Source organism: Eptesicus fuscus, chromosome 9, assembly GCF_027574615.1.
Source record: "Eptesicus fuscus isolate TK198812 chromosome 9, DD_ASM_mEF_20220401, whole genome shotgun sequence".
NCBI lineage: Eukaryota > Metazoa > Chordata > Mammalia > Chiroptera > Vespertilionidae > Eptesicus > Eptesicus fuscus.
Genome location: NC_072481.1, coordinates 56879720 through 56951808, shown reverse-complemented (window position 1 = coordinate 56951808; position 72089 = coordinate 56879720). Strand labels below are relative to the sequence as shown.

Below are 72089 nucleotides of genomic sequence, written 5' to 3'. Positions count from 1 at the left end.
GAGAACCTTATTAGTGAGTGTTATTATCCTTTTAAAAAGAATTAAAATTTAATGCCACCTCTTTCATAAATTCTTATCTGTTAGTAATGAGCAATGACTTTGGACCCACGCAGTGTAAGTAGGGTTCAAATGCACATAAATTACTTCTTAGCTTATCAGGAATTAAAATGAGATTATGGAAGGAAAGCCTTCTTTAATTATTTAGTTTGAGTTTCATGAATATGTTCTGAAAGGTTTGGGTTATGGGAAGTCTAACTATTGAACAAAGAGAAAGTTACTAATCTAGTTACTTGCACTATACTATACATGATATGCACACACTATTATCTACATAGACATACATATACATACAGACAAAAAGATATATAGATGAATGGTCGGATGGAGGAATGGATGAATGCATGGATCAACAGATAGATCCTGGCTCGGGATTTAAAATAAATGAAGACAAGTGTAAAATAAGTTAGGCAATGGCACTCAAGAATCATCAATTTTGCACATGGAAACGATTCAGCAAATACCAATTTCTCCCCTGCTTTTAAAATATTAATTGGTTTTTAAATGGCACAAAATTCCTGGAATTTCTAGATGTCCTACTTGTTCAAGAATTTTTTTCCAAAATAAATTAAAAACAGCTCAATTCCCTTTTATAAATCAGTGGGTAGTTCAGTAATAGCTTACTTAATATTTCCATCTAGAAAAAAAATACAAACTTATTCCATTTTTCCTTCTTGGATAAAAGATTTGCCTCTGATACAGTCCAGATCTTTGAAACCAAAATATCTATTTATAGACTTGGGGGGATGAAAGAACACATCCTGGGGAGATTTCATTTTCACGCACACATAAAAGTTGATTCACCCATCCCTTCTGCTGCTTCAGCTTTCTGAAGAGATCTTGAGCACTTCCAAGGGAGGCACAAGCATTTGATTCTTTTTCTCCCCCAGGGAGAAGTAACTTTTGTGCCTCAGAAGTGATTTATCCTCCCAAAGGCAACAAGATGGTTACCAGGCGTGTTACTGGTTGGAGCCAAAATGGAGTGCACTAGTGTAATGTTCTCTAACACCTCATTACATGCATATACCACATGCTTGGCATTCTTGCAGAAAATATAAAAAGTCAATATGCTCAAACTTCTTCCAGTGGCATATAATGGATTGTTCACTGAGGAAAACATTCTCAATTGTCTTCATGAAAGTTAGAAGCTTTGTTTTATCAGCAGTATGTCCCAAGTACCTAAAATAGTACCTACCACAGACTGGGTAAAATAAATATTTAATGAATAAATGAAAGTTGGCAGGTACTCTGCTATGATGGGTTATTTATATTCAAATTAGATTAGATTGGTTATTTGTATCCAAATTAGTTAGACAGAAATCCTCATTCAAGATTTTAACATGAATTTTAAAAAAATGTTTATGATTGACATATTTCTGGGCCAGGCCTATGCACTGAATTTGAATGGCTAAGTTTTGCTCATCAGTCTTGGCATGACAATTCTAAAATGCTTTTGTTTTGAATTTGCACTAAGGATAAAGAGTCATGCTGAGCAAGCTGCACTAAAGCAATTTTCAGGAAAAGAAAACTCAGTTTCTCCAGATGAATCTACAGGAAAGTTGCTGTGTGTTGAAACTCAAACTTTTTACCACAGTTCTTCATGCATAATGAATCATTGAAAAGCAATTTGAAGCAAGAATGGTTCACACAAAATGATTTATCACAGAGTTTGAGTTATTGTCACTTGCTTTCCCTGCATGTTTTAACAGCTACAGGAGTGCAGTTGTTGATGTGTCAATACCTCTACCATGTCCCCAACTGCTGAACAGTGCTTTTTAGTGATAAGAACCATTACAACATGGGGTTATAGGCATGACCTTTGCATACACACTACCTCCTTACCAGTAGTATAAGCTTGCACGAGACTCTCCTTGCCTCAGTTTTCTCATCTCTAAAACGTAAATGATAATAGTATACACTGCACTTACCTCTTGGAAATCTACACTGCAATGTCATTTTCTTATATAAGAACCCAATTTACAGAAACCTTTGTGTTTTTAATTTTTGGATTAAAACTATTCATAAAATCATCTAAAGTTTTTATATACTTGAAGTATTTTTTGTTAATGAATTGAAATTGCTTCATTCATTGGCAATTTATTCATAAAAAGCTTCAGTTAATCTGAATAATAATTATGGTAAATCACTGCTACAAAAACCTTCCCCCAAGTCTCAATGGTTAAACCAAAAGAGGTTTATTCTTTGCTGATGAAACAGTCCAATGCTGGAGGGGGGAGTCCCTCTGTCGCACAGTCAGTCAGGGACCCAGGCTGACAAAGGCTCAACCATCTTCAACACATGGCTCCTAAGGTTGCCCCTAGATGACATCCCCCCAATACTTGAGGGAAAAAGATACATAGGATCATGCAAGAGGTTTTATGAGCCAGTCCTGGATGGGTTTACATTGCTTCAGTCTACATTCCATTGGCCAGAACTTGTCCACTCCTAACTGCAAGTGCCTGAAAAATCTAGTCTCCTCCATGGCCAGAATGAAATGAATTTAATGAACATACAAGCCCTGTTTTTACCAGCGTCTCTTTCCAGGGCCTCCTGTCCTGCTATGATGTCTTGATCTATATCTTGATATAATAGTGAAGAAGCCTGGATGGGGAAAATTGCAACCATCACTTTCTGAGTGGCACTTCAAAATATGAAAATCTCATGTTATTCTTGCAACAGGAAGAAATAAATATTGTTTAAAATATGGTAGAGGTGAAAAATAATTATAGCAAAAATGTGGAAGTGAAAGCTAAAGTTTGCAAACTGCTAAAAGTCTCATCATCTAGGACTGCAGCATTTGCCTCATAGGATTTTCCAAAATGAGAAGTGCTTATGGCCTAAGTATGTATTTCAATGGACCCTAGGTGTATATACAACCTTTTGATTCCTTTGTTTCTCCTCCTGCTTTAACTGTAATATGTAGAAAAGCACTGAAAATAAAATTTTAAATTATGTGGGGAGTTTTTCTAGAACACCAATAAAAAACAGCTAAGCAATTTAAATTAGATTTTATATTCTTTGTCCAGTAAGCCTCCATGTTAAAAAATTATTAAGAATTTCAAAACTGTGACAACGGAGCATAAACCAAACAGAGGATGCTTTTGAGGACAGAGTCCTATTTTCACAGACCACCCACCCATGAAGCCAGCTCTGTCCGCATGTCTATCCTCTAACCCATACCACACTGTCTTAGTTGCTGTAGCTTTGCAGTAATTACATTACCAAATCTTGAAATTAAATCATATGAGTTCTTTACCTTTAATCTTGCTCTTCAGAATCCTTTTGGTTATTCTAATTTTTTTGCCTTTCCATGTACTTCTAGATTCTGTTTATAAATATCTATAAAATAGTTGGCTGAGATTTTGATTCGGCTTACATTGTATCTATAAATCAAACTGGGAAGAATTGACATCTTAACAATAGCAAGTCTTCCAATCCATCAACACAGTATATCTTTGCATTAATTTACATGTTTTTAAAATTTTCCCTTTTTAATGTTTGTAGTCTTTAGCATATACATCCTGCTCATATTTTTTAGCTTTCTACATAAAGTTTTTATTTTTGTTGGTACTATTATAAATGGTATATATATATATTTTCAAATTCCAGTTGTTCATTGCTGGTGTATAGAAATATGACTGACTTTTTGTGTATAAACCTTATACCCTGTGACTTTGCAAAACTCACTTATTGTTTCTAAGAATTTTTTAGTAGTCTTTGGGATTTTCTGTGTAGACATTCATGTCATCTGAAAGTAAGGATATCCTTATTTCTTCCTTTCCAATTTTTTATATATAGGTATATTCCCAACTATATTCCATAGGCCTCTAGCTCTGCAGGATTTTTCCAGCATTGTGGAAATAGAGATTGTGCCCAACGTACTATCATTCGGGAATTTAATGCATATACTTTTGTTCTTCTTAAGGAAATAAGGAATGATATAAAAGCAGATTAAATCCAGTAAACATATCTGCATCTTTGCCATCCAGTCCTTACCTCTAATTCAATATAGCACTATTCATCTTGATTTTGTTTATATTTGTACATGAAACAGCAATTTTCAATCTTTGCTCCTTCCCTCATACCCAAATTTTAATTTAATTTAATTTTTAAAATCATTGGACGGTTCACTGCCCAATTGGAGATTTAAGTTGACCACATAAATCTTTATTTTGTTTGATTAAACCAGATAGCTTCCTAATAATCCACCATAATTTGCTATAAGAACTCCCAGTTGTATCTTATAACTGAATGGCCTGGGACTCTTCTGCCTCTTTTTTTGTTAATGTAAGTTGACATAAATCTAATTATTCATATCTCCTGTTGAATTATAATTTTAATGGGTAAATGATGGGATATCATTAATTTCTTCCAGGTTGACTATAGGTAGTTGGTTATCAGTACCCCCTAGATCTGGCCTCCCTTAACTTAGCCAAGAATTAAAGCACGTCACTTATGCAATAGGAATTAATTAGATTATGCTATGGGAATAAATTATAGAGAATTTAAAAGGAAACTACCTAAATGATTTTCCTTCTTCCTCAGAAACTCACTTTAACTGGTCATATAATCCTATCTAATAATAGACAAATATGCAAATTGACCATAACTCCGACACACCCACAAGCCACACCCACCATCCAATCAGAGCGAGTATGCAAATTAACCCAAACCAAGATGGCTACAGCCACAGAGAGCAAGGTTTCCTAGGTAACAGAGGAAGCCAAGCTTTCTGCCAGCCATTGCAGGCCTAAGCCTCCACTCAAGCTAAAAAATTTCAATTATAGAAGGTAAACAAATTCAAACAAATGGCAGCAGAATGGAGCTTGAGAGAGCAGTCCAGGGTTGCCGCCGGCAACAGGGGAAGCAAAGCTTTCCACACACCCTGGCCAGGCCCACCCACTTAAGGCAACAAAGTTTCAATTATAACCCCAACACAAATGGCTGCGGGCCTGGAGGGAGCCCCAGGCTTGGCTTTGCTCCAGGCTACAAAGTTTCAATTGTAGAAGGAAAATAAATTCCAGATACCAGGGCCTCTGCTTGCATTGCCAGGGGGCGTGGCCCACCTGCAAACCACCACAGGCCCCTCACTCAGGCCATCCCACGCCCCAAGGGAACCCCACCCTGATCAGGGATACCCTTCAGGGCAAACCAGCTGGCCCCCACCCCTGTACCAGGCCTCTATCCTATCTAATAAAAGAGTAATATGCAGATTGATCATCACTGCAACACACAATATAGCTGCCCCCATGTGGTCAAAGATCCTGCCCCCATGTGGACACAAGATGGCCACCACAAGATGGCCAGCAGGAGAGGGCAGTTGGGAGGCACCCGGCCTGCAAGGGAGGGCAGTTGGAGGTGATCAACCCTGTAGGAGAGGGCAGTTAGGGGTAACCAGGCCGGCAGAGGAGGGAAGTTGGGGGCAAACAGGCTGGCAGCAGAGTTGTTAGGGGGTGATCAGGCTGGCAGGCAGAAGCGGTTAGGGGCAATCAGGAAAGCAGGCAGGCAAGCAGTTGGGAGCCAGCAGTCCTGGATTGTGAGAGGGACGTCCCTTCAGGGGTCCCAGATTGGAGAGGGTACAGGCTGGACTGAGGGACAACCCCCCTCCGTGCACGAATTTCATGCACCGGGCCTCTAGTTGGTGATAAAAGGAGACTTGACATGGAGTGATGAGCATACAATATAATATATATATGATGTATTATAGAATTTTATACCTGAAACCTATATAATTTTATTAACCAATGTCACCTCAATAAATTCAATAATTTTTTTAACCTGGGTTCATAATAAGCATTTATTAAAGGTTAAATTGTATTGTTAATTGTTATTAGTCTTGGGAACATTTGTATTTTCATAGGTAGCAAAACTTTTAGAAAAAAAAAGTTCTTATTAAGAATAACAGCAAGCAATTGATAAGGATTTGTATGTGTTGGGTGGCAGGGGAGGGGGAGTGCTCAATAAATGAAAAAGAAAAATTATTTCACATTAGTCTCCAAAAGATCTTCTCCTTCTACAATGATGTGAAATTATATTAAGGTTTAAGTAAATAGTTTAAAATGTATTTTTATTTCTTGCTTAATATTTTCTTTTAAGAGCTTGAAGTTTTAGACAAAATAAACACTTTAAAAAACTATTTTTACAATATGTTAAATTCTCTTTTAAGTATGATTTAATAAAATAGACATGCATTTGTTTCTACATGTTGTTTTTGGTTTCAAGCTCTAAAGGACTAGCAAATTATATTTTTTGTTTTGTTTTGTTTTGAGAATTTTCTTCATTCTCAAGTGGCCAACAAAGGGAATATACAAATGTCTCCAATAAATCAAGTGTAGGATTCTTTCTCTTCTTCATAATGTCCATGATATATGTTGTATATCTATTATTCTTGGCATAACAACACCATGTTAAGATTTTTTTAACATTTCACTAACAGAATAATTTGTTTTAATTAACGAATATAAAGGACAAGGCTGAGGATAGATGTAATATTAAAATCTGCCAACCCTTCCTCTTCCCCAGATATGGAATGCTCTATTAAAATTCTTCAAGAAAAAAAAAAAGTCATTAAAACCTGATGTACAGCAGGCCTTTCCTGGGTCTACAAGGCAGTATGTAATCTATTACTATTTAGAAGCTGCTGGATGTTATCTAAAATCAAAACAGAGGGAGTCAAGACAGTAATTGGTCATGTCATCAACCAATAAAGTGAATTAGACTTTTTGTTGGTTTATTCCCTCCTTAGGAGCTTCTCTAGATTTTAAAGTTAAAGGACATGAAATTTCTCTAACAGTGAAATAAACAACATGATGAAGAAAACTAATACTAATGTTGGCAAAATACTAAATGAAAGATCTTCCCAATACAGAGATGCTATCTCTCTGTTTTCAGAAAGGGCTTCATCAGTAGCATTCCTGATCAAAGGATACCAAGATTTTTTAAAGATCTTTACAAAATTAATTTCATTTCTGTTCTTAGGAAGATACTAGTATTTTCTTTTAAAATACCAGTCCAACAACATTGTTTCCTCCAGCTACTGAGTTATCTTTTGTGTTCTCTGTCTTCTGGTTCTAAAATTGCTGCTTTAGTTTAAACCTGGGGATGGGGGGCACAAAACAGAGTACAAGAATATGTAAGAGGTGACGTATAAAACTGAAATGTACTCCAAGTCCTGAAAAATCTAACAAATGGCAAATGTGTTTATTTAGACAAATTCAATTGATGATAAAGTACAGATATAGTAAGTACTCAAACAATATTTGTGAAATAAATAAATGTTAGAAAATCTTCACAAGATCACCATAATATTGATTTTCCTTCATGTGAAAAGTTATCTATCTAGCATCAAACTGGGATAGGAATCTCAAAGTGCAATCTGATTTACTTCACCTTATAGTCAAAAGAGTACACAAAGTCTGAAACAACTGACATTTTTCATACTTTAAACTTTTGGAAAAGATGTATTAAGACAACATAATCATATCGATTGGTATTGTTCTTCCCAATGAATTCTTCTTTCCATTTTTTAAATATATATTTTTATTGATTTCAGAGAGGAAGGGAGAGCAAGAGAGAAATAGAAACTTCAATGATGAGAGAGAATCATTGATCTTCTGCCTCCTGCATGCCCCACACTGGGGATTGAGCCCGCAACCTAGGCATGTGCCCTGAATGAGAATTGAACCATAACCTCCTGGTTCACAGGTCAAGGCTCGACCACTGAGTCATGCCAGTTGGATTTCTTTTCATTTTTAACTGTGTATTTATTCAAAATCACAGTGTGGTAGGCAACAAGGGTATTGATTATGAGGCAACTGGAGCACTGGATCAGAGAAACTGCTACATCCTTTTATTTACATTTTCAGCATAAAATCCACAAGGGTTAATAATGTATAAAAAACAGTATTTGAGTTCCAATTCTGGCCCTTAATAATAAGGTGGTGTCATTTGATCCCCTTGGGCCTCCATTGCAGAAGTGCAATAATAATACTTACCACAGAACTATTATGATAATAAAGTGTGACCACATATAAAAAAATTAGTGGTAGTCACTAACATTAATTAGGTGTGTAATATGTGCCAGGCATTATGCTGAAATCTTCTCAAGCATAATCTCACTTTAAATTCTTAAAGAACTTTAAAAGTAGAAGTTATCATTTTTCTCTGTCCTGTGTCAATACTACACTTCTTGCATTACAGTAGCTTTACAGTAACTTTCAAAGTAATTTTGAAATCAAGTGGTGTAAATCCTTCAACTTTGCTTTTCTTTGTCAAGATTATATTGACAATTCTAGATCTTTTATATTTTCATATAAATTTTAGAACATGCACATCATTTTCTCTAAAAAGAAATCTTGCTCCTTGTAGCTTCTTCTAACAAAACACATGACAGTATATTATCACTAGAGGCCCGGTTCACAAAATTCATGCATGGGCGGTGGGGGGGGGGGGGGGAAGTGTCCCTCAGCCAAGCCTGCACCCTCTCCAATCTGGGATCCCTTGGGGGATGTCCAACTGCCGGTTTAGGCCCGATCCCACATTCCTCTCACAATCCAGGACTGCTGGCTCCTAACCACTCGCCTGCCTGCCTGCCTGATTGCCCCTAACTGCTTCTGTCTGCCAGACTAATTGCCCCCTAACTGCTCCCCTGCCGGTCTAATTGCCCCCAACTGTCCTCCCCTGCCAACCTGGTCGCACCTAACTGCCCTCCTGGTCGCACCTAACTGCTTCTGTCTGCCAACCTGGTTGCCCCTAACTGCCCTCCCCTGCTGGCCTGGTCACACCCAACTGCCCTCCCCTGCCAGCCTGATCTCACCCACAACTGCCCTCCCCTGACGGCTATCTTGTGGTGACCATCTTGTGGCAGCCATCTTGTGATGGCCATCTTGTGATAGCCATCTTGTGACAATGTGAGGGTGGCCATCTTTGTGATGACATCACAGCAGCCATCTTGTGATGACATCACACGGCACCACCTAGGCTTTTATTATATAGGATTATTTATTTAAGTGCCTATTTCTCTTCTACTGTAAGATCCTGCACAGAAATTCATGTACTTTATTTATCCTATTCTTAGAATCCAGCCTCTTATTTTAGGAAGTACATATTTTATGCTATTAATTGTTTGCTGGCTGACGGAAACAATTAAGTCAGCCTTGGGTTTATTGTGGTTTCTTTGAAACAGAAGATATTTCTCATAAATTTTCCCCTGCAAAGCAGAGGGTCCAAAGGAAAGTGTACTTTGTATTTTAGCCATTTTAGACAATTGAACCTGTCCCTCAATCCTTCACTAACAATTAAAGAATTTGTTTCCCTAAACAGATCCATTTGCTTTCAATATCCAAATTGATAATTAACTTAAGGGTTAGATTATGTTTGTTTCCACCAAAAGACAAAGTACTTTCTTAGATTACCCAATTTGAGAAAAATAGCTGAGATACAAAACATTGCTGAGAGAAATTAGAGAAGAACTATATTATAGTTCTGATCATAGATAAGACTAAGATGTCCATTTTCCCAAAATGATCTTATAATCAATATAATCTTTACTAAATTTCAGCAGGATTTTTGGATAAATTGATGAACTGATTTAATATTTATATATAAATATAAAGCATTTAGAATTGCACATAATCTTGAAAAAAGAAAAACCAAGTTGAAGGATTTCTGCCTGCTTTCAAATTCACTTTGCAATTTGCCATAAAACTACTGTAATACAAAAATGTAGTGTTGACATAAGGATAACCAATGGAAAAAAATAGTAGAGTCTAGGGATAGACCCACACATACACATTCAATTGATTTTCAACTAAGGTGTCAAGACAATTTAATGGGATCAAGAAAGTGTTTTTAACAAATGATATTGGAACAACTGGATATTCATATAGAAATAAACAAACTTTGGCCCTTACATACCCCATATACAAAAAAATCATTTAATAAAATGTATAAACCTAACAAAAAACTCCTAGCCAAAAGCTCTTAGAATAAAATATAAAAATATATATTTTCTTTTAAGTAGGCAAAGATTTCCTGGATAGGACACAAGAAGAAAAAGAAATCTTGAGCTTCAACAAAATGTAAAAGTTTTATTCATCCAAAGATACCACTAAAAGAATAAATAGGCAAGTCACAGATTGGAAAAAAAAAATGCCATACATATAGCTGACAGAATATTTATACATAGATTACATGAAGAACTCTTACAAAAACAATAAAAGAGCTAAAAAAAAAACAATTAGAAAATGGGCAAAAGATTTTATTAGACACTTTACAAAAGAAGGTATATAAATGGTCAATAGCACATAAAAAGATACTTAACATTTGATGCAACTCCACTCCTATTTAGCTAAGAAAAATGAAAGCATGGATATAAAAAAAGACTTATCTTTATTCATAGCCAAAACATGGCTTATTATCTATATACTAGAGCCCTGGTGAACAAAATTCATGCACGGGGAGGAGGGGGTCCCTCAGCCCAGCCTGCACCCTCTCCAATCTGAGACCCCTCAAGGAATGTCCGACTGCTCAGTAGGATTGGGCCTAAATGGGCAGTCAGACATCCCTATCACAATCCAGGACTGCTGGCTCCTAACAGCTTGCCTGCCTGCCTTCCTGATTGCCCCTAACCGCATCTGCCTGCCAGCCTGATCACCCCCTAACCACTCCCCTGCCAGCCTGATTGATGCCTAACTGCTCCATTGTCAGCCTGTTTGCCCCTAACTGCCCTCCCCTGAAGGCCTGGTCACCCCTAACTGCCCTCCCCTGCAGGCCTAGTCCTCCCCAACTGCTCTCCCCTGCCAGCCTGGGTCCCCCACAACTGCCCTTCCCTGCAGGCCTGATCATCCCCAACTTCCCTCCTCTGCCAGCCTGGTCACCCCTAACTGCCCTCCCCTGCAGGCTTGATCGCCCCCAACTGCCCTCCCTTGCAGGCCTGGTCCCTCAAAACTGCCCTCCCTTGCAGGCTTGGTCCCTCCCAACTGCCCTCCCTGCTGACCATCTTGTGGCGGCCATTGTGTGCCCACATGGGGGCAATCATCTTTGACCACATGGGGACAGCTATCTTGTGTGTTGGAGTGATGGTCAATTTGCATATTACTCTTTTATTAGATAGGGTAGAGGCCTGGTGCATGGGTGGGGAACAGCTGGTTTGCCCTGAAGGGTGTCCAAGATCAGGGTGGGGGTTACCTTGGGGCGTGGGGCGGTCTGGGCAAGGGGCCTGTGGTGGTTTGCAGGCCAACCATGCCCCCTGGTGACCCAAGTGGAGGCCCTGGTATCTGGGATTTATTTATCTTCTATAATTGAAACTTTGTAGCCTTGAGCGGAGGCCAAGCAGGCCAGGGCTGCAGAAACTTGGCTTCCTCCATCGCCGGGGGCAACTCAAGCCTCCTGCTCTCTCCAACTCAGTGGCTGCCACCATTTTTGTTGGGATTTATTTATCTTCTATAATTGAAACTTTGTAGCCTTGAGTGGTGTCCAGGGCTGGCCAGGGTGTGTGGAAAGCTTGGCTTCCTCCATTGACAGGGGAAACCCAAGCCTCCTGCTCGCTCTGTGGCTGCAGTCATCTTGGTGGGTTAATTTGCATACTCACTCCTGATTGGCTGGTGGGCGTGGCTTGTGGGTATAGTGGAGGTACAGTCAATTTGCATATTACTCTTTATTAGATAGGTTATAAAAGCCTAATATGCAAATTGTCCCCTTGCAAGTTCGACCAGGAGACCGGGAGTTTGATCACTCGCTATGATGTGCGCTGACCACCAGGGGACGATGCAGAATGAAGAAAGGCCCTGGCCAGCAGCCAGAAGGCCCCAGTTGGCCCTGATCGCTAGATAGGACTAGGGACCCTACCTGTGCATGAATTTCATGCACAAGGCCTCTAGCTTTTATAATAAGCCCAAAACAGGTTAATGTCCATTAACCAGAAAACATAAATAAATGCTCAAAGGGAACAAATTGCTGATACATGAATTAATCTCAAAAACATTTGCTGAGTGAAAGAAACCATGAATTCCACCTATGTTACTTCCAAGAATGGGCAAAATTAACCTGTGGTGATATAAATCAGAAAGGGAATTGACTAGAAAAGGGCACAAGGGAAGCTTTCTTTGGGGGTGAGGAAATATGTTATATTGTGTTTTGGATTATAATTACACACATACTGTATATAAAATTTTAAAAAATTTTCATATAGCCCTTCAGACGCTGCATATATTTGATATTCAAATTATATTTTAATTTAATAACTATAAACACTTTTTCAGAGTAAAGAAAACTTAAGAAACATGGCAACTGAATGTAACACATGATCTGGGATTTCCTTTTCTTATAATTCACTATTTCAACAATCTGTGAATTTGAATAGGGTCTCTGGGTTAGATATTATCTTTGTAGTACTTTTAATACAATTTTTAGAGCACTGTTAGGTTTACACCAAAATTGAGAAGAAGGTACAGAGATTTACCATATGCTCCCTGCTCCTACATATGCATAGCCTCCTCCATTATCAACATCACTCACGGAAATTGCATGGGAGAGAGAACATATTTTTCAATGATACATCTGATGAGGAGTTAATTTCCAAAATATATAAGGAACTCATACAATTTAACAAAAGGAAGATAAACAATCCAATTTAAAAATGGTCAAAGGATCTAAAGAAACACTTCTCCAAAATGTACATATACATGACCAAGGGACATATGAAAAAATGCTCAAAGTCACTGGTTATCAGACAGATGCAAATTAAAATGACAATAAGTATTACCTCACACCTGTCAGAATGGCTATCATCAACAAATAAACGAATGACAAGTGCTGGTGAGGATGTGGAGGAAAAGGAACCCTCACACACTGCTGGTGGGAATGCAGACTGGTGCAGTCATTATTGAAAACAGTATGGAGTTTCCTCAAAAAATAAATATGGAACTGCCATTTGACTCAGTGATCCCACTTCTAGGAATATATTCTAAGAAACACGAAACACCAATAAGAAAGAATATATGCACCTCTATGTTCATAGCAGTGCAATTTACAATAGCTAAGATCTGAAAACACCCCAAGTGACCATCAGTAGATGAGTGAATAAAAAAGCTGTGGTACAGTAATATCTTGGAATACTATACAGCAGTTAAAAAGAGGATCTCTTACCCTTTGAGACAGCATGGAAGGACCTTGAGAATATTATGCCAAGCAAAGTAAGCCAGTCAGAGAAAGACAAGTATCACATGACCTCACTCATATGTGGAATCTAAAGAACAAAATAAACTGATGAACAAAATAGATCCAGAGACATAGAAGCATGAAACAGACTAACAAATCTTGAAGGGAGGTGGGAGAGGGTGGGAAGAAATTAACCAAAGAATTTATATGCATACATGCATAATCCATGGGTACAGACAATAGTGTGGTGAAAGCAGGTGTGGGCTAAAAGGGGTCAATGGGGGAAAAAGGAACATCTGTAACACTCTCATCGTAAAGATAATTTTTTTAAAAAAGAAGCCAATCATTTTATTTTTTTTAATTCTTTATTGTTTAAAGTATTACATATAGTATTACATATGTCTCCTTTTTCCCCCATTGACCTCTCCCTGGCCACCCACCCACCAGCACATGCCCTCACCCCGCTAGTGTCTGTGTCCATTGGTTATGCTTATACACATGCATACAAATCTTTTGGTTGATCTTTTACCACTCTCCTCCCCTGCCTTCCCGCTGAGGTTTGATGGTCTGTTCAATGCTTATCTGTCTCTGGATCTATTTTTGTTCATCAATTTATGTTTGTTATATTCCACAAATGAGTGAGACCATGTGATATTTTTTTCTTTCTCCAACTGGAAGCCAATCATTTTAAATTAGTTACTATCTTATTAACCACACATCTAAATTTGGAAATAAAACTTTTTGTGAAATTTTTTACACAAATGCACTGCCTTCCCAGCAATCAGAGCAGCCACCATGTTGCAAACTACAATACTTGATCACTCCATACTTGTTCTATGCTTTTTCACCAGCTCTTAGGTAAATGGCTCTCCTCTAAAGTGAAATGAGGTACTCACAAGATAACATTAGACTTGAATAATCATCTTCAATAAGTATTTTTGGAATTCACATTGCTTTTATGATGATATACTATAACCATAGAACAAATTAATCCAAATTCTTCAAGATTAAAGATCATAATTAATTTCTTCACACAACAAAGAAAATGGATATGCATATTTACAATTAAAAAAAAATCATTACTTGCCCTGACCGGTTTGGCTCAGTGAATAGAGCGTCGGCCTGCAAACTCAAGGGTCCCAGGTTCAATTCCGGGAAAAGGGCATGTACCTTGGTTGCGAGCACATCCCCAGTAGGGGGTGTGCAGTAGGCAGCTGATTTATGTTTCTCTCTCATCGATGTTTCTAACTCTCTCTCCCTCTCCCTTCCTCTCTGTAAAAAATCGATAAAATATATATATATTTTTTTAAATTAATTACCTAAACCAATTAATACCTTTTGCTAAATTTAAAATGCTGAACTTGACTCAGTAAGAAAGTTATTGAAAAGGAGAATATAAAAATATTTGGTGAGAAATATAAGTGTAGTTTAAAAAAATAAGAGTTATCTTCTACAATATCCCTAACCATATTATAGTAGGAAAGCAATAAAAATTTGGCATAGTTGATGATTTTCTGGAACTGATGTGACTCATGGAAGTGGGATAGTGGAGGAAGCATGCTGGACCAGTGGTCAGAAGACCTGACATCTCTTAATTACCAACTACATGACTCACAAGGGAGTGAACAAGCACTTACCTTGTCTGGGTCCCCAAAATGGTACTAGTAAAAACTACTCTTTGCCCTACTGGGTTTGGAATTACTGTGACTATTGTTTTTATTTTCATTCCTCTTGCAAAGACAAATGAAGCAAGAAGCTTTTTCTCCACAAGATTTTAAAATGTATATAAATAACCAGAGTGAAAAATACAATATATAAGCCATAAAATGATAAGACAAAGTACCATAAGCATTCAAAGAATGAAGAAATTATACCTTAATTTGGCATTGTGGAAACTTCAAGGCAATGGTTGTGCCAATTGAGACAAGTAAAATTTCTTTGTTTTTTTTAGTTGGAATTTTTTTTCTTTTTTTGTATTGTTTAAAGTTTTAGATATGTCTTCTTTTTCCCCAATTGACACCCCCCCTCCCCCAAGCCATTCCCACCTTGGGCAAGCCCCCACTGCCCCAGTGTCTGTGTCCATTGGTTATGCTAATATGCATGCATACAAGTCCTTTAGTTGCTGTCTAACCCCCCAGACAAGTAGAATTTCAATAGATGGAAATGTAAGAAGGGATTCTAGTTAAAAGGAAGTGCTTGAGCAAAATTGCAATGACAATTTTTTTAAAAGGGAAAGTTTAAAAAATAGTGAACTAAACACATTTACCCATATATGTAATGGAGAGAGAAAAAATGGTCTAAACTAGCTGGAAACCATACTATATGGATTAACCAGGACTGGAGTAAATTAGGCCCCATTAAATATTAGGTATTTATATTTTTAATATCTATCTATAGCCAATAATTAGGCTTCTGCAAAGAGTGGGTTTTAAGGAATATCATCCTCGATGGAACCAGTGGCTTTCTCATTATTCTTTTTTTTTTTAATTGAAGTATAATTGGCATACAACATTATTTTAGTTTCAGGTACACACCATAATGATTAGATATTTGTTTATATTATGAAATAACTACAATAAGTCTAGTAAACATTTGTCAACATGCATAGTTATACATTTTTTTCTTATGAGAACTTTTAATATATACTCTTAGCAACTTCAACTATGCAATGCAGTATTATCTATAATAATAAAAGCGTAATATGCTAATTAGAACGGACAGCTGAATGACCTTCTGGACGTCATTCTGGACATCCTTCCTGACAAAGCCGTGGTGGCAGGGGTCAAGGCAGAGGTTGTTAGGGTGATCAGGCAGACAGGCAGAGGGGTTAGGGATAATCAGGCAGGCAGGCAAGTGGTTAGGGATGATGAGACAGGCAGGCAGAGTGGTTAGGGGCGATCAGGCAGGCAGGCAGGCAGGTGAGCAGTTAGGAGCCAGTGGTTCTGGATTGTGAGAGGGTGCAGGCTGGGCTGAGGGGCTCCCCTTCCCCCCCATCTCCTACTCTGACAACTATGAATCTGTTCTCTTTACCTATGAACTCCATTTTCACTTGTTTTGTTTTGTTTTAGATTTTACATATATTGAGACCCTCATTATTCTTCTTTGAGGTCTCAGAACATCAATTTTTCCCTCCAACAAATTTTCAGTCAGCAATTCAGAATGTAAGAACTAAAGCAGTTTGAATCCAAGTATAACACTTTATTGATTAAGCTGAAATTATGCAAATCCAGGAGAAATATACAGTACTATATGTGTGTGCGTGTATAATGTACATGTACTTTCATGTTACATGAACAGGCACTTTAACTTAATGTGTGAGGTTCAGAGTCAGACTCAACTGTGCACCAATCCTGGTGACATGATTATAAACTTCTCTGTGTCAGATTTATAATCTGATCAGACTTATAAAACTGATCAAGAATCCCTATCTCACAGTGATATTGTATGGATTAAATGAAATAATATATACAAAAAAACATCAGCACAGTTCTGGTAAAGGTGAGGCCATCAGTTAAATAGAATCTTTACTAAAGTAATTATTACTTTTTTTTTCAGAGGAGTCATATTGTGTAGTTAACTTGAAATTGAACTGCATACTTGGCAAAAAAAAAAGAAAAAAGAAAAGGAAGTAGAAAAGGTATGTAAAAGTAATAAAGATTGTTTTACATAATAACCTTTAATATGTAGAACATATTTCTATGTTCATTAGATATACCTATTCCTCTATATTATTGTATACACAAAAGCTTAAATACTGTGCTTCACAGGTGCTATCTCAGGTTGTCAAGCACAGTTCTCACTCGTTGACTTAAGTGCTGGCTTCAGAAATTAGCGAGCCTTTGACAAGCCACTCTTGGTGTGACTGTTATCAAAATATCAGACGGTCATTGTTTCCCAGGACTCTTTTTAGTGTTCTGCTCTAATTTAGAATAATAAGCACCTCAATAAATGGGAACAATCCTAGACTTTCCTTATTTGGTTTATACTTTCCTTATTTTTACCTTTTACTGCAGTCTTCCACATCAAAAACTTGTAAAAACCCTTGGATTAACATAAGGAATCCAAGTGGAAGGAATGCTCTCCTTCCATGCTGTGCTTCCACTTCTCCTACACACCTTAATCTGTGCTGATGGGAGTGTCCTGATCACTCTTGCCCAGGGCCCAGACTGTCCTGGAGAACGGATACACTGAAGTGCTTAATCTGTTTCATTTGTAGAATCCTCCATGTACTTGGCTTGAAATAAAATCAAACTTCCATGTTGATTTTATTCACATCAGAAATAGTTTCAGTTCTACTTTTGGAGACACAGGATTCTAAACCATAATTTAAGATTAATAAACATTTATGGTCATCAAAGCAGCTTGAGTTTATCCCAAATGGAATCACATATCTGGCCTAATCTGTTAAATAATCATTATTATTTATTTTATCAAGGCACAAGACTCATGATTTGTAAATAAAAAGCACATTGCAAATGGATTTTCTCTTGATCTACTTCTCCCCGCCTTCATTTCCACTTTTAAAATTTTCCACACTGATTTCTAAAACACTCAGTAGAATCTTCTCCACCTAGTGGATTCCATAATACACTGTGATGATCAATGAATATTGAAGAGGTACACACCAAAAAGACTGGGTTCGTTTTATTAGTGATTAATGTACTTGACTATTCTGGAAAGGGTAGGCCTCATGGGACGCTAGTATTTTTAAAACTTATTTAAAACATCAAAAGCATAGTCAATATCTCTAAAATATCAACTACATTGATTCCAGAAATACATTACAGAAGTATTCAAGAGATATGTGATTAATGATTTAAAATCTTTAGCAAAAGATCTTCTATAATGGGTTTTATTTAGCCAATTCCAGGACATAGCGTTAAAAAAAAAATCCTGTTTGCTAAAAGCATTTAATAAAATCAATTGATTTACAAACTAATAATAAAAATTAAGAACAAAGCAGATCTTCTTGGAATATTATTTGCAGGAGGAATAAGCTGTAGAGTAGAAGAAATAACATAGTTAGGCATACAACTCACTTTTTTTTTTTTTTCTTCCAGCAATAGGCTTTACATGAAAACTGAACCAAGATCAAAGACAGGCATTTTAGGGAAAATGAAAAATGAGTCAAAGAAGGAAAGACACACCGAAAGAACAATGAAGCATTTATGTTTTTCTTCTATATTAGGAGGAAGTGAGGAAAGCTGAGCAGGCCAAGGTCATTGTGGCAGTCCCCTGACCTGACTATTCAGGTTGATAGGTCAGACCAACAGCTGTAGTTGGTTTCAGGGCAGACCAGCTTCAATTCTGGAATCTCCAAAACCTGGAATTTTTCTCCTTTTTTTGGTTTTCACTTCACTTGTTATTCCATCAGCACCCTTACCTCACTGGTTTTTGCAATGTTTTTGACAAGAATCTGATTTTTCCCCCCCTAAAACTATGAATATCTTTTAAATGATACATTTGATTCCTGTGAATTCATTTTTTTTTTTTTTTGTAAATAAGTTTGTCCATATTTTGTCTTTCTAGAAAAAGAAAAGGGCTACTAGTTTGTTGATATTATTTAATCTGCTTTTAAGTCTATGTAAATATCTTTTCTTGGATACCTGGTGCCCTGCTATCTCTACAGATATTAACTTTGTTTATACTTAATGGAATGCATGGTAAGAGTAAAATTGTAGGCATGATATGGTGCATAATCACATTTCCAGAAGTATCCTAAAATCTTAACTCAGAAACTTTTATTCCAAGGAGGACTATCTTGAATTTTAGCCAAGGCACTTTGCCCTGCAGGTTCTCCCTTGCAAATTTATAAAATCAGTAGCACCACTGCAAAACTACTGCTATAAAAACGACTGCACTCTACTAACTAGACATGAATCTAGTTTAAAACTTTGTTTAAAACATGGGTTAAGGTTGTGTTTTTAAATTTTCTGTGGTGAGACAATAGATTCCCTGTTTCCTCAACACTTATCTGTGACTTTTGTACTGAGCAACAACAGAGTGAGGTAAGCTGCGAAGTTGTTGGTAGAGGCACCACAGCTGCAGCAAGAAATGCCATTGGAGTTAAGTCACAAGGAAGCCTACTCTATTAGCTAACAGATTTCCTACGGGTAGGGTAAACTTTTCTCCATCTTCAGTAGTCACTGGAAAAGGGACCCACTTCTGATTAGAAACTCTCAGTCCTATAGGTTCACCCATCAATGTGATGATGGCATTGTATTCATTCCTTCTTTCTCTTTCTGCGTCAGCCTCCTGGAGAGGTGGGGAAAGGATAGAAAGAGCAGCATCCATTTCTGAAGACAGTGTAGAACTTCGTTCCTTCCAAAATCACAGGTTGTCTAAATGGGCTAAAATCAGCCATTCTCCTTCTCCAAGTAATTGACAATAAGAACAAGGCACCATAATTATGCTATTACAATCAAGATGGAGCTTTTACTAGTATTTCAGTGGTCCATGTGTCTGACATTCTAGAAAATTTAATCTGCAAAGTTTCCATGGATTTATATAGAAAAACATTTTTTAATCTAACAGGCATATAAGAGAAACCAACCAGTTAGCCCGAAACATACTATGCCCAAATTACTTTCTCCGTTTTCTTTGTTCTATTTTTTATTTTACTGGTAAAGGACACATTTTAAAAACTGTGTCTTTCCACTGGGTTATCCTGGGTTATGACTAATACTAGAAACCTGATTTCATAGACTAATTCTACATACTTTTACTATTAATCAATGCTTAAGTTTACTTATTTTGCTGTAGGACGAGAAATGGTGAGAATTAGAGATGAATAACAGATGATCACAGAGAGCGCAAATTTGGTCTAAGATAAAAGTTCTCTGCAAGCCAGAAGGAATTTCTTAAATGCATGTCAGAATGAGGCAGTGCTGCCAACACCCCAGTGGAGGAGCTGAGGTCATCATCAGATTTGAAATAAAGTGGATAGAAAACTGTTTCAGCAATGCAGACAAGTAAGTGGCATTGTGTGGGTGATGGTGTTGTTGGTAAAACATGTCTCCTGATATCCTACATAACAAACAAATTTCCATCTGAGTGTGTACCCACTGTTTTCTGACAACTATGCAGTCACAGTTATGGTTGGTGGAGAGCCATATACTCTTGGACTTTTTGATACTGCAGGGCAAGAGGAGTGTGACAAATTATGACCGCAGAGTTACCCACAAACAGTTGTTTTTCTAGTCTGTTTTTCAGTGGGCTCTCCATCCTCATGTGAAAATGTGAAAGAAAAATGGGTGCCTGGGATAACTCACCACTGTCTAAAGACCCCTTTCTTGCTTTTTGGGACCCATCTATGCTCTCATAGATGACCCCTCTACCATTGAGAAACTTGCAAGAACAAACAGAAGCCTATCACTCCAGAGTATGCTGAAAAGCCGGCCGGTGACCTGAAGGCTGTCAGGTATGTGGAGTGTTTTGCGCTCACACAGAGAGGCCTAGAGCATGTATTTCCCGAAGCAATACTGACTTCCCCGGAGCCTCCAGAACCAAAGGGGAGGTACGGGTGTGTGCTGCTATGAACATCTCTCCGGAGCCCTTCTGCAAGGCTGGTATCAGCAATGTACTAAAAGCAGTGTTTAAATCGAACTAAAGATTAAAAATTAAATTTTGTCTTTGCAATCATGAAAAAAAAAATCCATGTCAGAGAATGATGAAATTTTCCTTCTCAGCTAGTTTCCATTTAACATCTTCTCACCTAGTCTCAGATATTCAAGGATGAAACCACATCGAGCACTTCCTAGGAATGTGAGCACAAGAAATATATTTCACCTGAGGAACAAGCAAGTTAACACTGGAAAATAAAGCAACAATTTAAGCCTTACTGAATCTAGTCCCTAAGTGACTTACTCGATCCTTCCTAGTTATCCTGTTTTTTGATAAATGTGAATGCTCAGGAGGCAGTATGCCATCTTGATTTACTCTCTCAAAGTTCAAGGATACATAGTAGTATTGATGATTCTTGGGATGTTTATTTTATGGCTCTTGGCTCTAGTCTTTTTCTTATATAATTAGTATCTATGAGAATAGTACACAGAAAATGTCAAAAATCATAGATAAGAACATAAAAAAAAAACAACTATGCTCTGTTTAGCAAGAACTGTACTTCCCGAAATAATGTTAAGAAATTCTAGTAAGTATAGCTTGCAAAAAGGTTTTGCTCCAGCTCAACCATTTTTCAAATTATTAAACAAGCTAAACAGTTTGTTCAGCTCTTATAGATTTTGACCAAGGAAAACTTTGTTTAAACAATATAAATTAATAGTCTCTCATACTTTACAGTTTTGAAGTAGCATATGGATATGGAAATCCTGAAGGGACAAAATATCTAAGCCAGAGTATAGCTCTGACTTAGGAAACATGAATATGGCACCAGAGCCCTTCCTACAGTATAAGGCAGCGTTCATGTCCAGAGCTGAGTGATTTCCCTAGCTGCATCTTCTGCTGGCTGCCCCCAAGTGCTGAACTACTTCATTCTTGGTAATGTTTTCTTTCCATAACCTTCTTCACTATCCCACTGAAAGAAAGTGATACCAATCCTTTTAAAAACTGGGAATTTGCAAGCCTCTAGCATCACATTTGTATGCCTCACTTTGGGAATTCACAGAGTAAAGTCCCTTAACATTCCCATGATAAAAATTAAACTTAGATCTCACTGGAGAGGTTGACGATCTTAGATGTTTATCTTCTCATCCCAACCAACATGTTGTCAGTGCCATTCTCCTAACAGTTGTTAGGGGGCTCTGCGGAGTGAGGGGGAGCGAAAGGGGGATGCTAACATAACCCTCTACAACATTAACATTAATACTACAGTTACGATGTGATAAACGCCTTTTATCACAAAGCCTTTTTCTTTACTTTATTTTCATTGTAAAATAGTGATAATAATACATGTCACATTGGGGTTTCTTGAGGATTAAAAAAAATGTGTATCACCAGAAATGAAACCACATATTTATGGTTAATTAATCTATAAGGAAGGAGGCAAGACTATACAATAAGAAAAAGCCTCTTGAATAAAAGTTTTTGGGAAAACTGGACAGCCACATGCAAATTAATAAAACCAGGTCACTGTCTTACACTAAACACGAATATTAACTCAAAATGGGTTAAAGTCTTGAATATAAGATTTGAAACCATAAAATTCCAAGAAGAAAGCATAGGCTTAAGTAAGCTCCCTGGCATCAGTCTTTCCAATGATTTTTTGGATCTGATTCCAAAAGCAAAGGCAACAAAAGTAAAAATAAACAAATGGGATTAAATCAAACTTAAAAACTTTCTCCAAAGAAAAATAAACTATCAACAGAATGAAGAGGCAACCTACTGAGTAGGATAAAATATTTGGAAATCATATATCCAATATGGGTTTAATACCGAGTATATGTAAGGAACTCATACAACTCAATTACAAAAAAAACAACAACAATCCAATTAAAAGATGACCAGAGTACCTGAATAGACATTTTTCTAAAGACCTGCAGATGGCCACTAAGAACAAGAAAAGATGTTTAACATCAGTAATCATAAGGGAAATGTAAATTAAAACCACAATGAAATATCACTTCATACCTGTTATAATGGCTATCATCAAAAAGACAAGAAAAATAACAAGTGATGGTGAGGATGTGAAGAAAAAGGAACTGTTGTGCACTGTTGGGGGGGGGATTGTAAGTTGGTGCAGCCACTATGGAAAACAGTATAGCATTTCTTCAAGAAGGAACAAAAAAATAAATTACCAAATGATCCAGCAATTCCACTTCAGATGTTTATACAAAGAAATCGAAAACACTAATTCAAAGAGATATATGCACCCAGATACTCATTGCAGCATTATTTACAATTGCCAAGATATGGAAACAACCTAAGTGCCTGTCGATGACTGAATGGATAAAGAAGATGTGGAATATAACAGAATATTACTCAGTCATAAAAAATAGACTCTTGCCATTTGTGACAACATGGATGAAGCTTGAGTACATTATGTTAAGTGAAATAAGACAAAGACAAATACAATGATTTCACGTATTTGTAAAATAAAAAACAAATCTATACTAATAATAGAGGATGTGCAAATTGTCAGAGACGCCGTCACAGTTACAGTAACGACTGAACAGCAGGCTGTGTGGGGAGACCAGGCCAGCAGGAGGATTAGTGACCAGGAGGGTTAGTGAGGGACAATTAAATGACTGAACAGCAGGCTGCATGGGGTGACCAGGCCAGCAGGGGGGGAAGTTGGAGGTGACCAGGCTGGCAAGTGGGGGCAGTTGGGAGCAACCAGGCTGGCAGGGGGGCCAGTAAGGGGCGACCATGCTGGCAGGGGGGGCAGTTGGGAGTGACCAGGCTGGCAAGTGGGGGCAGTTGGAGGCAACCAGGTCGGCAAAGGGGGGCAGTAAAGGGTGACCAGGCTGGTTGTGGGGGGCATTCGGGGGCAACCAGGCCAGCAGAGGGGGCAGTTGGGGTAGACCAGGCCAGTGGGAGGGGCAGTTGGGGCAACCAGGATGGCAGGGGGGGGGGGCAGTAAGGAGCGACCAGGCCGGCGGGGAGGCAGTTAGGGGCAATCAGGCCAGTGAGGGGGGCAATTGAGGGCAACCAGGCTGGTGTGGGGGAGGGAGTTGGGAGTGATCAGGCAGGCAGGCAGGTGAGCAGTTAGGGGCCAGCAGTCCCAGATTGTGAGAGGGATGTCCCGGATTAGAGAAGGTGCAGCTGGGCTGAGTTAACCCTCCCCCATGCATGAATTTCATGCACCGGGCCTCTAGTAGAAACATAAAAACCAAATTCATAGATATAGAGGACAGATTAATGGTGGCTAGAGGTGGGGGCAGGGGTTTGAAATCTGTGAAGGGAATCAAAAGGTCTATACTTATAAGATAAATAAGTCATGGAGATATAATGTACAGCATGGTAGCTATAGTTAACAACATGGTACTGTTATTTGAAAAGTAACATTTTAAAGTTACTAAGAGAGTAAATCTTAAAAATTCTTATTACAAGAAAAAAAATTTTATAACTGTGTATGGTGACAAATTGTAGCTAGACACGCTGTAGTTATCATTTTGCAATGTATACAAGTATTAAATCCCTTCTTGTGCACCAGAAACTAATATAGTGTTATATGTCAATTGCCCCTCTAATTGATTAGTTTAATTATTAAGAATTATATTACATTAATTTAGAAATTTTATATAGTAAGGACAGATACAGAGAAAGGGTATAGCTCTATATTTGTTTTTCACCCTCCACATTTTCTCCAGTTAAGGTGTATTAAACTTGAGGCAATTAGATAAATAAAACTAAGAACACTTACCACTGCCATCCCCAAACCCCCCCCCCCCCGCAAAAAAAAGAAATGTGTATCAAGCACAATGACTGTAATGGAGTATACTCATAAATGTGTTTTTCACCCTTCTACCCTATACACAAACATATTCCCCTTTTCCCAGCTGGCCTCTTGTAACTGGCATAGAAATGCATAAAAATTAATAATGTCAAGTGATTTTATAAAATTTATTAAAGCCAATTATCAACTGAAAATAAATATTTGTTAAATGTATATCCCTCCTAAATATTTACTTATTAAACATATTTATAATGCAGATATTTCTGGGAGGAAATAATGTGTAGTTTTTGGCATAGATATACTAAATATAAAATTATTTAATCAATTTTAATTAACATTAGACAAATAAAATTTTTATAATGATCCCAAATGTCCAGCTGTGAAAATTAGGTAATTCATGTGACTCTTTAATTCTGCCACCATATTTAAATATTTTTCATGGCAGCAGTGGAGCCTGGAGCTTCAGAGAGTTGTGTTTTAATTCTTTCTCTATGCTTTTATCTAACAGCTTCACCAAACTATAGATCTTGTCTACTTGAATGACACACTAATATAATGGAATAATAATATCAAGTAAAGATAAAATTAGATAATTGGTAAGCTTATTAATTTTAAATTCCAAGCAAAGCATCTGATTTTCACAACTTGATAAAGAAGCCTACTCATGGCCAAATCCAGTTAGTCTCAACCTTGGTAGTGATAGAGGGAGTCTCAGCAATCTCAGAAAAGGGAGTATGATTTATAAATTTCTCATACTCATCAGAAATGATCCACTACAGATAAGACTATGAAGAGATTTGTTCATCATGCTAAGTAGTTTGGACCTTATTTTGAGAGCAATGAAGAATGAAAATAAATGGAAAGCAAGTACATAAAATAGGCATAATTATTTTTTAGGAGGAAAGCTTTACATTCAATGTGAATGGTCAAAGTGGTAACACTCTGACAAAGTATTGGGGATAAAACCAGCCAGGCAAATAGATCAGGTAAAATATGATGATACTTAACCTGCAGTGGCAAGTGCAAAGAATAGCAAAATTAAGAAGCTTACATGTTGGAACGCAACAGCCATCTACCATCTCTTAGTCATCATAAATAGACTAGAGGCCCAGCACACGAAATTGTGTGTGGGTAGGGTCCCTAGGCCTAGCCTTCAATCAGGGCCATCTTCCGCCCGCTCGCCAGTCCCCAGTCCCGCCCCGCCGCTGCTCACCCCGGTTCCCTATGGTTCCCTGTTTGCCATCCAGTGATCAGAGCCTGCGGGCAAGGGGGAGGGACCAAGAGGTCTGCCTTCCGCCTGCTTGCCAATTCCCAGTCCCGCCTCACAGCCACACACTCCATTTCCCCGTGCTTCCCCATTCACCATGATTGGAACCTGTTGGCTGGGGGAAGGGACCAAGAGGTCTGCCTTCTGCCTGCTTTCCAGTCCCCAGTCTTGCTCCACCACTAACCCAGTTCCCTCGTGGTTCCATTGGCCATCCAGATCGGAGCCTGCGGGCTGGGGGCGGGACTGAGAGGTGGTCAATGCACCCCATAGCGACTGATTGATCAGTAGTTCCAGTTGTTATACCATTATGGTCACTGGCCTTTTATTATATAGGATGTGTCAGGCAAGTGTAGGTTGAACCACAGACTTTTTCTCAGATGGTATTGATCATTACAAATTTAACAATGACTGTCTTACCTGCTTGCAAAATTTACTCGGAATTACAATTGAAATGTTGAATTTCGGGGCATGGTAACAATCTTGTAAACAATTACTTGTAATGCTTATGAGAGTTGAATTCCAAGAGCAATGTTTTAATATAATGGTAGCTCATCTTCCATTCTTGAAATATGCAGACATTTTTCCTCTGAAGCTAAAGACAGTAAAATCATTCTTTCTCCATCATGCTTACTCCCCACAAATCAGGATTATGGAAAGTTCCTAAGTACACATACAGGTGAGTGACAGCAATGTCGGCCTCTAGGCTAAGTGGTTGATGTTACTTAATTAGGCCAGAGTGAATTGCAGTCTCGATTCTGGGTTGAATCACAAGCCATAAGTTCTCCTGATACATAAAGGCAAGCTGGTCCAAAATATATTTCTATTTCAGATGAACATAAACTGTAGTGGGCTTAAATAAGTATAGCACCAACAATCTTAGGTTCACAGGCATGGAGGATGGGCTAACACAGTGGTCTGCAAACTGCGGCTCGAGAGCCACATGCGGCTCTTTGGCCCCTTGAGTGTGGCTCTTCCACAAAATACCATGGCCTGGATGAGTCTATTTTGAAGAAGGGGTGTTAGAAGAAGTTTAAGTTTAAAAAATTTGGCTCTCAAAAGAAATTTCAATCATTGTACTGTTGATATTTGGCTTGTTGACTAATGAGTTTGCCGACCACGGGGCTAACATGTTTAGGGAAACATCTTTAGAGGCTAACATCTTTAGAGACAACGGCCAGTTGTTACCACTTTCTTATTCCACAAAACCACAGCAGCCACATAAATCCAAGCTCCTTTTCACTCAAGGCCTCAGTACACGGGGTTCTTGATCATCACAAGTTTCTGATTATTGCAATCAATTAGGGCTGGGAGGTGCGTACCACAAATCAAAAGAAAATAAGCTCCTCAGGAGCCATAGATCGACCTGAAGAATTCAATCTCATGGGAAATGCCATTTTTTCTTGAGGCATCACTAAAAGCGTCACTAACGGACAATTTTAATATCTGCCTAACCACAACTTGGAAAGCAGATCCCTATGCAGTGCTTCTAATTTTAGATCCTTTCATTCTTAGTATATTTTTGAACTCTGTTTTGCATTTTCCTTTGAGACTTGCTCTGAGGAAACCTTTAATCTTATAAAACCAAAATCATAAAGTGATGACAAATTGTCATAATCTTCAGGAGACTATATCCTGTTGCTGTTTTCAACTCTTCTAATAATCCGGGTTTTATAATTTAGTGTATTTGGCACTGAGATTTCACAATGATGTATTTAAAGTGACTGCTTAAAACATTTCTTATCTGTGTTTATGCTTGCTTTTGTTAGTCTCCCAGTAACCAATGATATATGAATCTTAAAAGGGAGAGGAACTTTCCTGGGTAGAATTGTATTTTTAAAAAGAACAGCCTGGGCTTTTGCTTCTGTAGTTTTTTCCCCTTACCTTACAAAGGCCATTTATTGGGACTTGCATAAAAGACCTTTTATTTTTAATGTCCATAGAATGATATTTTGTGTTCAAGCATTTTATTTAGTTTTGGCCCACTTATTCTCTACTTTCGTTCTAATTGTTTTTAATAAAGTCCACACTAGTAATTCACTAGTTCCAAAAGTATTAGTATTATATTTTCTTTGGAAACTGAGAAAGTTTCAGTACTCCTCTGGAAAGCCAACAACTGACTAAAAATTTACTTTATTAGAGTACAAAATTATTTTAAGACCAACTGGACTCAAACAAAAATGGAAAATGAAGACATCAACGAAAATTATAAACATTGGAAGTGTAGGAAGGAAAATGTAAAGTTTATCCAAATAGCTTTATACTTTTTCTGTTTTTCAAGGAAAGGGGCCTTTTGGTTATAATTATAAAATGTAAGTAATATTTTCAGACTACTATGGGAATTTTGCCTGCTCACATAACAACAAAAATCCTTTTCACACTGGTAAGAGATTTGCAACCAGCTAAACTGTGGCCTCACTTATATCTGCTTTGTCTTTTTGTATATAATTTACACTGTCAATCTGTATCATCCCATGTTCATTCCCTTTCTGCATGGCTCTTACATTTTTTAGGACCAATTTATTTGGGATTTGGTGGGGGGGGGGGGGGGGTGTAGAGGGGAAAGAGGGAGCATTTAGAAAAAAAAAATGTTGCCAGTACTGAAATAGTGATACAATCCTGTATTGTCAAAAATCTTTATGGTTCTTTGTATGTTTCATATTATGCCATCTGTGGCTGGTCAGCCTAGTTAAGTAGGCCAGTGTTTCTCAAAGTGTGTTCCTCAGATCAGCATTGCCTGAGACCTTCCTCTGGAGCCTCAATAGAAATGTAAATTATCTGGGCCTACCCAGGACCTACTGAATCAGTCACTGGGTTGGGGCCCTATAATCGGATTTAGCAAGCCTTCCGTGTAAAAGTGCTGCATGCTAATGTTTATGACCAGCTGGATAACAAACCTGAATAGGCTCAATCCTTGTACAGGTCAGTTACTATAACTTTACCTTAATGGCACTGTCTGTACTTTTGTTGTGGGCTAAATTGTGCCTTTCCTAAATGCTTATGTTTAAGTCATAACCCTCAGTTTCTCAGAAAGTGACTGAATTTAGAGATAGGATTATTAAAGAGGTAACTGAGGTTAAATGAGGTCACTAGAGTGGCTTTAATCCAATATGACTAGTGTCCTTGTTTAAAGAGGAAATTGGATACAGACAAAAGACCATGTGAAGATAAAGGGGAAAGACAACCATCTATTAGACAAGGAGATAGGCCGCAAAAAAAATCAACCCTCCTGACACCTTGATCTCAGACTTCTAACCTCCAGAATTGTGAGGCAATAAACCGCTGTTGTTTGAGCCACTCAGTCTGTAATACTTGGTTATAGCAGCCCTGGCAAACTAATACACCTTCTAATTATTTCTCTTAACCATCTGGAAACTGTTGTTGGTCACAGAAGGCATATAGGAAAAAAGGGGGAAAAAGCATTACATAACAGTACGTTCTTTACTAGAAACACAATTCAAAGGCCAGGTCCTGATAATACCGATATGATAAACTTGTTATGAGTAACTGGAAAGGAGCAAAGGGAAGGCCAAATACGAGCGGCATGCCCAGTGAAGTCTGGGTGATGCAGGGAAGGAACTTGCCTGTCAGTCACACTTGGGAACAGGTCTTTGGCCAGAGTAGGTGTGGCCACTGAAAGCACAGAAACATTTGGGATACTTAAGCTCCTAAATAAAGGTGTCCCCTCTCTTGCCTCTTGGTTCATGCGGGACTCTTAGGACTCTTGTTTCAGGGGGTGTGCTCTCTTGACTCCCCTACATTTGTGCACATGGCCCCACAGCCATGCGGACCTGATACACGATGGACTAATGGACCATAACTAGCCTGAGGCTACACCAGACCCAGCTCCGCCATGGAATGGAAGCTCTGGACACTGGCTTTGCTTCTAGCTCTGCTGAGTCCCCTGCTGCACCTCTCCTGGGAGTGGATTAAGGGAAATGGGACTTTAGAACCCAGGGTGTAATTCCATGCATATACAGCTTTCTACCACCTCTCATCCTCCCATGGGGGCCTCCAGAAATGCTTCTTCCAGCGGCAAAAAGTGACTTTAAACAAGAAACAAAACAATGAATTCATAAAAGATTAATTCTGCGCCCAAGCAAAAAGCGAAAATACTTGTATGGTGAAAGACACCTTCAATGCAGAAGAAAATGGTAGCCTAGGAGAAAAGTATTTGTAACATATATAAAAAGTTAAGTGTGAATAACTGCTTTAGACTAAATTGTGCCCTCCCTTATACCCCCCCCTTCCCCATGCATATGTTTAAGGTATAGGGATGTGCATATACTCCACAATGTGATGGTACTGGGAAACGGGACATTTGGGAGGTGATTAGGTTTAGATAAGGTCATGAGGACAGGGTCTTCATGATGGTATCAGTGCCTTATAAGAAGAAACAACTCTCTCTCACTCCCTGCAACATAAAAATACAGCAAGAAGATAGCTAGGAAGAGGGACCTCACCAAGCGCCTAATCTTAGACTTAGCCTCCAGAAATATAAGAAATAAAGTTCTGTTATTTAAGCCACCTAGTCTGTGGTATTTTGCTATAGCAGCCCAAGCTAAATGTAATATTGTGATTCATCAGTCATATATATATTGGGTCATTCAGATGACCAAAATATACAGCATTTCTCATATATATTTGGTCTTTTTCCAAAATTCCTGACTCACAGGTTCCAAATTCCTTGGACTTTCATAAGTGTTGAGAGTTATAAAGGTATCTTTTGCTAATGGAGCTAACCGTGTTATTAGAGGGTTGGAACTTTCAGTCCCACCCCCACATCTCCAGGGTGGGGAGAGTAGCCAGAGATGGAGTTCAATCACTGGTGATGGATAATTTAATCAACCATGCCTAGGTAATGAAACCTCCATAAAAACCCAAAAGGATGGGGTTCAGAGAACTTCGGGGTTCATAGACATACAGGTGCATGACGAGTGGTGAGCCCAGAGAGAAGGGAAGAGAAGCGCCACACCCCTTCCTACGTACCTTGCCTTTTGCACCTCCTCCATCTGGCAGTTACTGAGTTATATCCTTTTACAATGAACCAGCAATCTTGTAATTTGTTTCTCTGAGTTCTGCAAGTTTTTCCAGCAAATTAATTGAATATAAGGAGGCAGTTGTGGGAACCTCAGATTTATAGCCAGACAGCCAGAAGTACAGATAACAACCTGGGCTTTCGATTGGCATTCTGAGTTGGGGGATCATTGGAACCTCCAATCTATAGCCAGTTAGTCAGAAGTACAAGTAAGAGCGTGGGTTTGCAGCTGGCATCTGAAAAGCGGGGAGACCAGGGAGAAGAAACAGTCCTGGAAGACTGAACACTTATCCTATGGAATCTGATGCAGGGTGTCCAAGAATTTATTGGTGTAGGGGAACCCCTGCTACACACACACACACACACACACACACACACACACACACACACATTAGAATTGGGTCCAGGAACCCGAAAGACTGAGATAATACCCTTAACATGTCCAGTCTTCCCGTAAGTCAGTAAAAAATTAACGTATTAAGAATGGATAAAGGTCAGGAACAGGAAATATGCAGAAGAAGGGCAAATGACTAACAAAAGTATGAAAAGAAGCTCAACTTCATTAGCAATGTGAAATACAAGTAACATAACAACAAATGACGTAAATATGATTTATTTTTTCCAATCAGATCAGTGACAATGAAAAGATTACTGAAATACACAGTGGGTGATGTCAGGAATAGGGCGTTTTCTCTTAGAAGAGAAGGGGAACGCACATTGCACAATTTAGCAGCACATATCAACAATGAAAATGAGCATACTTTAATCTCCCCCCACCCCTGCCCCGCCAATTCCACAAAACACATACATGAAAAGAAGGTGTAAGGACGTTCATCTTGAAATGGCATTCTTTGGGGAAAAAATACCATTATTTGAAAGCAGCAAGTAACTTGAAACAAAAGCAACTCTCCCTCAAAGAAAGTTGTTAATACTATTCAGCTGTTGAAAAGGATATTCTGTATGAATTGACAGGAACTAAAAACGTGCAGAACACAACAGCACATCTAGTATGATCTCATTGTTTTTAAACTAAAATTATATTGGTGTGTAGTAGTGTGTAGTATTGCCTCATTTAATGTGGGCAAGTTCACATGATGACAACAGAGTATTTTTTCAATTTTTATTAAATGTTTTGGGTGACATTAGGGGTAAATTTTGTTAATTTGGATTAAATATGAAACACGAAGACTGAATGTATATCCTTTTATAAGTAGAAATGTAAAATATACTGCAAATCCAAAATATATTTCCTTTAGATTTCAATAATTCTGCCGTCAGTTTTTTAAGAATAAGATGTATGTCAAATGGTATTTTCGTTATTCTTTCATAAACTATCTAGATTAACTAAATAATATACTTTAGCAAGTATGAGATTTTTCTTATAACATCAAGACCTTCAGACTACTTTCACATAATTGCATGTCATATCTTTATCATATTACTTTTAGTTGCTATTTTTGCAAGGCAGGAAGACAGCCCTGCAGAAATTCTTTGCAGTAACTCTCTGTGGAAACTTTAAACAGAACACTTGGTATATAAACTTACAGCTCCAGATTAGTAAGATCTAATTTTAGCCGAGATTCTGATTTACTTCCTATACTGTGATGATAGGGTTCGAAATGAAGGGACTGTTCTCACTTGGAGAGTAAGAGGGGGAAAGTAGTTTAATCTTGTTCCAGTGCTCTTATATTCCTCAGGTTTTCTGACAGTTTAATTCACTTCAATGGCATGGGGTATATCAAGGTACACATATTTCCATCACAAGGAAACTGAAAGTACAAAGACAACACTATATTTCAAACATCTTTATTTATTAGAAAAGCAGCAATTTCAGGCAATACTACAACGAGGCAATGCATGGGCATTACACAGAAATGTTTCACTTCTCTCAGTTTTAAGAACCAAGTTTTTCACTCTTTATTTTATAGTGGTTTTTTTTATCATCTAAAATGTCTATTAATTGCAAACAGCATAGGAGGCATGTATGTGGCATTCATTCTGCCTTTTCTTTATAGATTGCAAGATACTTAAGAGGAGTGAGTCCTAAAGGTTTTCATCCAATGATGTTCCTAAATAATAAAAAATTTTAAAAAGACAAACACATGTGCTTCCAGTTTGAATTATATTAGGAAGGCATGAATGAAAAAAAAATTTTGCCTAATGTAGAAATCATTAGTGCTGTCCACCAATTATTTTCAGCTCTTCTCCTGGGCATGTCATATTGCATTTATCTGCCCCCCTGGAAGTGGGCAGGGCTGTATCACTTGCTTTGGCTAGAGAATGTGAGCAAAAGTAATATGCATTCCCTCCAGGTGGAAGCTGTATGAGCCAGGGCATGATGCACTATGCTGACTTGTCCCCTGTGGCTTGGCAAACAGCAATATAGATGGTGGCAGCTGCTTTTTCTCCTGAGGTCTCTGAGGGATTACAATGAGCAGAGTTCCCCTTCTGAGTGGACAGGAGCCATAGGTGAGATACAAACATGTGTGGATTTATGGCACTGAGACTTTGGGGGTGTTATCACAAATATATCTTGGCTATCCTGATACACCTAGGTCACTGTGTTATGGAAATGACCAGATCCCCATGATAATTATGACCTACCTGGGTCAGGTGAGACAGGAAAAAGAAAGATGATATCACAGAGGGGTGGGCAGAAGATGCATAGCTAAAGATAATAACGGAAAACAAGTTTAACTTCTTCCATCTCATAGCACAGCTCAACTGGTGTGCCACCAGAATTCTGAAAACATGTAACACCTGACTATTTAGTCAGGGGCACTTACCTCTTTTTCCTTAGGAAAAAAAAAAAGTGACAAATGCCAATACAATAGCTGTCCAGTGTGAATGAATCAAAATTATACCTATTTTTTGTCACATCGGCAAAAAAAAAATAGTTTTCGGTGTGCCACAAAAGAACTAGTAATTAGTTTATGTGTGCTATGAGATGAAAATGGTTGAAAATCGCTGGCATAGCAAATAAAAATGGGAGTTTAGGTTCAAGAGTTACAACTTCTATATGACTTTCCTAAAAAATAACCACTCTTGATAAACACCAGTCCAAGTTCATTATAAAATCATTTGTTTGAAGTTTTAAACTAGTCAAAGCATGAAAATTACGAGTGGCACACTGATGCAAGCCACAAAACATACATATCCCTAGTTACTCTCTTACTCTATCCAACAAGTATGAAGAGCACAAAGTACATTTATTCACATAAGACATTCATCTACTGTTAGTAGACGTGTGAGTCACAAGTTCTGTCAGTAACAAGTTGAAGTCCAACATTATTTACTAGGTGGTAAAATATTCTGACACCCAGATGAAGAAGGAAGAAAAGGTATATTTACATTCTATGTATTTGACCTTAGACAGTTTATTAATTTGGAACAATGATGACGATACAGGTGAATGTAGCGAGCAAGTTTTACAGAAAGTTCACTCTATATATTAAGCAAATGCTCTTACATGGGTTCTAAGATTAGACACACAACTAAAGCAGGTTTTTCTTTTTAAGTCTGAAAATGGGCAAACAAGACCATTTGTTACATAAATGTGTGTGTGTTGTGTGTATGTGTATGTGAACTTCTAAGTATCTTCCACTTCTGCGATAAAGATAAGTAGAAGCAAGTTTCTGCCTTTAGAAAAAAAATTTTTTTAAGCATATTTCTATCACCTAGTTAAATCCACCAGTAAAAAGTCTGGTGTTGGGGACACATCCATGGCTAATTATGAGTCAGCATTATCTGGCTCTGAATTCATAATTATAAAAACCCATTTTCTATTGGATTTTTTTTTCTTTTTCTTTCTTTGGTCTCATTTTTTTAAGACTTCATTAACCTCAGGAAAAGCTTGGCATTTTCAAGTCATTTGCCCATAATAATGTAATTCCCCAGAAATAAGATGACAAATAGTATAAGTTGCTTAGATACTACTTTACTCAATGACAAGGGAAATTCAGTTACTCTGGTCTAATTATGAATTTTAAAACAGGGCTTGAAACGTCAAAATTGGTAAACTGGTTGAACATTATTTGTACTATTTATGTCTAGTAATATGAACAAATATGCTTCTACTTTGAACATTTATATGAAAGTTATTAGTGAATGCTCCACTCTATTATTCATGATACAATAAAATGTACTAACTACATGGAAATACACATATTAACAGGAATAAAATTCTGAAGTCAGATATGCATATGGTTGCATTCATTTCCTTGGGTGAAAGCCTAAAACAATGTAAACGCATATTCTTTTACCAAACTTATTTCCAACTTTTGGTGTCTATTTCTTGGATTTAGCATCATCATAAAACACTTTAGTTGTCCTGAACCTGTGCTCAAATAATCTAGATAATCATTCCAGGATATGCACAGAGTGAGATCCCCGTCACTTCCCAAACCTTGCATGCTCATGCATTTCCACATATGGTCATGTCCTAGTATCTTCTCCATAGAGATACACAGTGGCCTGGGTAGAATCACAGCAATAGAACAACGATTATGCCATTCGATTAGAAGAAGCCTCAAGGAAAAGAGGCCTGGAACTCTGGATGAGTTTCTCCCTCACACCTCTCCCAGGTCATGATACATGGAAGTGTTCGCTGCAGCCTCCTACCCAGCATAAGGAAGAAGGATGGAGCTTTGGTTCCCTGTGCCTCAGTTCACAGGACACCCACACTCTTAAGCAGCTGTAAGAAATAGATATCGTCTCTGAACCATCTCAAAGTTCTTCTGGGCTTTAAGTCCTCTTGAAACACAAGAGAACATTTATATAATATAACAGCAATCATAAATTGCAATGGCTTTTTAAAAGCATATACACTGGATATATATATACATACACAAATATATGCATATATATCTCACAATAAACATGTAATTATCAATTTAAATTAAAAATGTACAAAATCTTTGCAATTCCACGCTTATTTCATACCAAGAATTCTTGTGATTTAATTAGGCAAGTATTTATCGAGCATCTACTATGTGCTCTATAAATGAGAAAAAATTACATTTGTATGATTAATTATTTACTGGTCTTAAATTGAGAATATATGTGTCAGTGTGTATATATGAGTTTCCCTTTAAATTCACTGGAAAAAATGCTTGCCTTTAAGTCTTCAGTGAAACTATTTGCTTAATTTATTTTAACTTATTCATGAGAATTTTCCAAAATTCACAAAAGTAGACAATAACTTCCAATGTGCATTACCAATCAAAAGCAAAAACATGTGAATATAATTTAAGTCTAGTTGAACTGCACAAATTTCCTGGGGAATCTGAAATCAGTCTCACAGGAAAGATTAATTTTAAAACATACCCCAGTTAATGAAGACAATGAATTCTTTTACAGTTCTGTTATAAAGCAGAACTACCTGCCTATGCTCTGATGGACCCAGGACATTTTGAATGATTACTAAAACTCCATGGGTTGAATTATACAAACAAGCGAAGAAAAAGTCTAAAGTATTCATGAGAAATTTGGGGAAAGATTATTACCCCTTGATCTCTTGGTTAACCATTATAATAATCTCCAAATGTCTGGCTAGTTGCCAGTCATCCCTTTAACACTGGTAGCTCTGGCTTTAGAAGATTCTGTCTTACAGATTTAATGAAGCTGCTTTCAACAGAAATTTTTGATGTCCTTTGGTGTGTGTGTGTGTGTGTGTGTGTGTGTGTGTGTGTGTGTGTGTGTGAGTGTACACATGGAAAGCAAAAACACACTACCTGTAGATAGTCTTTGTATATTTACATATAGATTGTGTTTCTCTTGTTCTCTCACACAGAAATGACGACTCAAAGTAAAGTGCCTGTGCCAAGCTTCTCTGCACCGATCACTGGGTTGAAGTTCTGTTTGCATGATCCATGGCAGAGCTTCTCAGGAACTGTGTTAATGCAAATCGCCTCCATATGTGCTGAGATAGAGCCTTTGTTCCTCTAAAAATTATTTCTTTGCGCTAGAATTTTCAGAGGAAAGGGGGATTATTTGAAAACTAGGCAAATCTAAAATTTACCAAGAAAACCACTCACCTTCATAATAACCAATGCAAGCAGTCACATTTGTCAAATATGACAAAGATAGGGTCATTCTAGACAGGCTCACAAGACCAGGCAAACTGACAGCCACACCTGGTATCTATAGAGGTCATTATAATAAGCCACAGTGATTCCCATGTGACATGACTGATACCTATATTGGCTGAGGTTACAGGATGAGGCCAGATCAAAATTTGAGAGTGCTTCATTTCATAAAGCCTCGTCTATAAGGAACAGCTACGGAACAGGGACCCCAAATAGCCATTTCATGGTGGTGGTAGTTTTAAGATTCTCTTTGGCAAATAGGCCAAGTGAATGCTTTAGGACTCAACAGAGTCACTCATTCCAAAAGCAGAAAATAACACAGGTAAGCCCAAAATTGTTTTCAATTTGACTTCCATGGCATTATTTCATCATGGTTATCTGCAGTTGACAAAACAAGTGAAAATGTGCAATTAAACAGTTAATTTTACAAATTTCAAACGCTGAATCTGAACAAAGTGCCCCCCAAACTATTTGCTGAAGCCTGAATATTCCAGTTAGGCTTTAAATAGTTATCCAATTAATTAAAATATTGCCAAAACTTTTCTTAATTTTGTCCCATACCTACACTGACTTGCTGTCCTATTAAACTAGGTGATTGCTGATTTACTTTTTCTGCAACTGGTGACTCAGAAATCGCAGCAACCTTTAAGGAATTTTTAATGGAGCTAAGTTCCCACATATGTAAGCTGATGACATGCACTCCACAGCAGCGCCGGGCAAGCTTGTAGAGATTCTTAAGGACTGCCTTCCGTAGAAGAATATACACCCACGGATCTAAAATTTGATTCCATGTTGCCATTCGAAGAGCAAAGAGTGTAGTTTCACAGGTCTCCATCGAATGATTTCCATTTATTCCAATGTTGGCCATTGTCAGCTGCAAAACAAACAAGGGAAATCAGTTGATAGACATTTTCTCAGTCCTACAGTTTTCTTGTGTTTATTTTTTAACTTAACTAGCTATGTTACATGCTATTGATTTCACCTTCCACAATGGGATGTTATTTTACAAAATACTGACAAAAAGAAATGAACAATAGCAGAAACCTTGATGCATACATCTGAACCTTTTGAATTGAAATTGACATCAGAACTACAAAAATGATAGTTTATATGTAAGTCAAATGTACACAAATAGAAAGACCCTAGAGGGCAAACAATTATACTAGTAACTGGCAGTTCTGAGAATAGTAAGTTCAAAGCCAACACACATTTGTGTATTTCAAAGAAAAAAATTAAAATGTATTTGTGTAAATAAAGTGTAATTAAGCTAAAGTATGGATAAACTATACATAGGAGTTTTAAAAAATAAATTTAAAGTATCTAATATTAATTTGTACCTGGCCTATCATATTTTTCTGAAATGTTACTTTTAGAATTTTCTGTAACTACAATGATACCAATGTCTTCTATTTCATTTTCCCTTTTCTACATCTCTCATAACCTTAATTTGGCTAAAACATTCCAAAATACACTATGGAATTTTCTAAGGGCTTTGAGGAAATGAGTTCCCCTCTGTACTACCACTCAGATTTGATGTAGATTTTGGTCTCATGTGTCCATTTTCTGACTGCCCATGATGAAAAAGAGACCATTTTGTGGAATAAATTCCATAAACAGTCCCCACTATATGTTAGATCTGGTCTAATCACTGAGCTCAGCTTTGGCTTCTAACTAAACATCTGCAGAACAATTGTTGAAAATAATTTGGCTATAAAAACAAATAAATGAACAAAAGGTGAAACTGAATTAAGGGAGGCTTAGACTATTATGCCTCCAGGATAAAGAGAGGATGTAACAAAGTCTAAAACCCAAATGAGAAGAAAATCAAGTTTTCTTGGTCTTCTTAATGGACATCTATCAGAAGGAAATGTCTTAATTGGGCCTGATGATACTAATGGTTGAAGAATAAATGTCCCTTGTCAACACCTTCATTATTTACACAACAAAGTACAAGCTACTCTTTAACTGGCTCCCTGATTATGCATCTGAAGTGCACCTCTACAATTCAATCTCCCTGCAAATACACTAAGGTCAAAGAAATGTATGGAAAGAAAAGTTTATGTTCATTGCCAACTGCAAAGAATGAAATAGATAACACTTGCAATAAAATCGACATTCTTTTAGGCCATATAATACAGTATGTCAATGGTTAAGGTTGCAATATGAATGAATCTGTGACTCTGCCACGCTACTTTACTCACAGATAACAGAGCTCATGTGCACTAAAGATTCATTCTGGAAGTTATTCCATCATCCCTTCCCTTTACATCTGTCTATCTTTTAGTTAGTATCAGGACTCCAGTGCCTTCTCACAACGAAAAGCAATGGTAAATCAAGAATTATGCTTCTGTCCCTTTGCATAGTCATAAAAGTAAACCAATACAGCAGGGGGTCCTTTTTGAATATCTACTATGTCCAGATACCATGCTAGAGGCTAGTGATGCTGGGATTAATATTTAGAGAAATCCTATCTAACATATGATATATTTTGCTTATTTATCTAGTTCTCATTTCAATCTCTCACACTAAAATATACTCTTGAAAGCATGTTTTTGTCTCTTTCTCTGCAGCCCAGCAATGGGCAGACAGTAGAGAAGTTGATATTTGTTGAATGAACCAAGGCCCTATGAGGCAAAAGCAAAATTATGATGTTGTAAATAATAAAGGCATGTAAAATATATCACAGGCAGGGCTATTTACTGGCACATGATCCCTATGTGGTTATTAAAAGGTGTACTTTTTTTTGCAATTTTTCTAGTACATCAAAACTTCAGTTATTCAGACTTGACTAATTTTGAATTTCTGGCGATTCCACTGCAGGTTGTCTGAATTTCTCCTTAGCATTATTTTTATGGAAATGTAAGTGAATATATAATCAAAACCATATCTGGTGGAATATCCAACTTGTTTAGGTACAAAACCATTATTTAGGTTATCAACATCCATTTTCACACAAATAATTTCTATGACAATTAAACATGGTCTCACCTAGTCAGTGAAGCAGGTATTTTCACACGTAGCTATCTTATTCCAAGAGCCAGACCATTCCTTTCCTCCTTTCTGTCATCATATAAGACTAATTCTGGGACCATTATTTGGGGACTGAAAGAGCACACTGAAGTATAATTCACTGATTTACAAGTGATAGCCCCTTATAACATTATCATCCAGAGACTGCTCTTTAGGTTTGGCACTTGAATAATCACAGAAATGGGGACTAATTGTGATTATGTGATTATATTCCAGCCTTCCTGGATCATCAAAAAGGTCCATTTGGAAGCTTTGCCCAAAGACCATTCTATTACATCTCCATGTAAGAAGTTTAATCTATGTGTTAATTTGGATAACTACTGTCACAGCGCCTCTGAGTATTAGCAAATGAGAAATGTCATTTTATTTTAACTTCAATGGCAATTTTGGAAAAGGCACCTCATACAAATCACCAAATCCACCTGTGTTCAACACATGACTCTTAGACTTAAACATATTTGTGGTAATTTAACTTAATCGTGTCTATTTTTGCAAAAGATTATTTCATCTCTGCCATAGTGACTACAAGAATCTTCAGAGAAAAAAAAAAAAAAACATACTCTTGTGCAACTCCAGTATAATCGGCTTAGAAAAGAAAAGTTAACAAATTGAAATGCAGATGCTCTCATAGAATATATCTTTTCAATTATGAGCTTTATTCAGACCTAAATTATATACATGGGTACATTGTTGAATATAGAAGGTAATAATATTTCAGTCATTTCCCACTTATTGGATACTCATTAAAACTAAGTATTTTGCACATGATGAATGATTCAGAGTTAAGACAGAAATATTACAATAAGGAGAAATAAAAGCACAAAGGGGTATGGTAATTCTTATTTTACAACTTTTCAACAGCTGGGAAATGTTGCCCACCCCAAACTACACCTCAGTGTTCCAAAATATAAACAGTTGTGCAAATGAACTTTTTCCAGCTGGATTTGTTGGTAGAGGCTTAACCAATGACCAAAATGACAACACACTCCTGACTCTACCCAAAGACTTTGAAAGTTGCAAAGAAATGAGAAAAGAGGACATGCAGTGTATAAACTGCTCCCTTCAAAATGGGACATTCCCAAATCTAACACTTTATATGCCTTTTCACCCCTTCATGATAACTGAGAAAATAATGTGTAAAATAAAATAAAAAAATTTAAACTGAACAATACATAGGGGGAAAAGATGTATAATACCCGGGGGGGGGGGGGGGGGGGGAGTTCATCTTTCTAGAGAAGGTTCATGCATAGGATCCATGTATTTTCATTTGTTATTCCAGTCCCTTCTCCCAGACCTGCACTATTTTTGAGTCTGTTTATTGGGAAGCTTTATGCCAGAACTCCTTGGAATAGCTGTCCATGGTTCTCTGCTGCTAATCCTTACAAAATACTATTGCAATTCCTTTCTATGACACTTTTGAAGGGAATAAAATACAGTGTTTATCCCAGAATACTAAAATAATAAACATTAAAAATAAGTAAAATTTATATGTTATGTGGCATGTGGTGATTTAAGGGGAAAAATCCTATATAATAAAGAGGTAATATGCAAATTGACCCTCACACCCTCACACAAGATGGCCGCCCCCATATGGTCAAAGATGGCCAACAGGGGAGGGCAGGTGTGGGTGATCAGGCCAGCAGGGGAGGGCAGTTGTGGGTGACCAGGCCAGCAGGGGAGGGCAGTTGGGGGCAACTTGGCCTGCAGGGGAGGGAAGTTGGGGGTAACTGGGCCTGCAGGGGAGAGCAGTTAGGGGTGACCAGGCCAGCATGGGAGGGCAGTTAGGGTGACTAGGCCTGCAGGGGAGGGCAGTTAGGGGTGATCAGGCTGGCAGGGGAGGGCAGTTGGGGTGATCAGGCTGGCAGGCAGAAGCAGTTAGGGGCAATCTGGCAGGCAGGCAGGTGAGCAGTTAGGAGCCAGCAGTCCTGGATTGTGAGAGGGATCCCAGATTGGAGAGAGTGCAGGCCGGGTTGAGGGACACCCTCTCCCCCCACCTCCCCCCACCCCCGTGCATGAATTTCGTGCACCAGGCCTCTAGTTATTCAATATATATGCTACCATTCACTTGATAACAGCCTACTGGCCTAACTCTGATCAAATTTACCCTCTCCCATGTAATTTTCACCATTTCAGATACATGTCTTACCTTGATTTGCTTCCCTGAGCAGAGAACACAGTTGGAACCACCAGACTTCTGACCCACAGAACTGGGACATAATAAAGTGGTCACTGCCTCACACTGCTAAGTCTGTGGGCATTTGTTACATAGCCATCGAAAACTAATACAGTACTTATGAGGGACTTAAATTAGGAAACCGTAAAATTTATATACAAAAATCTACAACAATCATTACACTCAATGGAGAAAACATAGATGCATTTTAAGATCTGAAAAAGAAGGGTACCCATTACTGCTACCACTGCTTGACATAGTATCAAAATTCCTGGTTAATGCTACAAGGAAAAAATGAGGCATACAAAAATTTAAAGAAAAGAGATAAACTTTTGTTATCCGGAAGTGATTAGAATAAATATATAAATAAAACCAATAAGAGAGTTAAGCAGATGCTGAATACTAGTACATGACCAACTTAGAAAACCAAAAACGCTTCTCTACACTAACATTATTAACTATAAACTGTAATAAAAATACCAATAAAAGAGCATAGAAATTATAAAGTACTTAGAATTTAGTTAAGAAATAAACAACACCTTTAAAGACGCTTGCAATTTTAACTTCTGTTCTCTATTTTTCAAACTTTATATTATGAACATACATTATTTTGCTAATGAAAATATACCATATCAATTGTGATGTTCGACATATTTACAACATTGGCACCAATCAGAACAGCACAGGCATTAATAGGTAGTTCAGCTACACAGGCCTGTGCCCGATGAAAAAAAGCCTTGCACCTTATTAATTAATTGATTATTTGAGTAAGTTAAGTGATTATTATATATCTCTCCCAGAACTGGCTGGGAAGGACAAACTTTCGCCTTCCATTTTCTCTGAAGAATTTCTCTCAAGATTTTTCCTGTAGTCAGGACAAAGGGAATAGAACAAATACATTTAGATCAACAAGGCAAGGTGGCTTATTTAAAAGATTGCAGGGAGCCCTGGCCGGTTTGGCTCAGTGGATAGAGCGTTGGCCTGCGGACTCAAGGGTCCCGGGTTCGATTCCGGTCAAGGGCATGTACCTTGGTTGCGGGCACATCCCCAGTAGGGGGTGTGCAGGAGGCAGCTGATCGATGTTTCTCTCTCATCGATGTTTCTGGCTCTCTATCCCTCTCCCTTTCTCTCTGTAAAAAATCAATAAAATATATTTTTAAAAAAATAAAAAATAAAAATAAAAGATTGCAGGGAGCAAAATCTAGAGCTGGCATAGAGGGAGAAGAATGTGTCTGTGGAGCTGGAGAACAGGAAAATAAGCAAGGGGAATGAACTATCACGTGGCCTGCACCTGACCAGCAGGCTACCCATCCTATCCAGACTGAGGGGACAGAGTTAAAAAGTGTAGCTCAGACTGCATCTCCCTGCATGAGCTCAGTTGCTCCAAGAATGTGAATGCTGCAGACCTTGCCATTACCTGTTTTCAAATTATGAAATGATAAGGTTAAAAATTCCTCATAGAGCTTGATTCTCAGACCCGGGGAGTCATCAAAAGATAGTAATTAAAGCACATCAACATACTTAATAAGCACTTTTACAAAGTCCACCAGATTAGTACGTACATTGAACATAAAGAGCAGCTTACAAGGTCAACTTGCTTTCACTTTATAAACACATTTATAACTAGGCTACTGAGACACCTTCTGTATACTGTAATTATGATTGATCCTAAACTGAAGACAAGTCATCACCAAACCACACTAATGATTCACTCATATGACTAAGAAAGGTCTAAATAATCTAACAAGTAGGTCTGAAAATGACCACCAAAGGCATCTTTATGGTTCTCCTTCCCCTTAGAGAACTGTCAGCAAAATTTCATCCTTATACTACTGTAAAACTGGGGCTCCAATTCCAACTCCCTTCTTTCCATTATGTAAATTCTCTGTAATTTTTTCCATCAAGCTATCAAGTTTTGTGGTATTATTTGCAATACCAGAAAACCAAGCCCTTCTCCTGTGGTTATATAGAAGACATTGTATTCTCAAGAGGTTTTGCAAATAATACCACAAAAATGGCCTTAAGAAAACATGACTTTTCCCAGAATAAACAAGAGGAGATAAACATATGTAATTCACAAGAAATTAGGTTTTGCATTCAGGTAAAAGATTTGCTAAAGAAGGTGGGCTGAACTAGCCTTCAAATTTTCCCAGAGGGGTTAAATAGAAAAAGATACAAGAATCAAAACTACCCTAATCTCAAATTGCAGAGGTCCCAAATCCCAAAGGTTAAAGTGGTTCATGGTTGGCTTCTTAGAGAAGAATTGATCTTACTAAAAACATTTATATCAAGAAGCACATCATGAAAAGAAAAAAGGTGGTACTCACCTAAAATGACATTTGCTACAAGTTTATGGAAAAGAAATCGGTGTGAAGAAAAGATGAGGTAATTTCACCCAGTGAAGAAAAGAAAGTTTATAAATCAATGGATAAATCAAAAGATAAGAATTGCATTTCTAGAAGAGTACTCAGTACTTCACTGAGCCCAAAGACCACCAGAGACAACAATGAACCTGAACTCAAGGAAACTTTGGTCGAGAACTCTCTACCCTTAGTCGTTTGGCATAGACTAAACACAGACGAAGTTTCTCAGCAAAGCTGTTCCTTCGAAGGCCGTGGGCACTTGCCCACAGGGTTCTTTTGTAATAGAGTAGTTCTGCTCATGTCTCTCCAAATAAACTACAAATTCCTTTGAAGTTACTATCCCATTTTAGTATGTTTATATGCCCATGTAACACATGTGCAAATGTCCATGGTAGTCACTGAATGAATGTTTTTCAAATTACCACTGCGTTTAGTGAAACTCAGTACCAAATGGAATAATGGTTAGAACAGTAATAACAACCATCACACAGCACCTCTCACTGGACGCTTGCCAAGTAGGCATCATGTGAAAACTCAAGTTATGTGATTAAATCAGTGATATAGTCGTTATTATTATCAACAGCTTTAAAAACTTAAAATTGACGCTCACAAAGATCCTTAATAATTTTCCCAAGGATATGTGGCCAGCATGTCCAAACTCAGGTGCTGAAAAGTTTCTGCACCCTACAATAGGCTCTAGAAGCTCACCTAATTAGAAGTAGACATTTAAGCATAAGCTCAGGCGATTCAAGTACCGTCATATGATGTAGAGTCAACACTAATGAAGATATGAAGATGCCCATTGATACAGGCAACATAAATTGATATATCTTTGCATATAGCCAGTGCCTATTAAGTATTTGGTAAGTGAATGCAGAACTGAAGTGGGAAATTCAATTACTTTTCCAAGTCGGACCGATGAAGGTCCTAACAATGAAATGACCACTGGTCCTTTCTTTCCAATCACAGAAGCTGGAGAATAGTTAAGCACCTTGACTCAGAAGCACAGCCTCTTCTTGAGTCAGAATTTGCTGAGGCTCATTAGGTGGGGCCATTTCTCTTTCTGTGCCCAGGAAGATTCACTTCTGTGGGGAAATTTTAGAATATTTCAAGGTCCTAGAGAAAAGTTCTGCAAAATAAACTGATATTCTACGTTCATGTTTTACACAGTTTAAACAGTGAGAACTATGACATTAAAGCCAATGGTATTTTTTTTTTAATTCCAGAGTCAAAGCCTAAATAAACTCCAACCAAGAGAAATGGAAACTCCGTGCCATAGCCCATCTGACATGTAAGATACACTCTCCTATAAGAGTATGTGCATGTACATCCTCATACTATAATCACAAATGCAGCAAAGGCTGAAAATTTCTCTTTTGTAGTAAATAATTATTAGGGCATTTCTCTAGGGTCAAGAAACAAAATCATTTTATAACTAAAACATGGAATTATCTAATTTGTATGTGTTCACACGTGTGGGTGATTAAAAGAGAGCCAAATAACTTCATCTCAAAAGCAAAATGCAAATGGTAATTTCATATTCTTAACTAAATGAAAGATAATCAAAATGCCCTTTGCTAAACCAGCAGAAAGATATATTGAGATTATCAAGCAAGTAGAATAAAGTATAACTGAATATGTTCTCTTTAAAAATTTTGCCACAAAATAGAATTTTATTTCATGACTGAAGGAGAATCATTTTGAAAGTATTTTCCTTGTTACCCACAATCTAATCCTAACTTAACAATGATTTATTATTTGCTTGGCTTCCCAATATAAGTTCTAGCAAAGTAATTAATTCACTGCTCATGTGTCAAATGAAATTTCAAGCAAACAACTTTCTGCTATATTTCTGCTCCATTGTAACCCATTTTCTGTCCAGCAGCCAACGAGCTCTTCTTAAACCATGCATCAGATCATACATTTTCCTTGTTAAGAAACCCTCGAATGGTTTCCAACCAAATTTTAACCCAAACTCGCCAAGGCCTACAAAGTTCTGGACAATCTGACCCTCCCTCCCTTCCTCTCTATCCTCAAGTCCTACCACCTTCACCTAACATCCCTTTGTTCTAGTTAATAGCCTTTCTTTTGTCCCTCACTACAAGATTTTTAAAAAATTTATTAGAGAGAGAGAGAGAGATCAATTTGTTGTTCACTTATTTATGCATTCATTTTTGATTCTTGTATGTGCCCTGACTGGAGATCAAACCCAAAACACTGGCATATCGGGAAGATGCTCTAACCCACTGAGCTACCTGGCCAGGGCCCCAGCACTGGTTTTTGTGCCAGTTTTCCCCTCTGCCTGCCCACCCTGCCCACATATCTTCCCCTAGCTGGCTCCTTTTGTCATCGAGGGCTGTCCTCATGAGAAGGTCTTCCTTGGCCATCCAACCTAAAAGAGCCCTATCTCCACCCTCAGTAACAGAACTTTCCACTATTTGAAAACATCCTGTTATTTGTTTACTTATCTCTCTCTCCAAAGAGCTCCAACCCCTGGCGTTCCCCCCCCCCCCACCCCTGGAAGAATGTAACCTCTTTGGAAGAGGGCATGCTGCCTGTCTCATCCAGCACCATAGCTTTAGCACCTGGAACAGTATCTGATACACAGAGGGCACTGAGAAAGATATTTAATGAATAAAGGAATGAGCATTTCTAAACATATTATATTTATGGATTTAATTGCTTTTTTGTAGTGACTTCTCACTAAGGTCACATCTTCAGCTCTCTTTAAAAGTCAAGGGCAATGGCATCCTCCAGCTGCCAACATGCCTGGGTCTGACTGCAAACAGTAGTGTCTTGATGGCAAAACTGTCAGATTTTGCAAGACGTTTAAAATAAACAAACTGTTCAGTGAGACATGAACACATTTTCAAGATAAAACTTTGTTTTGTTGTAATCAAAATTCTGAAACTGGCTCCTCGTGGCACTCTCTGGTTTTAATCAAAGCCTCACTGGTCCCGCACAACATCCAGCAAGGACTTTTCTCCCCTAGATGGGGCTTTAACCTTTCGATGACAAAAGAGGAGAGAAAAAAACGTGTCTCAGAGGATAAAAAAATTCTGCACAAAATCTAGGTTATTTTTAATACTCAAAACCAACTAACAAAGCTGCCATGTTATTTTTAATTTGATTTTTTAAATTTGCCCAGATTAATTGAGACCCATTTAGGTAGGGGACAGAGAAAGGTAGGTGGCTAAGTGCATTGTCAATGCTCTGGAAGGAAAAAGCAAAGTAAATTTTTTTGTTGTTAATCCTCACCTGAGGATATTCTTTCCATTGATTTTTAGAGAGAGTGGAAGGGGGAGACGGTGGGGAATTTTAACTAATTAATTAATTCTTACACTCTAAAATCACATTTTAAGCAAGAACTTTACATTTAAAATGATCATCACAATTATAGTGTTTAGTAATATTTCAAATACTTTACTCTTTTCTTTCAAAAATAATATTTTACAAATAAAATCCTTATGTGATATCATATGCAATTATATACCAGAGCTATAAGAATGTTGTTTAAATTACTAATTTCACTTATGATCAAAGGATTCTAACAAATGAGCTGCATATTCCTAGAACCTTCCGGGCACTGCAGGAAATAGAGTAGGAGAATGTGACTTTTATTCTGTCATGATTATATAGAATTAGATGTATTTTATCCATAGCAAGAGAGATAAAAATGTGCACTAAAATAAGCAAAGCAGGTTTCCTAAGGAAAATCATTATAAATTAAATAAAAACAAATCAAGATTTTCTGAGCTAATAAAGTCAGATTTGGATCAGTGTAATGTGCTGAAATAACATATTCTTCTTAGAGACATGATTTTTAATCACCAGTCACATATACATTTGACTACACTGCATGCTAAACCATGCGATATTGGCATTATACTTATGAAACAACTAGAGGCCCAGTGCATGATTGAATCATGCACGTGTAGGGTCCCCTACACGCTTTCGCTTTTCGCGGTGGAGCTGGGTGCCTGTCCGCTGGTGCACCAGGCCTTTCAGAAGCCTCCGGTGCTGCGGAGGCTTCTGAAAGGCCTGGTGCCGGGAGTCCCGCCCCCTGCGCCTCTCAACAGCAGGGTAGCCCCCCTCAGTGGCGGCAGATCCGTGCCTCTCAATTTTTTAAATTTGAGAGGCACGGATCCGCCACCCAGTCTCCCGCCGCCCAATCGTGGGCGTAGTGGAGTGATGGTAATTTACATGTTACTCTATTATTAGATAGGATGGGCTTTCTTCTAGCAATTTTAGAAGAAAAAAATACCTGGTATCTTACTTAACAAGCATTCACTCATATAAGTGTTCTGTTTTACTAATTTTAATTATAAAAGCATTATTTAAGGAACTACTTTTACCTGTTCTTAGAGTCATGACAGCACATTCACCCTTCCCTCCCCACTTCTGGTGGGTAGGTCTGTCACTGAGTAGGGAGGCCTATGACTGAGTTTCTCCCTCTACCCACCACAGGGAAGGACCCTGACTGTTTCCCACCAATCCAGGTGGTCTTCCAAAATACTGACCATCCCTGGCCAGTATGGCTCAGTTGGTTGGAGCGTCGTTCCCAGACACAGAAGGATTGTGATTCGATCCCCAGTTAGGCATGTACAGGAGGCAACCGATCAATGTTTCTCACATCGACGTTTCTCTCCCGCTCCCTTCCTCTCTCTCTCTCTAAAAATCAATAAAAACATATCCTCAGGTGAGGATTAAAAACATATCCTATCTAATAATAGACAAATATGCAAATTGACCGCACCTTCGCTATGCCCAAGCCACGCCCACCAGCCAAGCCACGCCCACCAACCAATCAGGATGAATATGCAAATTACCCCAACAAAGATGGTGGCTAATTTGCATATCAAGACAGCATAGAAAAAAGCCAAGAGCTGCAGAAGGGAGCAAAGCTGCAGAGAAGCAAGCAAGCCAGGGAGAGGAGAAGGGAGGAGCGGAGGTGGGGCCGGGGGAGAAGGAAGTTGAGCAGGTGGGGCCGGGGGAGAAGGGAGGAGTGGAGGCGGGGCCAGGGGAGAAGGGAGGAGCGGAGGCGGGGCCGGGAGAGAAGGGAGGAGTGGAGGTGGGGCCAGGGGAGAAGGGAAAAGCAGGCGGGCTGGCGGAGAAGGCGGGCCGGGGGAGAAGGGAGGAGAGTGGGCTGGCGGAGAAGGGAGAACGCAGGGTGGGGGACAAGGGAGGAGAGCAGGCAGGGCGGGGTAGAGTGCAGCAGGAAATCCTATTGCAGGATTTTTCCTGCAACAGGAACGCTAGTATACAGTATATTGACCTTTATCCTTAAAGCTGAAATAGTTTTTTAGTGTCTTGGCCTTACTGTGGGGTTCGTGTGGAGACGGTGGCAGGGAGAGATGGTAACAGACAAATATCTCAGGACTCATAGGTTTCTATGCTTTTTTGGTACCCGATTACACAGTGCATCATTCAGAAATCACTCTGAAGCATGATTCTTAATTCATAGCTTCCTTGTCTCTTTTTACTGCTTACTAGATAAATAATCTCTGAGTGAGCCGAATGGATTTCAACGTGAGTTAGGCAACCATGTAATACAAACCAAGAAGTCCAAGAGAAAGGTGGCATCAGTGCTGTGGTCACATATTACTGTCAATTCATACTTAAGGGAGGTATTAAAGACAAGGGCAGCAATATAGGCAAAATAGGTTATCCATTCATCTTCATGACCAAATATAAAATGGCTTGCTAAATAGACAATGTAGAAATCCACATCAATCTAAAACTGTCTAAGTAAGCAGGCTGGCTTTTATATCACTACTATTTGCCTCAGACACACAAACCTAAAGTGGGCAATTGGGAGAAGGTAAACAGCACACAGTGGACATTAATCCTAGACAAACTGCTGTCTTTCCCACCATCCAGGAAAGCTTTCCGCAAGCTGGCTTCAGCATCTGTATCCATAGATCAGCCTGCTATGAGCTTAGAGAGATGAAGGGAAAAGGCAAAGATCTCCTCTAAATGCCATGCATTTAGAACTGCTTGCTATATTTTATTGACTGAAAACAGCAATTCTTTATATTCCCTTGAAATAAGGTACAGTCTGCCTTAACTGTGTTTAGACTTTCAGTGGAGAAAAGTATCACCACACACTCTATAAAAGCTTTAAAACCACCTGATACTATCAAAGTTTATAAAGACTCTAGAATTTTTTTTTAAATTCTTTGGTATATCAGGTAGTTTTCTGGTTCAGAAATAGTACATGAGAGAAATATTGACATTGTCAGTCACAAAATGTCGTTAAAGAAGCATGGAAAGGTTAAACTGTATCAGAAACTGATCCTCTGTCCACTGCGATGAGCACAGGAATACTAATAGAGATACCTGTTGCTACTTCTGTGCTGCAATTTGGAAATGAGGAGTAGGAAGGCATCCGCGCAGGTGTTGCTTCCTATATGCAGTTCTAGTCCAAGTTTTCCCCAAAAGCACATTCTAATTGAAGCAGGTCCAAAGGAAATGCTAGGTGGGAGAAATATTCTCAGAAGTTCCTTCCTAGTCTTGGGCAATTCCAAACTAAAACCCTGCCTGAGCAGAACTGGGAAAGGGACAGTCCAATTACAGGTGGGGAGGTCTGCTGGTGTCTGCAGTGGAATTTTCCTGGGTTGAGGCAGAACTGACCTGCTTTCTAAACTGAAAATATAGCCATGGTCTTGAATTCTTTGACTCCCTACTGGTTTAACTTCATATTTCCCAAGTTAGTAAACTAACGCAGCTACTAGAATACAGGCAACAGAATAGAGGAAATTTACTTCTGATGATATTTTTTTTTTTTTTTACTATCAGAAATCTGAGACCAAGACAAGAGGTATTGGGGGCATGACAGTGGCAAAGAAAAGCTCTACTTATTCAGTTTGAATATTATCAAGATTCTTTATTGCATTAATAAGAATGGCATTAGAGCCCTAGCCAGTTTGGCTCAGTGGATAGAGCGTTGGCCTGCAGACCACATGGTCAAGGTGCAATTCTTGTCAAGAGCACATACCTTGGTTGCAGGCTCCTCCCCGGCCTGAGCCCTGGTCAGGGCTTGTACAGAAGACAACCAATCGATGTGTTTCTCTCACATCAATGTTTCTCTCTGTCTTTCCCTCTCCCACTCTCCCTAAAAATCAATGGAAAAATATCCTCAGGTAAGGATTAACAACAACAACAAAAAATGGCATTAGAAGTTTCTTAGATGATACCAATAACAGTAAATGCACAAGAAAATGCAACATACTCAAAAAGTCTATGCTATAATTTCAATAGTAATATTTACCTCCAATATAAGATAAAGAAGAATTCAAGGCAAAATGTTTTAAAGTGGAGAGGGAAGGTTATCTGATATTTATAAAAAGAGTAAATTCACAACAAAGATAGAACAGACATGAATGTTTGACCTCTGGTGACATTACATTGAAATCCAAAACCATTGAAACCTATTAGAAATAAATATATAAACTGAGAAAACACAAATGTTATGAAATTCTAAGTTCTCATTATTTGACATGATAGTTAAAAATAAGGAAATGGAACCCTATAAAATATTCTTGATTTAGTAGCTATGAATTGAACTTGGTAACTTTAAAAAAAGAGAGAAAATGTGATTCTTTTCATAAGCCTATGTACATGTATGGGATTTCCTTCTGGAGAGATAAAAATATTCTGGACAAGATAGTGGTGATGGTTGCATAACAATGTGAATGTGCTAATTGAAACTGAATCATACCCTTTAAAGTGGTTAAAATAGTACAATTTTTATGTGAATTTTGTCAAAATAAAAATAAATAAAAATAAAGGTGTCAAGTCAGTGCTTTCTTATATACTGTTATGAAGAAACTGCTGAATTAGTATTCAAAACATGATAATAGGGCAGGTAGATAATGATAACAAATGGGAGCACTCTACATTGTAATTGATACACTGAACACAAGTCTCAATAAAATCTGAAGATGGCAGTTGTACATAAAGTTAAAGATAGCTCAATAAGATGTAATACAGGGTCCAGAAAGATCCAGACACATTTAAGAATTTCAGATATAATAAAGGTATACATTTAAAACAGTTGCAGACAAATCATTCAATAAGTAATTTTGAGACAACTAGTTAACCATTCAAAAGAAAATTCATATTATTAACTTGCAAACTAAACCAAAATAAACTATAAATGTTTTGAAACCAGGAGCACAAAAAATGAAAGGGCAAAAGTGCTATAAGATAAAAAAGATGAATACTGATATCACCTTAGCCTGAGAAATGTATCTCTTAACATGAAACAGAAAGCAGTAACCACAAAAGAAATTATTGATTAATTCACTACTTTTATAAATTAAAATACTCAATGAAAAGGCTAACCATGAGCCTGGGGAAACAATTGCTTTTATATTTGAACTAGAGGCCCAATGCATGAAATTCGTGCACTCGGAGGGGATCCCTCAGCCCAGCCTGCGCTCTCTCAGAGTCTGGGACTCCTCAGGGGATGTCCACCTGCCAGCTTAGGCCTGAACGGTGGAACAACCAACGTAAGAGCTAACCCTTGGTGGTCAGTGCACTCCCACAGGGGGACCACCACTCAGCCAGAAGCCGGGCTCTCGCAGTCCGGGACCCCTCGCTCCTTACTGCCTGCCTGCAGAGGCGAGAGAGGCTCCTGCCACTGCTGTTGTACTCTCCAGCCATCAGCCCGGCTTCTGGCTAAATGGCACTCCCCCCATGGGAGCACACTGACCACCAAGGGGCAGCTCCTGCATTGAGCATCTGCCCCCTGGTGGTCAGTGCACATCATAGCGACCAGTCATTCCACTGTTCGGTCAATTTGCATATTAGGGTTTTATTATATAGGATATTATCTGCTTTTTGTTATCCAGACAGTACTTGAAAATCATTTACAAATTCCCACACATTCACAGAAGAAGATAAGACCCAGTAATATAAGAATAGAAAGTTTAACTACTCTATTAATCAAAGAAATTAAACTAATAATTTTTCCTTCTTGGATGAGGAAAAGGATGCACCCAGAATGCTAATAGTGGTTACCTGTTGCTAGTGTGCTTTGAAAGATTTTTTAAATTTTAATTTATAGTTTGCCATATTTTATTTTTACTATAAGATGTTATAAAGAAAACATTGCATTGTTAAAAGTAGTTTGAGGAAATATAATACACAAAATTTAATATTCCTCAATACAGAGAATAGGTCTATGGGGGAAAAGGGAGGGATAATCTTTCCAATGGGTTTCCTAAAACAGGCAAGTGCCTCTCTCCCCCTTCCTCCTGCGTGCGGCCAGCTTTCTGCTCCTGCACAGCCTGCTCCTTGCTCCTCTCCCCTCTCCTGCATTGTCTCTCATCATTCATGTGCTTTTTATTTTCCTTGCTCTCTGGTCTTCTACTGCCATGAAAATAAATGCAAGAAGCAAAATAAGGGAATATCTAATCAAGGTAATGACAATAATAACTACTGCTGCTGCTGCTGCTACAGAAGCACTATTATTTAAGATTTATCGATGTACCTTGGGGCCCAAAGATTCCTCCACTATTACTAAAGCAATTAACCCTCTGACTTGCTCCCAGGCAAGGCCAGAAAAATACAATAGTTTCTTTTATTCTATATTAAAAGTGGAAAGAAAGAAAAAGAAGGATATGTGTAAGAGTTGGTGGTTGGAGAAAAGAGTTCAAAGATCGTGGGTAAAATAAAGGAGCTAGAAAGTACTGTTTTTAGAATTTGCCTCTGAATTATTTTCCCACGTCAGGTTTCTGTCTCTCTGATTAAGTCTCACCTGGAGAGACACCCAGCTTTTTGTCAGCAAAGGCCTGCTGAAAGAATAAATCAAATTAACAAGTAAATTAAAGCATACATGAATTTTTAAATTTTATTCATTGATACAGTATTATTAATATTCACAGCAATTTTCTTCCTTATATTCAGCCCTCTCTAACACTTTCTTAACCTAAATTCTTAGAAAGAGTTGGTGATTTTTGTAATGTTCTATTTCACCACTTATTTCTCTTCTAATCTGGAGTCACTTCTGTTATCAAAGGGCTATATAAAATACTAATTTGAATTATTAATTTTTCATGATCTGATTTAATAAAGCTCATGTTTCATTTCATTAGAAAATTGTTCTAGTCTTTAATATTAACTTATTACACCCTACTGTATTATAATCTTGTTCAAGCCTGTCTCAAATACTAAAGAGTTTCTTATTCATTGATTTTTATATCTCTAGGAAAGATATACACTATCTCTTTTTTTTTTTGGTTTTTATAATTTACATTATTTAACTTAGGATCACATTTATTTCCAGTAATTTTTCCTTCTAAATGATGTACTATAGAATGTTTTCCCTTTTATAAGTAATCAAAAATAACCTCATCCATATACATTCACAACAGAATACCTGCTATTCTAACAGAAAATATAATTGAACATCTTCATATTACAATTTCCTACACATGTCCTCTCTTTCATTTTCTAGGAGTACTGCTGTTTGAAGCCCTAGATATTGTAAACAGTTAAAACACAGAGATTGTATCACATCACAGTATTTAGTATCTAGAACACTGCCTGGCACATGGTAGGTCCTCAATAAATATTTGTCAAATAAATAAACATATAATTACTTGTGGAGCACAAAATTGAAAGTGAAAGCTCCCTATCAGAGCATCCATTATTCATTTAATACCTAATTTAAAAGTGCTTTTGATTATCTTGTTAATAAAATTATTGGCTGGCAGCATCAACATTTAATAGTCATAGCAACAATAATGATATATATATAAAAGCCTAAACGACTGTCCAACCGTTCGACCATCCGACTGGTAGCTATGACGCACAATGACCACCAGGGGGCAGACGCCCAACCCAGGAGCTGCTGAGCTGGGGTGACTTGGCAGCTGCGGTTCTCAGGTGACGCACCCAGAACCAGAGAGGAGGGAGCCCGATTTCAGGGTGTGTCACCTGAGAACCACCCTCTCACAATCCGAGACCCCTCGGGGGATGTTGGAGAGCCGGTTTCAGCCCGATCCCTGCAGGCCAAGCTGAGGGACCCCACCTGTGCACGAATCTGTGCACTGGGCCTCTAGTAATAGTATAATAACTGAAGTATATGGTACTTTCTAGGTCAGGCACTATTCAAATTACATATATTAACTTATTTAGTCCTCACAACAACCCAGTGAGGCAGGTACTATTACTATACCTATTTTACAAAGGAGGAGATTGAGGCACAGAGTGGTTACAGTCACGTAGCCAGGAAGTGGAAGAAACAGGACTTGAACCCAAACTCTTTTTTAAAAAAAATATGTTTTTACTGATTCAGAGAGAGGAAGCGAAAGTGAGAGACAGAAACATTGATTGGTTGCCTCCTGCATGCTGCCTACTGGGGATTGAGCCTACAACCCAGACATGTGCTCTGACTGGGAATCGGACCTCCTGGGGCATGGGATGATGCTCAATCAACTGAGCCACACTGGCTGGACGAACGCAGACTCTTAACTACTACATTATATTGCCTCTCCATGAGCTAATATCTTAACTCTTAGAATGGGTATGTTTTTTACTCCAACTAAATTATAAGTTCTTTGAGGAAAGAACTTTATATTTAAATCCCTGCAAATATGACTCCAATAGTGCCTTATAAATAATGATCTCAATATTTTTTGCTCATTTTAACTGGATTCCAATAATGTATAAATTAGTACCTTATAAGTTATTATAATCATAAATTATTAGTTTATTTAAGTTTATTCACATGTTGAATAACATGTGAAAGATGAGTGGATGACATTTTCACTTCTGGTGAGATAGTGAAGTAACTTTGAGTGGAAATGTCCAAGAAAGTTTTCTGAAGCTACAGGCTCCCTCTGTTCCTTTCCACTGCAACCAAACCTTCCTAATAGAGGAGCAAATAGAAAACACCTAAATTAACACAGATAACTATTTCTAATTGAGATGGAAGGTGGCAACAATAGCAATAGGCTTTTTGAGGATTTTGTTGAGAATTTACTATGTGCCAATGGCTGTGTTATGAGATTGTAGGAAGGTCACATTTTTTTTTTTGTTAGTACTTTAAAGTACTATCCTTATAATAAGTTCACAGACATACAAAACTGGCTTAAAGTGACTCCAGGTCACAGCGAAGAGGTAGTGGGGCTGGAACCCTGTCCTTTGCCTGCACTTGGGTACCTGTAGTATTCTAAAGGGAAAGCTTAATTGGGGACCATGCACAAAAAGCTAAAATAAATCCTCTTACATAACCTGACTGTCTTTGCCTCCTTCACCATCATACCACAGCCACACTACAGTCTGAATTGTATTTGGCATTCCACAGTCTGAATTGTATTGGGGGATTCAATAGCAGGAGAAGTGAGAAGAGCCACCTCCCTCTCCGCATAAAGCCACAATTGTATCCACTCTTCTGTGGCAGCATCCTTATTCCCAGGACAGAGGACAGACCGAATGACAAATTTGCACAAGTTTTGAAAGGTAATATTTGCACACAGAAAAGACACATTTCTCCTATTAGATAAAAGTCCCCTCTAAATATAGATAAATGGCACTGATATACCAGGTAAAATTGGGTGTGATTATAAATGCCTTGCAAAGCAGACATAAATGGAATGCATTTTATATACCTCCTATAAGGATAAGACTAAGCAAAGAAAGTTAAAACTGGTAATGCAAAGAAATTTTAGGCATATCAATATCTTGAATTGTTCTTCAAATGTTTGGAAGCCTAATAAAAACCCAAAACATATTTAGCGACAAGATTTTTATACCAAGGAGGGTATAAATTTAATACACATGTTTCTGTTTTATTTACACTTGAATCATTCAAGTAATGGTTTGTAAGTGCTGTCTCAATGTCTACAATCTCTTTGGGCATTTTTATAAGTCATTCTCCATCAAAACAGGAAGTCATGTTTTGCCAAGAATAAATGAATTTAAATACCAAAATATTCTAGACCACCATGCATATCAGGAGCAACAGATTTTGGGGTAAATACTCAACCTAGGACTGTCTTGTTTTAATCGATTGGCCTTTGCTGAGCCACTCTTACACCATACACATCCATGAAGGGGGATAATATACTCAAATGAGTTTAATTCCAAAGGCCCATCCATACCTCAATATATTTATCAAATCACACTGTAAACCTATGTGCAATTAAGTCTATACTTCATATTTAGGTACTGTATGAACAATGGACTTCTGGAAGATTGTCTTGAGCAAAACTCTGCAGGAAATAGACTCTGAAACAGAGATCTCATGTAGAAGGTTTTCTGGGGAGTGTGAGGCAGTGAGGGGGGCAGGATTTGGCAGAGAGAGAAGCAAAATTGCAATGCAGGTGCAAGAAAGGCCCCAGCAGGCTCTGAAGCATGGAGGGCCCTTCTGAAATGTCCCAAAGGAGGTGAGGGGGTACATTCTCTGTATCCCCATATCCACCTGTCACTGCACACAGAGTGACCAAAGAGAAGGGAGCACAACCATGGGGAAGGCAGCTCCCCTTGGCGGAGGGTAATTTCTCCAAGAGCAAGACTCACTCAAAAGGGTATCTGGGTGGGGCACCGCAGTGTCCCCTAAATAGGTCTGTTGGGGTTTTCTGAGAATTACTCCTCTGTGAATATAAAACCTACCATTAGCAATACAAAATGAGCCATAGGTTCACTGAGCCAGCTGGTAGAGACTTGAGGTAAGCAAACCTGTTTTATAGAAAACATTCAATACTTTCTATAGAGATTGTATTTATGACAATGAAAGAGCAATATTTGTAGATCTTTACTCAAAGAAATTTTCTCCTTTTGTCTTCTGACAGGATCCCCTCAAAGATAAAACACCAATAAAAAATAAATACATTTGGGAGGAGAAATGTGTGCATGTACAGAGAGAAGCAGTGCTAAAGATGATGGGACAATAATAACTTAGAATAAGTCCTATAACCTAGTCCAGTGGTCAGCAAACTCATTAGTCAACAGAGCCAAATATCAACAGTACAACGATTGGAATTTCTTTTGAGAGCCAAAATTTTTTAACTTAAACTTCTTCTAACGCCACTTCTTCAAAATAGACTCGCCCAGGCCGTGGTATTTTGTGGAAGAGCCACACTCAAGGGGCCAAAGAGCCACATGTGACTTGCGAGCTGCAGTTTGCCGACCATGGACCTAGTCTAATATTTCTCATTCGATACTTGATTCCTAGTTTATTCATTCAACAAATATTGGTTTATGGCCTAAAACACAAACCAGTAATGCAGAACCTAGCCACCAAGGACTGAGACTAACAGAGGGAATTCACATGTAAACAAATACTTGTAATCTATATATATATAAAAGCCTAATGTGCTAAGTGTCCAACCATTCGACCATTCGACTGGTCGCTATGACGTGCACTGACCATCAGGGCGCAGATGCTCCTACTGGTAGGTTAGCTTGCTGCTGGAATCCAGCCAATTGGGACTGGGTGAGACAGGCTGGACACACCCTGGAGCCCTCCTGTGGTCCCTCCCAGGCTGGCTAACCTCCCACAGTCCCTCCCCAGTCTCTAAAATAGTTCTTCTAATTGATTTCCTTTCAGTGTGCACAAATCCATGCACTGGGCCTCTAGTATTATCATAATAGAATAATATGATCATAGTTAATCCATGAAATTCCTCAGGGTGCTAACAAAATTCCTAGATTCTAGCACCAAATTCAAACAGTTGAATGTTCAGGATTCTCCAGAACTCCACTTCCAGCTAATTCTCCTGGGGACCTCGGAAGACATTTGCCCGTCTCTGACCTTTCCAGTGCAAATTCCAACTGGAAGTAGGAGAAGTGTCCCTGAGGCTGACCAACTGAGTCCTGACCTCATCAGCGAGTGGCTCCCAAGTGGAGATGAGTACTGTCACGGACTGAGTGAGCCCTCCTTTACACGAAATTCATTTAACCAAGTCTCACTGACCCCAATGATGTGCCGAGCATTGATCCAGGAACTGAGGATAGCAATACACAAGGTCCCTCCCCTCAAGGAGCTTCCAACCCCACAGGCAGAAGCCAAGAAAGGTAACCTATGTTATCAGAAACTGATAATAAGTGATATGAGAGATATAAAGCAGAGGAAGGGAAGAGAGGAGAGAGAGGGTGCACTTTAAGATAGCCTAGATAGAGGAGATGGCGTTGAAGAGAGGAGTAAGGAAGAGGACACCAAAGCTCAGGGACGGGAATGTGCTCCCAAATAGCCTAGAGCTAGTCCTCTGCCAGTGACTGTCATCGACCTCGTGCCACTTACTCCATGCCCCACCCAAACACAGAAGCAGCCTGAATTCCCATCATGTAAACTATGTTAGTATAGTTCTAAAATATACTTGTTCTTCTTGATATGAATTTTGAGTTCTAAGGGTCTGGGTTGTTTTAAGAATTTTCTAGAATAGATCCCAAATGTCACCATCAGTCCTTTATCCAGACAACATCATGGCTGCTTCCAAATTCCAAACATGGGAGCACATGCCACTTCCAAAGGAAACCCACCGAAACAAGGTATGACCGTACTGCCTCTAAAATCAGCAGCAGTCCAGGAATAAATCAAAAAGACTTACCTTCCAAGTTCTGACACAAAACTACAAAAGAATCCCATTTTGTTTTTAACTTTAGAATGAAATCCTTTAGCAGCCCTTTCTTTTGGGAGATTTAGATCTAATGGTGGATTGATTGGTCAATTAATTTTCTTAACTGCGTAAATCATTTGCACATGTACATGTTATGTATGTGCATGTGTATACATTTTCACATTTCCTTTACACTTACATGTGTACATCCACTAACCATCTCTTTTGGTGTAGTGGCAAATGCACAGACACTACACAGGTTTCCATGACACAGCTCTTAAATACGAAAATGAGGGCCAGCCTTTCAAAGAAAACAATCTTCGCTCTGAGTCAGGATGTGCTATGACGTTGCTTGGCTCCATCATTTGCCATTATCCCTCTCAGACCTGGTCATTATGCTGCCAATACCTTTGGTAATTCAAAGTTCAATTAACCACCCAAGTCTTTGATGTATATTGACAAACATCTTAGTGACCAAATGTTTAACTACATTGACTAGAAATACTAACACAAACTCTTAGAAAAATCATATTCAAGCTCTACAGCTGTAGGAGAACATATTTCTTAGGTAAAACTCACCTACATAAGAAACCATTTGGTTCTTCATATACTTTATACTTCCTTTCCCAATTCAAAATGACCCTCTATCCCAGAAGAGAAGGTAAAAGAAGTTTAATAGTGTCAGAAGTCTATAGTTGCTAACTTAGGGAACAGATGAAAAACTACCATTTGGTTTCAGTATTTGTTTTATTAACTGCTACCTACAAAACTCAGAATCCACATTCTGGTCAATCATTTGCAATCTCTTGACATTCATACTACTTAGGTTACAGTCAGCCAGTCAACAAGTATTTATTGCTCTACCAAACTGGTGAAATAAGCATAGCAATAATAATAAATTCCTTTTAGAGTTATATATCCTAGAAATAAAACTTTTAAAAGAATCATTACCTTTATAAAAAGAGAAACACATAATATTAAGGAAATATTACTTGATAGCACTAGTAAATGTCTTTTTCCCTCACTTAAGAAACATTGAAAAACTGTCTTCAAGAGTTATTTATTAGGGAAAATGATTCACCTCATATGCACACAACACAATGTTATCGTTACCATTTGACTCTGAAAGATTTTTGTATTAACTTATTACTAAATGGAATTATCAGCCAATAAATGCCTATTGTGCTTTCCTGTATTTTTCAGTTTGGATTATAATTAAGATAATTGATATGTGTTAACCATGTTTAAAATTATAAAACCCAGATATTATAAAAACTAAAAAGTCATTAACAATATATATTTTAAACTAATATTATGATTGTACTACTGATTTCAATCCTGACAACACACACACATATATTTTTCCCTTAGGAAAAGTGACACATTAAATTAAAAAGAAAAACACCACAGGGGATTTTTAGGGCACATAACGGTAGAAATATGTCAATATATATTTTTCAACAGCCACACAATGTAAAATACTAACAGAAAACCCTAATGTAAACTAGAGACTTTAATCAATAACAATGTATTCAGTACTGACTCAACAATTGTAACAAATGTATGTCACCAATGCAAGATGTTAATAAGGATGACTGGGGGTTAGAGGGAGATATGAGGGGGTAAATGTGAACTCTGTGCTTTCCACTTATTTTACAGAAAACCTAAAACTAATCAAGAAAAATGAAGCCTATTAAAAACAGAGAGAAAGAGAAGGGGGGGGGAGAGAGAAGTCAAATAAACATCATGACCATCTTGCCTTTGTATTGGTTAAACTCAGTCATCAAAATTAATATAATAAAGTATCCCCTTTGTCATCAGCTACAAATTTAAATCATCTTTAAAATGACGCCACTGTTGATAAGTTTTGATGCAATAAGTCCTATTAAACACAGATTCTATCATCTAAATTTGCTCCTCTCGGTGTGTGTACCTGTACCTTCCGTCCAGTTTCCAGCTTGAAAGTGACAGTGAACACAGGTGGAAGAGTGTGTAATTCATTCAAATTACAAATCCAACAATTCCTACTTATCCGTTAAGACAGAAGGCAGTGGTGTAAATTAGAGCATTGGCCTAGAAGCTATCATTATGGTACATGTATGGGAATCTGGTTTCAGAGGTATTTGTAAAACTTAAGAAGCTTTTAAAATACAGGGAGAATGATGGCTCAGTCATTAACAACTATGCAACTCCTCCTGGGCATTTATGGGGAAAAAAGGAGGAATGTTTCAACTGAGAGATATTCATGTTGGGTGTTTTTTTGGCATTCCCAAGCCTGAGTTTTTATTAGGGTTCTTAGAGCTGTCTGAATGGCCTTAACCTAATGCCCAAGGCACTTATGTCCAGACCACTAAATGCATAAGCCCTTTAGCCTGAACTTGCCAGGAAGACCTAAGGCTGCACAAGAGAAACCAGGAATGCAAAGAATGCTTGAAATAAAATATCAATCCACCAAGGAGTACCTGTAGAATACCTACTAGGCATCTAACACAGAAATAATTTTCATAATACAAAGCATTTTAGAAGTATTGATACCTTGGTGTCATAGGTGTGTCAATAATTCATAGTTAAATACAGTGTTGACCTCAGAAAATGTTTCATGAAAATAAGATTGTTTCCACTAGGAAATATATTCAAAATATGAGTAAATGGTAACATCCATTTTAATAGTGAAGGAAACCAAGAATTCAGGAAAAGACATTAGAGAAAAACTTAAAACCAAACTATCCATGGCAAAAATGAAATTTGCTACTTCCATAGACTTACAATAGTTAACCTATCACTCTGCTTTATCAAAATCAGAGCCAGAACTAAGCAGAATTTTAAAGGTGACTCAGAACAAATAAAAACTAAAATATCAATGATTACCTCAGGTGTCCCTATTATCTGTCTCTCTCTGAGTTCACTATTTCACTTTTTAAGGTTTTTCTCCAGAACTAGTTTTCTTTTTACTTTAAAAAAAAAAAAAAAGGTCTTTAAGTATTTTCAACTACTTCTTTTCTCACCTTCTTGGTATTCCCTTTCCAACCCCCAAATCAATTTCAGTTCTACTCAAACTCACTTTTTATTTTGAAAACCTACTGCATTTCAAAGTTAACTTAAGAAGGAAAAAAAAAGAAGAAGAAGCATTATTCTAAGGAAATTTCCTGGGTCAAGTGGCATAAACTAAGCTCTTCAGGAATGAACACTGGAGTGATTCCAAGGGTTGTCAGAACTGTTCTCGGCTGCTAAGGTTCCAATAACTATACCATGACCACGAGCACAGATCAGATCCCGGCTTGGGTTCACTTAAGGCCTCCGAAATTGACAACAAGCAGGCCTCAAAATTTTGACTTACCACTGACAGACCCAGTTTAGCCTCACCTTGGCTGGGTTCCTAGGACAGATTCAGGAACATCATTAAAAAAAAAAAATACTATTCAACAGGCTAAGTTCAAATTACGAGAAAAATAATATGAGTAGAAATAAAAAACATTCAAAAAGTTGAAATCCTTCTGTAAAATAAAATTAGGTGTCACGGGATCTGTCTGTGTCAGCAGCTCTCGCACACTTTTCTGTGCATCAGGGATTGTTTATTAAACTCCACTGGCAACAGTTCTGGGACAATGGACCTGTTGGAGCCTTAGGAAAACTGCATGAGTAACAAACCCCTTCATACTACTGTGCAAGGGATGGCCATGCCCTTTGTGTTATGTCTACCTTGGTCTTACCCTTTGCCTCACTTCTACCTGTACATCACCTGTATCACTGTCTCTGGATACCAGCCTATTTCCCCATTGGCACAGAAAAATGAATGAAAACAATCTTTGCTGTCATCAGTAGCTATGTACAGGTGGATTTTTTTTTTTTTCATGGCATGTGGTCACTTTTTCTAACCTAAAAGAAAACGTTGAAGGGCATTAAGGTCGCACTTATCAAACATCAATATTTTTTTCTTCTACTTGCAAGATAACATTAATGACTTATATATGTTGCCCATTCCTTAACCTTAGCCTTCACTTCTAAAAACATCAAGCTGTTAAACACAGCTTTTAGCTAAATTTTTTTTTTAAAAGAATGAATGACAAGGGAGGAATCCCTCGCTCTCCTGCCAATCATATCTCTCCCTGCACTACTGGCTTTGTGAACTAGTGATTTCTTCACCTGATCTAGGTGTATAGTTCACCTGAACTATCCAACTCTCTCAACTCATCACCACCCTTGGCAAGCTGAGAGCCGGTCATTGTGTGTTTAGAAGAACCCAGTAGCTAATATGCTTTTTCTATAAATTAAAAGTCTGCGTGATTTTGTACCAAGACTTACTGGAGTCCACTCCAATATTGTATTTTATAGTTGGTCATTTTTTCCCCACATTTTAGAAACTAATCATATTCCGTACATTAAAACTATGTTTCTTCTGTTAAAATGACTTTAAACTGCACTGCAAGTATACAGTTAGAATTACTTAGCAAAGACATTGCTTTCAACTCAGGGCTTGTGGGGAACGGACCATGTGGTTTCATCAATATCTCCATTCACAGCCAGCGCCGAGTGCTGACCTAAGTTTCAAGGAGGCACAAACCCCAGCATTTAAAAGACTGAACAGCGTTACCCATCAAGACTAATAATTTTGCAAATCTTGTTTTGAACATGGAAAAAAACAGAAGAAAGCAACACTTGTCAAAAGGTTCGGCGTCGGCTCTTACCAGAAACGGGCTCCAGCAAATGCAGGAGACACACATGATAGCCAGGAGCTGGATGATCATTTCGAAATGATGAGACCTGCCTTGTCTGTGCTGCTGACTTTTAAACTTCACTCTTAAAAGTGTAATTCCTGTGACGGCATTGCACAGGAAGGAAACCCCCAGGGCTAAGAGCCCCAGAAAAGAGAAAAGGAGAAGGTAAAACCTATCTTCCCAGTCTTGGATATGTTCTGTTTTGTAGAAACACCAGGTCCTTGATGCTTGGATCTGATAGTCTCGATGCCCAAGGATCGGCAGCAAAGCTATGAAAACAGCAAACAAGCACACCCCACTCAGCATCACTTTCACATGCCTGGATGTAATTTTTGTAGAATGAAATATTGGTTTGGTGACTCCGATACATCGCTCAATGGCCATCACGCTGCCCAGAAAAAGCGGGCACAGGCCAGAAAATACCATGGAGATACCAAAAATACTGCACAGGGTGTTTGACTGGTCAAAGCGGATCCAGTCTTTGTCAGAAGCGTATACAAAGACGGCTATCGTCCCGTTGACGAGGTGGCCAAAGAAGTCTGTGATTACCAGGCCACTAGCCAAGAGCAGAAACGATGCCTTGGACTTCTGTCTAAATCTCTGATAGGCCTTCATGAGTATAGCGATGGCAAGGCTGTTTGATAAGATCCCCACCGTCATGAAGATTATTGAGAAAAAGACAGAGAGCCGGTTTCCGGTCTGGCACGTTGCATTTGAAAGGAGCCCGGCTGCAGGAGACACTGGCTGTTTGGAATTGTTCATGGACATTGTTGTGGAGATAAACGCGGGCTGCTCAAGTCATCTCCCTCTGAGAAGAGCGCAGGCTTGTGGTCCCGGCATCTGTAGCACAAAGACAGAGGAATGACAGCACTGCAGAACTGCTCCTCCGACATTGAAGTCCGCAGGGCCCCAGTAGCCGGTGGTAGGCATCAGATGCACCTGACCTATCATAAGCGGGGTTGCATCATCCCGAAGGCAGCACACCCTCTGCCTGTGGTCCCATGTCTCATTTACAAGGAAAAGAAGCTGCCGAAACCGAGCTCCCTTGATCAACCTCTTGATGGGTTTGCAAAGTCACTAACAAGATGAGATTTAAACCCAACAAGGTGTTAAAAAGCCTAAGAGTCTATGTAAATAGCTAGATGACCTTCTAAAGTTTCTGGGGGGTTTTTTTGCCCAAATAGGCTTTGTCCCCAAACTGCAGATTATTGCTTAAACTACCTGTTTGTCAGGTAGACAAAACAAGCTTCTCCAAACCTTGGGAGGAGGCAGCAAGGTCACCGGTGTCACATGGGGCTTTCCTCAGTTAAGTTCTGAAACTATTTGATTGAGATCAAGTAACAGCTCCCCACACGCATCAGCGACCCAAGGAAGGCAGAGCGGTGAGTCTCTAGGAAGGCTCTCTGGGGCAGCGGCCCCCTGCGCAGAAATCCTAGGAAGGGAGGCGAGTTGTGCGCTAGGAGCACCTCTGCCCAGATGATGTTGGTTAAGCTACCGCTTAAGAGTAGCAACGTCCTGCCAAAACCGGTTTGGCTCAGTGGATAGAGCATCGGCCTGTGGACTGAAGGGTCCTAGGTTCGATTCCGGTTAAGGGCATGTGCCTTGGTTGTGGGCACATGCCCAGTGGGGTGTGTACAGGAGGCAGCTGATCGATGTTTCTCTCTCATCGATGTTTCTAACTCTCTATCCCTCTCTCTTCCTCTCTGGAAAAAATCAATAAAATATATTTAAAAAAAAAAAAGAGTAGCAACGTCCGATGCGAAGTATTTACTGTCGCTCTTTGCCTACTGACTTGAGGCCTGAGTCACAGACCCTCCATACCCACGACCAGACCAACCCCGCCCCGAGGCAGCCCGGTTGGCCTCTCCTGAGCAGCTTTCCCGGCGTCTGGGAATGCTGGAACCAGCCTTCCCGGGGACCCGCCCCGGTGGGTCTGCCCAGGCGGCCCGAGGACCGCCGCCTCCTTCAAATCTTACTCACCGCCCGCCTTTCTCACGTTACTACCCCTCCGCCCCCCTGTGTCTGTTTGCAACATCCTTCCCAAACCGCCTTCCTTGCTGAAACTTTCTGCAATTGCTCAAATACCAGCGGGCCGGTTTTCCTCCCACCCTCGGGGGGCGCCAAAGGCCGGTTTTTCTCCCACCCCGAGGGGCTAAGGGCACCAAAGGCCAGCGCTGGCCTGGGTGCCGGACTCAGTGTCTGTCGGGGGCAGGGAACCACAGGCGCAAAGGGGATCGCTTTCTTGCCCATTTCCCTCTTCTGAGATCTTGTCTACCTGTTCCTCTAGCCGCAGCTGAGAATGGGGACGGACCCGCCCGAGTACCCTTCTCTCTAGGGGTCTCCCCACCTTGGGCATCTGGTCCAAACTTGATGCCACACGCAGGCTTAGGTGCCCTCCTGGGCGTCCGGGGGAGGGGTGGCTAAACCTCAGTCGCGTTGAGCATCCGGGGGGCCAACGCTTGGGAATCCAGCGGCTGGAGGGGTGGTTACCTTGCATCCCGGTCGGTCTCCGGCGGGGCTCACGGCGGAGCAGAAGAGCGCGCCGCTCCGTGCGCCATCGCGCGCCCGCCGCCCCTCGCCACGGGTGCCCGGGCGCAGCACTGCGCTCCCGCTCGGCTCCCGGCTCGGTCTCGGGGTAAGTCTCGCTGCTGGCCCCGCTGTAAGCTCCCCCCCTGCGCGGAACCTGCCGGTCGTGCTTGTTTCCTCGGATCCCTCAGCACCTAGCGGCGCTCCACTCGCAGCCTGGGAGGGATGGAGGACCAGGGTGACCTCCGCCCCTTTCTCTTCTCTCTCCTCTCCGCCCCCTTTTCCGTGAGCCCAGAGATGGACTAAGAGAGATGGAGATGAGGGCATCGCGCTCGGATGCTTTGCCCCCCCACCGCCACCACTCCCCCAGCATCAGAGCTGCTCTCTCGTAGCCTGACCACTTGGCGAAAAGTTTTGTTACAAACTCATTTTCAAGCTCAAGGCGCCATCTCTAAGGCTGCAAAATAGGAATCGGGAGAGGTGAGGAAGCTTACAAACAGCTGTCGTAACAGCGTGTTGGACTGTCAGCTTGTAGTTTGTTTGCAGACTGAACTCATCCCACATCCAGCTCGAATAGGGTAGAGAAACCAGGTTAGAAAGATGGAGAAGGTGATGGTGTATCTGAGGAAGGGCTTTGCGGCTGATAGCCTCAGGGAGTTAAAAACAGGGATTCAAGCCACATGTTGTGAATGGAAACAGTCACTGCTTAGGTTCACTGTCACTTAGAGGGCTGGACTGCATTTCAAGCTACTAAGTAATGTGAGAACAGGAAGGGATGTGAGGTATTCTTAAAGGGCACCTGCAGATAAGGGACTAGTAACATTTTAATTATTTAAAAAGAATTCCTAGTGATATGTTTACCCAAAGAGATGTGAACCTAGCAAATATTGTGGGGATCATTTTATGATCAAGTAAAGAAATATCCACTACTTCATTAGAAATTACAATTTGAGCCATTTTAATTCTACAACTGCTTTTTGCTAATATCGTTTTGACCCATACCTATTAACTAGGCCTCATTTTCCAGCTAAACACTGTGGGCATCTATCATTGACATTTGTTCTTTTTATTTTAGTACAGTATTGCCACCACCTATGGCAAAAACCAGTGCCACGTGGAAATAAACTCTCTTTTCTCCATTCTAAAACCAGAAGGGCCCTCTAAATTCCTGTAAATTGAAAAGGATCATAAAATGCTTAAGCAAGATAACATAAATTAGCCATTAACTGTAGAAAAGAACAATTGCACAGTTTTCCCCTGTGATAGATATTGAGGTGTGTGTTTGTTGTTGTTTTTTTAGTGATATGATTGTAACTTGTAAAATAAATCATTACTCATGTATGGTCAGGGAATTAGACAATTTGAGTAATCAAATATTTTGGTTAGTAGAGAAATATTATATCTAAATGGCTAGTATCCAAAAAAGAAAAGACTATGTAATAAACCACAGTAAAAAAAAAAAAAAAGTGAATGGCATAGAGCACTATTCTTTCTTTTAATGATTAATAGCACTTAATCATTTTACATTGCAATTATCTGTTTACTTTTGTCTCCCCCACTGAACCAAATTTCGGCAGCGATCTTGTTCATCTCTTTATCCTCACCTAGGACTATGCCTGGTCACTTATCAAATGTTGTTTGAATTTATCAATGTTACAATCAGCATTCCAGTATTATAGTTCAATATCTCTCACAGGGACACTTCACTAACATCAGAGGCTCTATCTACTGGGCAAAAAAAGAAAAATAATTTATTCGTGCAATGTCAAATCATAACATTCATTATGTAATATACTAAAAATATTGATTTGGTTTTCAAAGTACTAGATAAATGCCATTTTTTAAAAATGGATATTTATTTTGCATGTATTCTTGGAGTCCCATTTTTAGAATCCATTCCTTTATAAAGATACATTTAATCTGAATATCAGTAAAAGATTCTAAAGCACTCACACCTCTTCTCCTCAAGATAGAAAGAATATGTTACCATCCTAACTAATAAAAGAGTAATATGCAAATTGACTGTACCTTCGCTCCACCCACAAGCCACTCCCACCAGCCAATCAGAGCGAGTATGCAAATAAACCCAACCAAGATGGCTACAGCCACAGAGAGCAGGAGGGAGGCTTGGGTTTCCCAGGCAACGGAGGAAGCCAAGCTTTACGCCTGCCCTTGCCGGCCTAAGCCTCCACTCAGGGCTACAAAGTTTCAATTATAGAAGGTAAACAAATCCAAACAGAAATGGCGGCAGCCACAGAGAGAGCAGGCCAGGGTTGACCCCGGTGACGGAGGAAGCCAAGCTTTCCACCTGCCCTGGCCGGCCTAGGCCTCCACTCCAGGCTACAAAGTTTCAATTATAGAAGGTGAATTAACCCCAACAGAAATGGCTGCCACCACAGAGCGAGCAGGAGGCTTGGCTCCGCTCTAGGCTACAAAGTTTCAATTGTAGAAGGTAAATAAATTCCAGATACCAGGGCCTCCGCTTGGGTCGCCAGGGGGCGTGGCTAGCCTGCAAACCACCACAGGCCCCTCGCTCAGGCCACCCCACACCCCAAGGGGACCCCCACCCTGATCTGGGACACCCATCAAGGGCAAACCAGCTGGCCCCCACCCCTGCACCAGGCCTCTATGCTATCTAATAAAAGAGTAATATGCAGATTGACCATCACTCCAACACACAATATGGCTGCCCCCATGTGGTCAAAGATCTTGCACCCATGTGGACACAAGATGGCCACCACAAGATGGCCAGCAGGGGTGGGCAGTTGGGAGGCACCAGGCCTGCAGGGGAGGGCAGTTGAGAGGGACCAGGCCTGCAAGGGAGGGCAGTTAGGGGTGACCAGGCCGGCAGAGGAGGGAAGTTGGGGGCAAACAGGCTGGCAGGGGAGTAGTTAGGCATCAATCAGGTTGGCAGCGGAGTGGTTAGGGGGTGATCAGTCTGGCAGGCAGAAGCGGTTAGGGGCAATCAGGATGGCAGGCAGGTGAGCAGTTGGGAGCCAGCAGTCCTGGATTGTGAGAGGGATGTCCGACTGCCCATTGGATCGGGCCTAAATGGGCAGTCGAACATTCCTCGAGGGGTCCCAGATTGGAGAGGGTGCAGGCTGGGCTGAAGGACACCCCCCCCCTCCGTGCACGAATTTTGTGCACCGGGCCTCTAGTTAGTAGTAATATGGGAAATTAAACAACTAAATATCCTTAAAAGAAACACACACACACACAACACACACACACACACGTGCTCAGGTTAAGGAGAAGAGCTAGTTAATCAGCAGATGAGGGAAATAAACAGATCAGAAGTTAGTAGATGTTGGGGGAAGGCTGATAAAGTCCTCTGAAAAGCAGTAGTTGGTATTGTTACTTCTGAGAAGTGGACACTCACATCGAACTATTCATTTATACCTTCAAATTTCTTGAGCACCTACTTTGTGTCAGGCACTGTTTCTAGGAGGCAGGGGTACAGCTGTGCGAACAAAGCATAGCAGCCCCAGCTCTGCATGGCTTCTGCTGGAGGAAGGCACTTAACTTTGGGGTGTGCATGCATGCTCAAAATCCTCATGTGATTTTATATGTCCAGGATTCCTTGTGTTAAATGTCAGCCTGTCCACAAGATGATAGCATACCATGACAGGTGTGTGTGTGGCAATCACTCTCATTCAGGAGATATAGGATGCTTTGCTCAGAAGATGTGACACTGAGGTTGAAATAAGAACCATATAAAAATCAAGGGACTGTTGGAAGTTGATTTTTGTAGTTTTAATAAAAATGTCAAGAAAAGCTTTTCCTGAATTCGCCATAAAGATTAATAGTGGAAACATGCCCCAGTTTGATAGTAATGAAAAGAATAATAACTCCTTTTGTCTTTTTATTTTTATTATGTAAACATTTGGTACATAAAAAGTAACATGTAACACATTTAGAAGTCGTAAACTATAATATAAAATAAACACCCATGTATCTACTACCTAGTGTAAGGACTGCTGAAGCAAAGTACCACAAACTGGGTGGATTAAACAACAATTTTTTTTTTACAGTCTGGAGACTAGAAGTTCAAAAACAAGGTGTTGGCAGGGTTGGTTCCTTCTGTGGGCTATGTGGGAGAATCCGTTCTGTCTTGCAGTCAGATTGATTTAAGTATAAGCTCCAAGACCAGACTGGCCAAGTTCATATTCAAGATCCTCCACTTATAGCTAGTTTCATAACCTTAGGAAATTACTGAATTCTTTTATGCTTTGGTTTTTCTCACTTCAACAGTGCATAAAAGAATACTAATACCCTCCTCGTGGGCTTGTTATGAAATTAAGTTAATTCAGTGCTTTGAAGAGTACCTAGTGTATCATTTGCAGTAGAAATGATCATTTCTTTATAAAATGCAAATAGGGGTATGTTGGGCCCCAACTTACAACCATAAGGTGGCTTCCCTTTACTCATCATTTTCCCCAAGGAGATTCTCAGAGGCCTCAGTTCAGAAGAGGTTAACTTTTTTAATATAAATTAGGTTTGGGAAAACTGTTAAACAAATATTAAACAGAATTCTTCACCAAAGAACAGATACTCATGTGCCCTGTGAATCTTCTGGAAGGGAGAAAATGCTCAGTAGGCCCCTCTGGACTCAGTCCCACTGGGAAGCATTGTTTGGGAAGTGCTATTGTCACCCTAACGATAAACTCTGAATGCCTTCATGTGGTTTTCAAGGCCCTTCCTAATCACCCCAGCTGTCTCCCCTCTGGGGCTTAACCCTCACTCCTCACCCCTACAAC

The 72089-nt window shown here is 39.0% G+C and overlaps 1 protein-coding gene and 1 pseudogene across 2 annotated transcripts; one reads left to right on the top strand and one right to left on the bottom strand.

Annotated features, from left to right (window-relative positions):
* The first annotated feature begins 20176 nt into the window (after positions 1–20176).
* LOC103284149 (cell division control protein 42 homolog) lies at positions 20177–20753 on the top strand (annotated as a pseudogene).
* A 15929-nt stretch (positions 20754–36682) lies between these two features.
* On the bottom strand, positions 36683–65600 carry PTGFR (prostaglandin F receptor). 2 transcript variants are annotated; one of them, XM_054720806.1, is made up of 3 exons: positions 64777–65600; positions 37727–37830; positions 36683–36832 (listed from the first exon to the last, which is right to left on the bottom strand). In XM_054720806.1, the coding sequence occupies exons 1-3, from the start codon at positions 65572–65574 to the stop codon at positions 36820–36822; spliced, it is 915 nt and encodes a 304-aa protein (XP_054576781.1). In that variant the 5' UTR covers positions 65575–65600; the 3' UTR covers positions 36683–36819. The 2 variants fall into 2 exon arrangements, with proteins under 2 accessions (XP_054576781.1, XP_008137682.2); XM_008139460.3 differs by lacking the exon at positions 36683–36832 and having other exon boundaries at positions 37442–37830.
* Between the last annotated feature and the right edge of the window lie 6489 nt (positions 65601–72089).

Coding starts and splice junctions, on each gene's coding strand:
- PTGFR (XM_008139460.3), bottom strand. CDS start 65,574: ATGTCCATGAACAATTCCAAACAGCCAGTGTCTCCTGCAGCCGGGCTC. Junction 37,831..64,776: donor TTTGCTGGAGCCCGTTTCTG/GTAAGAGCCGAC, acceptor TTTGTTTTGCAG/CTGACAATGGCCAACATTGG.